This window comes from Cupressus sempervirens, chromosome 3 (assembly GCF_028749045.1).
Source record: "Cupressus sempervirens isolate cs-2001-9-10 chromosome 3, ASM2874904v1, whole genome shotgun sequence".
NCBI lineage: Eukaryota > Viridiplantae > Streptophyta > Pinopsida > Cupressales > Cupressaceae > Cupressus > Cupressus sempervirens.
This window is the reverse complement of record NC_143120.1, coordinates 854,422,804-854,494,892: the sequence shown is the minus strand read 5'-3', so window position 1 is coordinate 854,494,892 and position 72,089 is coordinate 854,422,804. Positions and strand designations below refer to the sequence as shown.

The window sequence follows — 72,089 nt, the reverse complement described above, 5'->3', positions numbered from 1 at the left end:
AATTGGTACACCTATGATGACTAGAGTGAAATTATAAATAGAAGACACCACTAGAGATGTAAATGAGACACAATACATATCTATGATTGGCAAGTTACTGTATGTTGTACACATTAGACTAGATATTGCACATGTTTTTGGTATAGTTGCAAGGTTTTCATATAATCCAAAGGAGACACACATGATTTTTGCGAAATGGATATTCAGGTATCTAAATGGAACTTAAGATTATGGCATATGGTACAAACAAGATGATAGATTTAGTCTTAAAGTCTACACAGATGCTAGTTGGGTTGGAAATATTGATGATAAAAAAAGCACAAGTGGTGGAGCTTTCTTTTTAGGCTAAAGATTGATACATTGGATAAGAAAGAAAAAAAATTTATTTCACAATCGATAATTGAGGTTGAATATGTTGTTATTGCAATCAATTGTTCAAATATTGTATGGATTAAGAAACTATTGGAAGGTATGCAAGAAGAGATCACTGAGCCTGTTACTATTTATTGCAATAACACTATTGCAATAAATATTTCAAAAATATGGTGATGCATGCAAAGAAAAAGAATATATCAATCAAGTATCATCATTTGAGGGAGAAACTACAAGAGAAACAAGGCTTGAATATGTGAAGTGTTTAGAGAAAATTGTAGATTTATTTACTAATTCATTTCTTAAGGATGCTCTTGAGTATCTAAGAGGTAAACTAGGGGTCTTGCCCCTATCCAAGATTTACTAAGTGGAGATGCATGTTGCATCAATTCATGAATGAATTGTAATATCTTTGTGGAGTTGATGCAAGAGTTCACATTTTAGGAACATTTCTGAAGTTGTTAAGATGATTGTGATGAAACTAATGTATACTATGCATACAAGATACAAGGATAACTACAAGGTTTTATAAGTTTCCTATTGAAAATTATAACAAACCTTTGGCATTGCTTTCAAAGGGGGAGAGAACTAGGAAAGGAGAATATTACCAAAGATCAAAGGGGAAGAATATCAGTAGTACAAAGGGGGGGAGAAAGAGTAAAAGAATAAATAAAGGAGAATATTTGTAGTACAAAGTGGGGGAGACAGAGTAAATGAATCGGTAAGAAGAATATCAATACTACAAAGGGGGAGAGAAAAAGTAAAAGAATCAGTGAAGGATAATATTAGAGTTGTTCCTAATGAAAATGAAGAAAACCAAAGAATGCTTGCAAAGGGAGATTAGAGTTAAAGTGAAGTTGAATTGAAGAAGATCAAATACTAAGGGGTAGAAATGTTGATGAAGATTGTTGTTGCTAAAGATAAAGACTGAGTTACAAAGAACTTGATGATGAAGACATAAACTTGTATTGTTGACAATGCATACATTTGATTATCTTATGTAATGTTTTGTAATGTAAAATCATATTTTATGTGTTTCCATCAATGCCAAAGTGGGAGATTGTTAGTCCCAACTAAATTTGTAATTGGTAATGTTATGGATGTATGTAAAAGAGTCATGACTTAGTTGGCTAGACATTGTGCCAATTCAATTGAGTGTCATATCATTTGATTGATGAAGAGGATTTGATTGATGAAGAGGATTTAAATAAAGTATATTGAAAAAAGAATTGATAAGCATGGTATTCAATGCACACTTGAATGAGTTGGATAGTGATAATGTAATGTTGGTTTGATTTCTTTACAATTATAAAATATTGTAATGTATTAAGCTACACAAGCCAAACCGAGTGATAAGTTTAAAGAAGGAAGGCAGTATTTTTCGAGTGACGATAGTGTTTATCAAGTACTTGGCAAAATAAAGAAGAATTTTAGTACTACCCCAACAAGTCTAGTATTGACTGAGGACTATATTACCCAAGTGAAATGTGATGTTCATCGAGTAACAACTAGAAGAACAAAAGAGTAAAGATGAAATCTAAGGCTAACTTTTGATAGAAATATGGAATGTTCAAGATGTTCAAAGGCACACATCAAAGTTTGTTACAAGATCAACAAATGGTAAAATTCAATAAGGACCTGATGATGGAGATTGAAGAATGATAAGGATGAGCACAAATTTCTATGAAAGTTCTATTTTCTAAGAGGCTAGATACATTGTATTTGGAAAAATTTGAGATCAATGATTATGATTAAGCGACAAAAAATGAAAGAATCTAGAAGAACAGAAATGACTATTTAAGGAGATGTTCAAGACATTTTTTGGTTGTTGATGAGAATATTGATAAGGTCATTGGTTGGAAGTCGATCAAGTGATGATAAGTTTGTTGTTAATGTGAAGTTGTTGAAGCTGAAAGAAGATAGTTGAGCCAAGTGAACATGGCAAAGTTGAAGGAAGGAGAAAGATTTAACTGAGTAGTTGAAGGAGTACACTGAGTGATTTTTTTTGGTACTAAGATTGTTTGAAGGGATTGTGGGATAACTTAGCTTATTCACACACCCCTAGTTAGCTAGCAACTAGTATCAAAGCACAAGAATTGGAGAAAGAAGATTAAAGGAACTTGAGATAAAGATCAAAGATGTATAAGAGAGAGATACCAAGACTAAACAAAGAGAACTTATCATCATGGAAACACATAATGAAGCTACATCTATCTAGAATAGGAGATAATGTCACACATTAGTTGGAACAAGAATATGCTACCCTTGATAATTGAGCCAAGTGAACCAAGTAGAGTTGAAGGAAGGAGAAAGAGTTAATTGAGTACATAATTGATTTACCAACCCCCCCCCCCCCCCCCCCCAATTATCTAACAAAATATTCTCAATATTAATGAATTTTCTATTTGAAGGGAATGTTTGTTGTCTTTTCAATATTTAATAAATTCAAAGTACTTGTTGAAAAACAAAAAAAATAGGAAAGTAAATGTTTTAATACCAAATAATGGTGGTGATTATAGCTCTAAGGTGTTCGATGACTATTGTAAGCATCCAAGAATTGCGTGGGAAAATAGCTTCATATACCCCATAACAAAATGGACTATGAGAAGATAAATAGAACTTTAATGTGTAGAGTTGGAAGCATGTTTAGTAGTGCAAACTTTAATCATTCTTTTTAGGTGAAGTGATTCTCACTCCTTATTATTTATTTAACATGCCACCTACAAGTAAATGACCATCAATTTCTTATTTCAATTTTTTTGGCATTGAGCCATATGTAAAATGTTATAAGCTTGATTTTAGAGCTCATAAGTGCATTTTGGCCAAAACACTATGTGTTATAAGACTAACAAAATAATGATATTTGGTATTAAGGTTTAGCCACAAAAGATACACAAGGAGAACCATCTGAAGAAGATGAAAAATGGCTAGAATAGAAATATAAAGATGGACAACCACATCATGTTATAACACCTCAAAGAAGATCCATTAGCCAACATAAACATGTTTTAGTTAAAGAGGCCTTAATTTTATTTAGGTAATCATGAGTCTTGGTTAGAGGGAATGAAAGACTAAATAAAGGCCTTGGGTAGATGTATCACATGAGATCTAGGTAAGTAGCCTAAAGGGAGAAAAACCATTGGATGCAAATGGATATTTAAGAAGAAATCTAAAGCTTATGGCAAGTTGGAATAGTACAAAGCCTAATTAGTGATAAAAGGTTACAAGTTGTGTGAATATATTTTGGTGATCATTTCTTCCAGGACTAAACTAACCTCTATTAAATTATTTTTTATATATTGTCATTCCTTTTGATTCTGAAGTAAAGAAAATGGGTGTCATAAACAAGTTTGTTACATGGGGATCTTGACAAGAAAATATTTATGGAACAACTTGCTAATTATATTGTTTAAGTGACAAGAACACTTGGTTTCTAGGTGAAGATATCCATGTACAATTTGATGCTTTTACATTGATATGTTATTTAGTATAATAAGGGATTGATTAGGGAATTTAAGGGTCAATTATGTGATACATTTAATATAAAAGATTTAGTAGCTAAAAATATTTCTTAGGTATATGAGAATCAATAGAGATCAAAGTCTAGTTAACAAAACATTATGGTTAAGTATGTTAACACTATTTTGTAGTGCTTTATCATACATAATTGTAAACTAGTTAGTATTCATTTTCCTATTGTCACTAAGCTATCTCTAGAATAATGTTCTAAAAAAATTTATGAGCTTGACGAGATGTAAGACTTTATTTGCTAGCGTTGTATGGAGCCTCATATATGTTATAGCATGTACAAGACTTGTAATTGCCTAAGTTGTGTGAGTTCTAATGGGATTTATAAAAAAAAATAGTTAAGAACATTAGACATATGTGAAAATGATAATTAGATGTTTACAAGAGAGTTCCAATCATTGTATTTATTATCATGGATCCAATGATATAAGTAGATTGATTTAGTTATGTGAATTCAAACTTTAGTAGGTTCCTAAATTGCAATTAGTTGGATGAGAAAAAGACAACCTACATTTGTATTGTCCACTACATAAGTAGAATACATGGCTGCAACACATGTTTGTAAGGAGGCAATGTTGTTATAGAGGTCATGTTCAAGTATTGGATTTCAATACAAACAAACAAGAATCAAATGGAAAAGTCAAAATGTGATTTGTTTGGCTAAAATCCCATTATATCATGTTTGAAGCACATAGATGGTCACTGCCACTTTGTTCAACAAATTATTGACGGTGCTTCAGTCATTTTATAGAAAGTAGACTCTTTACATAATATTTCAAATTCTTTCACTAAACCAATAACCACAGCAAAAGAAACTTGTTATTGCAAAGAGGCCATGGACCTCCTTTTAGTGTTTGGTTTATTCAAATTCTCTTTATGTTTTTTGCAAGGTATTTGACAAGTAGAAGGAACTTTAGAAAATGCCTCCTTGCTTTTGTCATATTCATTATTAATTTGACAATTCATAGTTATCTTTTAGATCGTCATGGAAGTTTCTAGATGCAGTTATGATTTGAATGATGACTTAATTATAAAATAGAAAAAACTTGTAAGGGAAAATACAAATCATGGTTACTCCACTAAATTTAATTGTTTTGAACATTGTGTATAGGAAGGAACATATTATCTTTTAAACTTAGAAGCAATCAAGCTACCCAAGTTACCAAGGTAACTAAAAATGATGTCTTTGGTCTTGTGTATTGGAAAGTATTTCTCTAATGCTACCTTTATTGACGAATATTTTTCTATTTGAAGGGAATATTTGTTGTTTTTTCTATATTTAATAAATTCAATGTACTTGTTGAGAAACAAGCAAATAGGAAAGTAAAGGTTTTAAAAATGAATAATAGTGGTGAGTATAGCTCTAAGGTGTTTGATGACCATTGTAAGCATCCAATAATTGCATGGAAAAAATAGCTTCACATACCCCACAACAAAATGGATTGTGAGAAGATGAATAGAAATTTAATGTATAGAGTTGGAAGCATGTTTAGTTGTGAAAACTTTAATCATTGTTTTATAGGTGAAGTAACTTTCACTCCTTTTTATTTAGTTAACATGTCGCTTACAAGAAAACAGCTTGATTTCAAAGTTGATAATTGTGCTTTGGCCAAAACACTATGTGGTATAATACTAACAAAGTAATGGTATTTGATATTAAGGTTTAACCACAAAAAGATACAAGGGAGAGCCACCCCAAGAAGATGAAGATGTTATAAAAATTTATTTACATGAAGATGAAGAAGGGTTAGAATAGAATTCTAAAGATACACAATTGAATCATGTTATAACACCTCAAAGAAGATCCATCAGCCAACATAAACATGTTCAGTTAAAGAGGCCTTTGTAAGTAAACTTGCAAAAAAGAATATAAATGTTTCCACATAACCCATAATAGATCTAAAATATATATGTAATTAAAACCCACATGCAAGAGAATAGACAACATACCCACAAAAATGTGACACAGGACATACTCTAGGAAACCCTCATTGAGAGAAAAACCTAGCCTCCAAAAGCATCCATCACCATTTATTATTTAGAAAAAATCATCATTGCAATACAATCATGGAAGCCTTCAAAGCCATAGCCACAACCAAGCAATCTATGTGAACAAGCATGAACCCACACATCCCATGCCATACTTCAAACATTCACAAATGCTCCCTTGGCTAACCTATCAAGCTTTGTCTCGTTCAACTCTTTCCCTTTTTCCCTTCTATCTTCTCACACCAACAACTTACCTTGTAGCTTCTTATATAGTAAAAAGTCTCACAAAACCACCAAGTGGTATTACATCAACCATGTGCTACCTAACCCATTGACCTCACATTTAATATTAGAAATTTAATTTCTTTTCTCCAATATTAAATAATTACATCAAATATTATCACAATGTTACAATACAACTTTTCAAATATATCCCATGGGAATCTTTACATGTTTCACATCCATCTAAGTGCAAAATTACATAATAAAATAAAATAATACAATATAACAATATTATGCAATGTGTGCAACACCCATTATCTCAACAATCTCCCACTTGTTGTATACATTGTATAGGGTCAATCTATAGCCACGTAAATGAACAAGGTAACAATCTCTCCTAGCACATCCATCATCACGGATCAAAGTACATGAAGTGCTACATCCTGGTACCCACAACAAAATCAAAGTAGTATCTCAAACACGAATGATGCCACTACCATCAAACATACATAGAAGCCATCCAAAGAGAAAGCCGTCGAACCTATCACATTAGAAGATCATATAACCCTATATCAACTAAAATGTCAAGCACAAAAACCTGATCCAAAAGTAATCACATGTATCCGTAGTTGTCAAAATATCCATAGCTGAAATAGCACCCACAACAAGTGTCAAACCCATCTAACTATCCATACCTCCAAAGGTATACCAAGTGAATCTCACATCATCAACATATCTAATTTGTAACCTACAATCCCAAGCCTCAAGAGAAATACCTACCACATATATACCAAGAAGCTCCCATTGCAAAAAGATAATGTCAAATCTATAACCAATCCACTCACAACATCTCAAAGAAGTGAATCCATGTAGTATCAAGGACATCCACAATACATAAACCAATGACCTGCAAGAACAATTCTCATAAAAAATCTCCAACAATCTCCCAAGCTCTCCACAACCAACAAAGGAAAGAGATAAAGGAATAACCATGTCATCTCTCATGTGACATACATGAGCACAAACTAGTGATCACAATCTCTAACCAATATCAAATCCAATGTGAGCAAAACCAAACATCTAGGAAGATAACCAAGACCAAAGAGAAACCATGCAAATCATAACCTGTATCATGTCCTTCTATACACACCTCTAGATGTAAATTGTGCAAGTATGATCTCCTCCATAAAACCCCAACCAAGAAGCCTAAAAAACTCAAAACATACCATATAACTAATCATGGATGTAAACCTCTCACAAGAAGATCAAACTCATAAACCATTCCTATATCAAGGAATAACCATTCCTAAACCAAGGAATATGCCCAATATAAAACCATCTCCCAAACTCAACCAGCATAACAACATATGCAAATAGAGATAACCAATGTTAAACCATCTCTCAAATGAACCCTCCAGAACTAACTCATGTACCATAACTCAGGATCCATATCCATGAAAGACAAACATAAACATAATGCACTTGAGAGAAATAATTAGCTATACCTCTCAAGTAGCAAACTGCATAATAGACCAAGAGTGGGGAATGAGAATGCTTATCAAGATATCCAAGTCTCCAAACAAGACTCGTCTAAGAACAATCTCTTCTCAAGTTCATATCAAGTGAATGCCCCTCGGAGTTCTTGTTGAAACCAAGTAATTGTCCCAACAAATGCTTCTCTAATCCAAAAGAAATCAGCATCACCATCATCTCTAAGTATCCATGAGCACCTATAACCAATCAATCTATGCCAACCCCAAATGCAGCATAGCAATATCATGAAGTATCTAGCTTATGATCAATGTACTCAATGCCAAGAAACTAAGCCAAGATCATTGTCAAAGTTCCAACCATGGCCTCAAGAACATAAATATGACAACATGATCTAAACCATCTCAACCAAAGAGATAACATGCTCCATATGAACATACTATAACATGTCAAACTCTAAACGTCTATCAAGAGTATATCATGACATAATAATGAAATCATCCTCACACCAAGGATAACATGTCAAATGAAAGCATAAACCACACCTTTACCAAGAACCTTGTGAGTCCTCAAGATGCAAACATCTCCACACACCATGAAGAAAACCATCTCTGCATACCATGAAGAACCATCTTCACACACCATGAAGATAACCAAGTGCACCATGCAAATGTTGAAGATGTTTCTGCAACAACAAGATCTAAGACAAATCTCAAACATCTACAAACACTCAATAAATATATCAATGCCAAAAAACTCTCACTCAATGATGGTACCAAGTCACCTATGGCATCATAAAATCCATCTCCTACATGAAGACCCTCTAGGTCTACACTCGCACAACCAAAGTGTTAGTACCAAGTGAAACCAAGATCTCCAAACCCAAGAAAATACAAACCAAATCAGGAAATAATCTCGCACTGACACCCCATCACTATCACAAGCTCCCACTAAACTGTGTATCCAAGCTATCTATGACATCATGATAAAAAACCATCCTTTAACTATGAGAATCAACCAAGGCATCAAACCATCGAAGAACTCAAAGTGCACATCATGAGCTCCTCTGAATAAACCAAATAACCATGATCCTCAACCAAGAAGATATACCACCATAACCAAATTAGGAATCCAAACTAATGAACATCAAGGATGTACTTGTATATACAATCATGTCATGCCAAATTCCATGACACCATGATCACATCTATGAACCGAGCATCTGACTCTCAAAGTCCAACCTGACAGCATAAAATAATCAACCACAATCCTCCACCATGACTAAACTTGGTAACAAAATCTCATCCCTTCTACATGAAGAAAATTTCAAAAATTTATGTGACTCGGGGCATAGACAACCCAAACCCAAACCACCAATCTAAATATGCATCAATAATGAAAGATCAATGGGCAAAAACAACCCATAACCAAGCTATAAATGCAACTGGTAAGTATAGACCACTTACAACACTACACTTGTAGACCCAACAAGTCATCATACATATCCAAACCAAACACTGATAACCATATCATCATGAGACTAACCTGAAATATGAATTGAGTATACAATGACATCAAATCTTAAATCTCCAAATATACAATGTCATAAACTCATAATGCTACCATAGTCAATATATACCATAAATTGTTCAAATTAATATATTACCAAACCTGCACCAAATTTGAACCAATGTTTAGGTCTTTCCAAAAGTTTTTTGTTGACTACTCGAAGTCCAAAATCCAACTCGTATGCCCAAGTTATGCCCTAATTTGTGCTCAAAATAAACAACATCTTAATTTTTTGGCTCTTAAAACCTAACAAAATATCAAAATCATAGAACCAAACCTATACCAAGTTGTAGTGCTCTGAATTAGCTTTCCAACACCTATAAGAAGCCTGAAATCTGATATTCTGAGAGAAAGTTGTGGTCATTTTACCAAGACAAATTTTTTTGCATTTTTTTTTTTACGAAAATTCCAATGGGATTAAATTTGACGATCATCAAGGGCTAAAACTAAAAAACTCTTTCATTTCCTCTAAACGTGGCCAAACTAAGGCATATTATATATCAAAATTTATGAAAACATCAACCTGGATCCAATGGCAAGGTTTATTTTTACCCAAGAGGTCATTTATGCAAACTCCCCCCTAAAACCCTCATTTAAATGAAACATCCAAAAAACCCTTTTGTCCAACAATTTCACATGCCCATTGCCTACAAACATCCCATCATAATAGCAAACCATAAACCCTCAAATTAGCAATAAACAACTCATATATATTATTCATTTTTTAATCCTCTCATGCATTCCCATGGATTCAATCTAAGGTTACAACAACAAAACTCATAATAGATCTGAAATATATATACAATTAAAATCCACATGCAAGAGAATAGGCAAAATACCTACGAAAATGTGACACAAGATATACCCTGGGAAACCCTCATTGAGGGGAAAACCCAGCCTCCAAAAGCATCCATTACCATGTATTATTCAACAAAAATCATCATTGCAATACAACCATATAAGCCTTCAAAGCCATAACCACAACCAAGCAATCTATGTGAACAATCATGAATCCACACATCTCATGACATGCTTCCAAACTTCACAAATGCTCCCTTGGCTAACATGTCAAGCTTTGTCCTACTCAACTCTTTCCCTTTTTCCTTTTTATCTTCTCACGTCAACAACTACCTTTGTCGTTGCTTATATAGTAGCAAGTCCCACAAAACCACCAAATGGTATTGCATAAACCATGTGCTACCTAACCCATTTACCCCACATTTAATATTGAAAATTTAATTTCTTTTCCCCAATATTAAATAATTACATCAAATACCATCACAATATTACAATACAACTCATCAAGTATATCCCATGGAAATCTTTATATGTTGCACATCCATCTAAGTGCAACATTACACAATTAAAATAATATAATACAATATAACAATACTATGCAATGTGTGCAACACCCATTATCTCAATAGCCTTTACTTTATTTAGGTAATCATGAGTCTTGATTAGAGGCAATGAAAGTCTAAACAAAGGCCTTGGGAAAATGTATCATATGAGATCTAGGTAAGCAACCTAAGGGAAGAAAAGTCATTAGATACAAATGGATATTTAAGAAGAAATATAAAGCTTATGGCAAGTTGGAAGAGTACAAAGCCTAATTAGTGACAATAGGTTACAAGTTAGGGAATCTGTTTTGGTAGGATTGTTTCTCCCATGACTAGACTAACCTCTATTAAAATCTTTCTATATATTATCATTTCTTTTGATTTAGAAGTAGAGAAAATGGGTGCTAAAAACAAGTTCCTTACATGGGAATCTTAACAAGAAATATTTCTGGAACAACTTGCTAATTCTATTGTTATGTTACAAGAACACTTGTTTGTAGGTTGAAGAGATCTGTGTACAATTTGATGCTTTTACATTGATATGTTATTTATTATAATAAGGTAATGATTAGGAAATTTAAGGGTCAATTATCCGATACATTTGATATAAAAGAATTAGCAGTTGAATCAATATTTCTTAGGTATGAGAATCAATAGGTATCAGGGTCTAGTTAACAAGAAATTATGGTTAAGTATGTTAATGTTATTTTGTAGTGTTTTATCATGCATAATTGTAAACTAGTTGGTATTTATTTCCGTAGTGCCACTAAGCTATCATTAAACAGTGCCCTAAAACAAACTATGAGCTTGACGAGATGTAAAAATTTATTTACTAGTGTTGTACGAAGCCTCATACAAGACTTGATATTGCCTGAGTAGTGATAGTTCTTACTAGATTTATATAAAAAATCTAGTCAAGAACATTGGACATATGTGAAAGCAATAATTCAATGTTTACAAGAGATTTCCAAGCATTGCATTTATTATCATGGATTCAATGATACAAGTAGATGGATTGAGTAGCTTTGTTAATTCAAACTTTGGTAGGTTTCTAGATTGCAATTAGTTGGATGAGCAAAAGACAACCTACGTCTGTATTGTCCACTACATAAGTAGAATACTTGGTCACAACACATGTTTGTAAGGAGGCAATGTTGTTAGAGAGACCGCGTTCAAGTATTGGTTTTCAATACAAACAAACAAGAACCAAATGGAAAATTCAAAATGTCATTTGTTTGGCTAAAAGCTCATTATATCATGTTTGAAGCACATAGATGGTCACTGTACGAATTATTGAGAGTGGTTGAGTCATTTTATAGAAAGTGGACCATTTACATAATGTTTCAAATTCTTTCACTAAACCAATAACCACAATAAAATAAAAATGTTAGTGCAAAGATGCCATGGACCTCCTCTTAAAGCATGGTTTATTCATATTATCTTTATATGTTTTGCAAGGAGTTTGACAAGTGGAAGGATCTTGAGAAAATGTCTCCTTTCTTTTGTAATAATCATTAATAATTTGACAATTCATAATTATCTTTTAGTTCTCACAAAAGTTTCTAAATGCAATTATGATTTGTATGATGACTTAATTATAAAATAGAAAAAACTTGAAACAGAAAATACAAATGAAAGTTGTTTAAACAAAAAAGAGATACATCACAAGTTGAAGGCATCATCAATGTAGCTGTTGAAATACATCCAATTAGAAAAAAAATTTGTATTTTATAATTAATTTAAAATTTACAAATGTATTTTATTTTATTTTAAAAAAATTGAATAATCTTGTGCATTTTGGCTCTTGCATAGCCATAACATGTGTTAGAAAATCAAGTTTTTTCTCTTTTTTTAATTTACGTCTTAATGATTTTACAAACCATTTGTTCTTAAATTTCTATATTTAGTGCTCGAGTAGAAAGGAACCAGAATTCACATCCTTGAAACATTAAATGGTTACATTAATTCAACTCTTACATTAATACAAGTCTTCAATCTCTTTTATCCATGTAATTTTTGAATTACAATTCACCTTTATTTTTACACCGAACCCTTTCTGAAGTTGTAAAACTTCATTTTCTAATCAATGTTCAAAGTTGTCCAATAAGCTATGCAAGACAATTGAACAGAGTTGTACCCTTTATTATTTTCCCCAAAATAAGGTGTGACATAACTTGTGCTCATGCCACCATGACAAAAAAAAAAAGAGTTGAATAGTTCAAATTATCTCCTGAAATGTGCAGAACATGTCAAGCAGTCTAATGATAGTCAAATTCATATGAAGATTTGCATCGTTTTCACATTGATATGTATGTTCATTCAAACTTTAAACAAATATAGTTTATTACATTTTATGATAATTCTAATTTCCACTTTTGACGAGACCAATGGCTATTTACTTGTGTATAATAGCATTGTTAGTAATATACATATCCCTTCCCCATTAAAAGTAATTTAATAATGAGGCAAAAGCATTCACTTCTTGCAAATGCATCTAATGTTTGATGAAATACTTATTTTGATAGATTAGTTTAATAAAGATTTGTTTACTTATATTGATTTATTTTTCTTATCAATTTATGTAGATTGAGTTGTAATTACAATTATATAATTTTTAATTAGATTATAGTTTATTATAATATATTTAATTAATTTAAGAAAGAATCAGTTCTTGAGTTAATAATTTTTTATTTATTAATTTATAATTATAAGTTATTAAAATTTATTTATTTATCATATTAAATTGTAGTGCTTCATTTATTGTCAAATACATGGATTCATATGAATCGCTACTCATGAAACATGAGTAAAAATGTTGATTTAAAAAAAATCACACAATAATATATCAAAATTTGATTTGTGGAAAAATACTTGTAGCAAAATATCTCCTACTTATTATCATAGTTACTACTATCAAGTAGAGTAATGGTCAAAGCTGGGATTTAGGAATATGGTTAGTTTTATGATTATAGTTTTTATTAAAGGTATGCTTACAGTTTAATAGGAATATGGTTAGTTTTATGATTATAGTTTTTATTAAAGGTATGCTTACAGTTTAATAGTTTAAGTTTCTCCCATGATTTGGATTAGGGTCATGTTTAGAGTTTAGTCTATTGTAGTTAAAGAGTTTGACTGTGGGTCAGGATTAAGTGAATGCATGGTTATTTTATAGTTATCACTTCTCTGTTCAAACCATTTTCTTATCATCGACTAAATAGTTTGCCTGCACACTTTATTAGTTCTCAGCGTACCCATTGTACCCCTAAGGTACGATTGCTAGTGTTATTCATTTCCATCTCTGATGTATTGCTATCCTTTTATTTGACTGCAGAAATTATAAGCCTATTTTCACGGTAAAGTTTATCTTTTTTTTAATATATTCATAATTAAATACTCTCTAATTACACCTACTTAAATAGTGAGTAAATTTCAGACAAGTATGGGTACCCACTACTTGAATCGTGTATGAATTCAGGGCACAACTAACTGACATGCTCTATAGAATCCATGCTCGTGTCTTAATAATCTTCATGAGCTCCAAGCTGCTGTTTTTCCATTTATGGGCGTACAACATTTACATAACTACATTGAATGTCTTTTAGGTTGGCCCAGAAAAGCCCTCTACATGGAAGATGGTAAGCAGGCCTCTACATAGTGGTGGACATAAGGTATATATTATAAATACAGTTTAACTTGAACACAAAATAAATGCGCAATATAAAATAGACTACCAATTAAACCAATATTAGTATTAACATTTACTTCAAATACATCACCCAAGTTCACTGGCTCTTGCTATCTATACATCCTCTAATAGTGTAAATATTGAAATGCATCACAGTAACAATCAAAGTAAGTACAATACCAATGGCAGTACCCACCTCACAAACCAAAATGGATTGGACAACTTGATGATTCACATGCAGCAGCTCATATTTGTGGGGAAAGTCAAGGCAATCACTGACAGCTCTTGTAACTACATTCTGGTAAGCTCTAGTAAAAAACTATCATCAAATTTACTGCTAAATGTTGGTACCGTCCGTCATTTTAGAGCATGAAGCTGTTCATGCACCACTGCAGAAAAAATATTTGACATTTGGAAATTCCATCCGTCAACATGAAAGATTCAGATGATTATTAGTTGACAACATATTAGAAACTCAACAAACTAGTCTAAACCTTTATTTTGATGTTACCAAAAATCTCCAAATAACTCCCCTATTCAAATGGCCATTGATATCGATACTGAATATATTGATTGACTTACGATGACCTGATTCCTCGTAATATTTCACTCCAAATAATCAATGTAGCGGATAAAGTATAGAAGACTAGGGAAAACATGCTTCGTAACATCTGTTAGAGAATTACGAATACAGACAAGGTTTCTCCAAAAAAAATTAAAAATGACAGGCTGTTTACTGTTTGCAGGAGCTACCACTCTTTCCTCCAAATATATAAGTAAATCAAAACGAAACAGCTTGCCATCAAAGCCTCGAACTAGAAATTCATACATGTAGTTATGACTCAAGTGCCAGCTAGCCTATCTTGGCAACTATGTCGGTTCACTTGTTTAACCAGGAATGGGAAAAACCCCCGCACAAAATCCTGAGTACAATGAATCAACCTCCTCAAGAATGCTGGTAGGCCATCAGAATGTACAATGAAGCCTTGCCTCCATAAGAACCACTGCATTTGTTGGACATGAAGCATAATTGAAACAGGAAAGTTGATCTTCTGTATGATGAAATCTCACTTACACATCCGTTAAAAGTAGCGATGACACGATCATAATGTAGGCTAAAAAGAAAAATATTCCTATTTGTACAAAAAACCGCGGGTTGTCTCTGACATTTGGTGATGTAACTGCCCTGTTTTTAAAGAAAAACAATCATCAGAAGAAAGACTCCTCGTCATAATTGTATATGAATCCTACTAGCAACACCTTACCGTGCTATTCTTTGTGACAAGCGATAAAATGGTAAACTCTGGATGAAAACGATTCCAGGTCCTGTAAGATGGGCTGTGAAGAGACCATCCCCCTGCAAATTCATTCCCTGATTATTAATGCAACCCATCTTCATATTAAAGAAATTCCAAAATCATATAAATTCAAACATGGAAATGTTAACCCGACCCCAAAAACTGGACGCCTTGCAGAAGTGGCATTTTTGACATGAAAATCAATGGTGCTTGTCATAGCAACAATGCATGCCGCATCAACAACTAGTACTTCCCCAGGTGTCAAATTCTTCTGTACAACTGAACAATATAACAAATCAAAAGAATGTTTTTATTAAGCTGATAATTTTTCAGAATGGTAAAATATCCACACGTAAAGATAACCACAACTGATGAGCATTAACAGATTATAATTTATTATTCACCAACTCGTTTCATAATTAAAAGTAAACATTCCATTTGCAGCTCTAGAACTTATCCAAACTCACACTATAGACCATTCCGCTGTAGATAAAAACGAGATGTCTAGACCTTATCCATATATACAAAATAAACTTTACAAGTCAACAGTCATCTCATCCATATGATGGATTTTTTGTACCGAAAATGAGTTTCATGATTAAAAGCTACCTCTCCATTTGTAGCTCTAGAACTGAGAGCTTGAAGTCTAAACATGAAGATCTTTAAACAAGAAACAAGCATTTTTCAAAATTATTGAATTGGATTATTTACATAAATCTCATCCAAACTCACACTATTAGACCTTATTTTCTCCAATCAAGACAAGTGGAATAAGAGAGAATATGCCACATATGAATTGACCACTCTCTCTTACTCTTGTCAAGAGTCAATAATCTCCCTTGATGTAAAAGGTGTCTCCTCACTAGTTAACCCACACTGACAGAGGATTTTGGAAGGCACTCAATCCACCATATCTACACACAATTGATTAGAATCCATTGCTTGACTCAGTGATTCCTGCTCCAAAGAACAAGAGCTCTGAAAGAGCTAGAGTCCCTGCCTCTTAGGCATAGCAAAACATAAGCGTTTGCAAATATCTGAATTGGAGGAGTGTTGGTTTTCCATTGTAGGCTTTGTGGACCTATTAGTCCACAAATTTAGAAGATGTGAAGACCTTAGTAAATGTTCATTTAAATTAAATTAAATATAATATAGCATAATACAACAATAACAAATTCTGATAATGTAAAGATAAATTAAAGTCAATATGCACATCCGCAGATAGAATGGATGACTTTCATGTTTTGTTAATACATCTTCTATGACATCTGGAAAATGTGTTCAACCACATAAACACATATACTTGACACGCTTTGTAATTGGTAGCATCCTCAAGTGCCAAAAAAGACCTCTATGCCATGATATCAACATTCTTATGTATACTCATATTAGCAATTTGTTTGAATATCAAATGTTCACCAACTTGAGCAAGCCTAGTTATATTAAGGTCCATAAAAATAAAATTATTATAAATAATTTGTTTCCTTAGAAAAATATAGATTGTAGTTAAAAGAAACTCAATGATACTCTACTAGACCATTAACATTTGAAATACATAATTTTATTATAATTTCTTTTACCTTTCCTTTTCATGCATTATGTTTACTTGTTTCATTAATATGGTTACATCTTTTATCAATTGTTTAAATTTAAATATACTGGATATATTTAAAATATATATATATCTAATATTTGATAAAATTTAGTATAATTATTTAATTAAAAAATTTATTCAATTTATTTTAATCATATTATCTTATCTTACCTTATCTATTTAAAATTAAATTAAAATTTAACAATAATAAAAACTAAATACATTTCGTTATCCAAAGTTCAAACAATTTATTCAAAATTTCAATCACTTAATATTAATTTCAATTTCACTAACTCAACAGCAATAAGGAAAGTTTCTATTTAATTTTTCACTCAATTTTTCCTTAAATCTGGATTTATGGAAAAGGGGCCTAAAAATTTATAGAAGAAAATTTCTTTAAATTTATGAAAGAAAGTTTCCAAATAGTTGAAAAAAGAAAAATAGATTCCTATAATTGGAAAAAAAAACTTTTATGGAAAAATTACTTCTTTGTACGGACGTTGCATACAATTCCTACTGTCCACAGGAGTAAATTTGTGATGGGGTCTTCAATCTGCTCTTTCTTTTATTCTTGCCCTCGTTCTTGTTTCACCAACTGTGAGGGCAGAATATATATTTATGTAATTTTACTGATTTTTATAAATATTTTAGATGAAATATTTTTTATGATTTGAGTTGAAATTGGTGCATCGGTCATGGTGGAGACCTACAGAAATTGCGAATCGCATTGCTATTTTGAGGGATACTTGTTCATTATGTGAGTTCCCCAAAACATGGGGCATTAAAGATATCCAACTTGCATGTTTCCATAGTTGCAGAGCACCCTAACAATGACCATTTTCTGGCTTTCAGATATTGTGAGATCTCAATAAATTTGGGAAATTGTTGTAGTAGATGGTGAGATAACAGGTAGAATTGAAAGCAGGGAAGAGAACGGGCAGAGAACATAGATTCCTCTCCCAACGACGGTGAATCCCATTGCAGTAGTGCGTCCCAGTACAAAACAAAAGCGAATTATTTAGAGGCGAATAGAAGCTGCTCATTTGGACTTTTGAAACAGCATAATTGTAGACTCTCGGCTAGGGCTAACAGAGTCAGGAGTCAGCGAATTCATGAGACATTAATGATTTGGTTCTTATTTTGACTGCCGTCGAGATAACAATCATTCTCTCCCTGTTTCAGTAATTTCTGCCTTTCTTTCTATGTGTGGGAAGTGATCCTCGTCCGCCTCTATTTCATGAAGGGAAAAGAAGATGAAGAAATAAAATCTTCTTCTCATACAACACACTGTTTGGTATTTTTATTATCATTTTTGTTGATTGTTGATTGCTTCTTGATGCTTGTAAGCACTGCTATGGAGAATAACATGGCAGGCAGAGCTGTTGATCTCAGATCATGTTGTCTCAAATATGTTCTAGATTTTTTTAGATCAGAATGTTGTAGAAATATTATAACTACTAGAAAGTTATAGAAGGTGTGACAGATTTTTAGATTTTTTATATTGTAGAACATTGTAGACATTAATTTTTCTTCTAATTTTTGTACCAAAAAATGATTATTACCCCTGGCTAAATTGCTATTAGCCAATCAAAAATTAGTAATTGTTGTTTAAAAATTAATTAAAAAATAAATTGATTTGTAAACTTTAGAAACGCATTAGTTGTTCTTGTAAAATTTAATTGTGACCCTCACTGAAAACTTTAGTTCCCTGCCTATAGATAGGCAGGGACTAACAAGGAGAATGTTTCACAAAAAGTGACAATACTTGCCCCACGTGATACACATGTCAAAAAGTTAGTGGCTAGAGCTATACCAAATTGTCATATTCAGATTTGGGGATTGCAAGTTCCTGATTGTTACTAACTCAAAGTCATTCTTAAACAGCTATCTATTTCCCCTTTCCCGGAAGAGGTCTTACAAAACTATGCATCGCTTGGTGCAAGGTATTTTCCATTCTCTCCAAGAGATCAAATTATTGGAAAAATAGAACAGCAGAAACAAAACAGAGAAAGAGAGAACATCCAGCTTAATTTTATTGAATAATAGAGGCAATTTTATACAATTGCTTGACCCATCAACATTCTTGAAAGACTCCTAATTAGATTGACAGCAAACTACTTCATGATTGACAACACAAACATTAACTTGACAGCTAACTGTAACTTATAGACACCTAACTCAAACACATCTACAATTAGATATTGATTCAAACTAAAACTCTTTGAATCACACTCGAACCGATCTTATGTAGCCAACAACTCAAACAAGGTTTGTCACATGTGCAGCAATTATTTATTTACTACAATAGGACCATTAACTCCAACAGCCCCACTTAATGTGACAGCTATAGGAAACATTATGTAGAAAATATACTTTGAAAATAGGTCATTGAGGAGTAAGACTTCCTGAAGTTGGTCCCAACTGCTGGTATTGTCATGCAGCTATCATCCAGCTTCGAAACACCATTGGACAAACCATCTCCACATGAAATGCCCCATAACACTCGTAAAGGTATGATACCAAGCTTCCAAACTTTCTCATCTCCCTTAACTATTGGACAACATTCCACACATGTATCTCGCAACCCAAATGAGATATAGTTTCTCCAATCCGTTAGCACTTCAGACTATTGACCATCTATCTAGCCTCTACTACATCCTTTCCTTTTTTCAGAGCATAGACTTCTTCAGAATTAAAACAACTTCTTCATTTTCAATGATGTCATCATCACTAACAACATCAGGGGATTCAGCATGAACTATATTTGTTGAGACCCTAATTTTACCTTTGAGAAGGTCATTTGCACAAATTTTACAATTGATTGCAATATGTCCTACCTTTTTACAATAGAAACATTCAGTTTCATTCTCACCATGCATTCTTTTTCCCATATTGTTCTTTGAGAATAATGCATGAATGAGTTGAGTATTTTCTCTTGAATCCCCTATAACTATTCTCTTTTCTTCAACCAACAGTGCTGAAATCACATCTTCTAAACTCTATGAAGACATTTGAGTCTTTGATTGAGAGTAAAAACAGCATTGCTATATTTGGAAGGCAGACCATTTAGCAAGATAGCTTTAGCATCATCTTTATCAATTACAACACCAACTTCAACTTGTTGTTTGATTAGAGATCTCAGATTACTAATGTGGTTAAACATAGTAATTTCATATGAAATTTTAAAACTAAGTAGCTGCAACTTTAAAAAAAATTTACATTTGTTACTTTTGCTCCAAACATTTTAGTCTGTCCCAAATCTGTTTAGATGATTTCTCTAAATCAACATGATGTAGTTCTGAATCTCAAAAAGCAAGACTAATAATAGACTTAGCTTTCTCATCTCTGCTTTCCCCATCAATCTTCTTTTTAAAATCTGTAGGTACTATTTAAGTGCCATTAACTATGCCCCACAAACTTTTATTCGTCAATTGCATTTGCATTTTCACTTTACATGTATGAAAATTTTGGCTATTATATTTTTCTAGAGGCGTATCCATTTTCAAAATTTCTAAAATAAAAATATGAAGATACCATTCAATGTGGCAAAACAACAAAATTTGCAGTAGCACCAGACTTGCATTCTCACAGCGGTAACTTCTTTTGAGACGGAGATGGATCTGATACCATATTGGGAAAATAGAACAGCAAAAACAAAACAGAGAAAGAAAGAACTTCCAACTTAATTTTATTGAATAATAGATTCAATTTTATACAATAGTTTGACCCATCAACATTCCTCAATGACTGCTAATTAGATTGACAACAAACTACTTCATGATTGACAACGCACATAAACTTGACAGCTAACTGAAACTTATGGACACCTAACTCAAACACATCTACAATTAGATATTGATTCAAACTAAAACTCTTTGACTCACACCTGAACTGAACTTATGTTGCTAGCAACTCAAACCAGGTTTGCCACATGTGCAACAATTATTTATTTACTATTGTTGGAACATTAACTTCAACACAAATTATTCAGTTGCAACCTGTGTTTCATGGAAACAAATTCCCACCCCTGAAGCCCTCATCACCATCCCCTGAGGTGTTTCAAGGACGGTGAGACATGAGCAAACATCCCCTACTGCTCCCCAGACTTTTGGGAAAAAACTCAGAATAGATCCCTGAAATTGAGAATGTTAAAGAATGGAAAGGAGACGCTTGGCTGTCCTTAGGACCATCAAGGACATCTCAAACATCCCCTGAACATTCTGGGGATGGCCAATCATCCCCAGCAGCATCTAAAATCAAGCAATTGATTTTATTTTAAAAACATCCCTAGTGTAGCTGGCAATAGCCAAGCATCCTCTGCAGCATCTAAACTCAAGCAATTGCTTATATTTTTTAAAATATATATTATTTTACATTATATTCAACTGTTCCCAATATACACCATAAAATAGCAACAAAAGAAAACATTAACTGCATAAACGAAGTGTTGTGCATACTTCTACTGCTGAATGTTGTGCTTGGCACCATTCATTTGTTCTTGAAAGAACTTGAAAAGAGGGTTGGGACAGGAGGTGAGACCGAGGATACTTCCCTAGTAAAAGTGGAAATATTTATAGCCTGAATAAAAGCTGCAAATGTGAAGCGAGTTGAAGCTTAACAATGAAAAGGGATATACGATAGTGTCAAGTTATGCAATTTTCCTTTTAATTTTAATTTTCTTAGCTTGTTGGTTAGGGTTTGTAAGTTTTTAACTATTTTTGTAAGCCTGGTTGGAATGACTCTCGAAAACATTACAAACCTAGTCATAATAAGAATTTGTTATCCAAAACAGTGCAATCTACTGCCCAGTATTACTATTCCAATGTATCAATTGAAGAGAAAGTTATGATAGAAGAGGAAAGATGCCTATACCACCAGTGAAAAAACTATAGTGGTAGGGTTGATAAAATTTCAAAACATGAGTAAACCGATGATTTAGTGGTTTTTATGCCACACTATTCCATTTCATGCTTTTCAAAGATTTGTTGAAAGCTGCAATGGTAACGAGCACTCTTATGCTCTCCCTAGATACAATAGATTAAATACTATGCTCCACGGGGACGCGTCCCCTGCCTCTGTACCCTAGTACCCGTACCGGGTACGAAACGGGGACACGGGTACCGATTTTGGCCGTACCCTGCGACGTCCCTTTTTGAGGGGAAAGGGGACGGTCCCCGAAATGCCAAAAAAAGTTTCATAGGAAACTTGGGTACGGATTTCCATACCGGGGATGGCATTCCCGTCCCTCGCCCGTACCCTTTTGCCCACGCCGTCCCCTATTTTCCAGCCGGCCGCAGGCGAGTTAAAAAGTTAAAAAAAATGGTTTTTTTTTTTTTTTAATTTAGTCTTTTCTATTCCGCCTAGGGCCCACATGGATGTTAAGTTGTTAACCCTAATGTGTCTTCTTAAATAGTTAAAGTTGGAGTTCATTGCTCATTTGGAGTTGTTTGCAAGTTGGGAAGAGGAAGAGGAAAACATTGAACATTCAACAACAACAAAAGAGGAGTGTGTTTTGGAGGAGGAAGAGGAAAACATTGAACATTCAACATTGAACTTTCATTATGTCATTTTGATTTTCATTTCATGCATGATGATGATAGATTGATACTTGGAGCCTTTGGGCATTTTTGCTAATTGTATGCGATATTCGGATATATCATCATATCATATTCTCATTTTGATTCTAATCTTAATAGTTTTCAATTTCCATGTATTCTATGGTGAATGGTTTATCAATGTTATGATTTATCATTGTTATGGTATGCATATCAGAAATATATCTCTAAAGAAGTCTAATTCTCCATATATAAAAAATTTAAAATCCCCTATATTTTATAGCCGTCCCTTGAGGTCCCGTCACCTAAATTTTGGCTTCGACCCGTACCCGTACCGAAAACACGTTCCCGTCCCCTAAAACGTCCCCGTCCCGGAAACTCCGTGGAGCATAGATTAAATATCATCCTCCTTGACAAACAATATTCAGAGGTGAACATGTTGGTGGAGGAGATGAAGAAACCTAGATCAGGACTGGTGGTTCCATTGTCATGGATGGTTGGACTATTATTCAACATCGGCCACTCATCAGAAGTATTGTTTACATGTCCTGCTGGTTCATACTTTCTGAGAGCTATTGATTGTTATAGGAATTGTATCAATGTTGATTAACAATTGCCATTTTAGAGGCCACAGAGGATGAGGAGGCTGTGGAGGAGCTTGAGCCTTCTAATGTTGTACAAGTTATGACAAAATTGGCTCACATTTGTAAGTTAGCAGGTTTGAAGGTTGAGAATACTTACAAACATATTTTCTGGATTCCATGTTCTGTGCATGCTATAATGCCTTGAAAGAGACTGGCGAAAGACATACAAATGTTTGTATATAACTGTCATACTTCACTTGCACCATTCTTATCCAAATAAAGAATTCCCCAAACCAATTCAAACCGGATATGCTATTTATTTTGTTTCGTTGGAGAAGATGATGAAGGTGCAAACATTCTCTAATCCATGGTGATTTGAGGAGTGTAAAACGCGAGCTAAACCAAAAACAAAAGATAAGGTGGTGACAGAAAGGGTGCTAATGACAAGTGGTGGTCTAATATCATGTAAGAAAACTTAAATTTTTTCTACTTTGTTTTACTTTTTATTTTTCAAATTTTAATTTACATTATTAATAGTGTCAATGTTATAAATTATAAATTATACTTTCAGATATATTTTCTCCTGTATATAACATTTTGTCAAGGTAATAAGATATGTTAATACAAACTCTTCTAGACTTGGAGAGATTGAGGAGACTTCTAATAGCATGTTTGAACAAATGAAGAAGGCAATTCGTAACAAAGATCCTGGATTGTAATTATAAGAGGTGCATATTTAGCCTATTGTCAAAAAGAGGTGTAAAATAATGAACACCTCCCTTCATATGGTTGCCTATGCTCTAAATCCCAAGGGGTATGCTCCAACAATGGCTAAATTCTTACTTTTGAAGATTAAGTGGTAATGGAGAGATTTATGAAGGTCATTTGGAAGATGTATAGTAATGAGGAGGCAACCATACATTGGGAGTAGTAGCTTCAATTTTTCAAGCTTCAAGGTCCTACATTCACCAAATTCTAGGACGGATAGACCTACCACTAAACAAAACAAAACCTAATTGGATAAATCAAATTTCATGAGAAGGGCACACTAGACCTGAAATAACCTGATGTTCATCCACTCTAATAGATTGTTAGAGTCCTCGGTTATAGAGAGGACTTCATCCACCTATAATTTCATGTACTCAATCAAGAAGTATGTAATGTCCCCATCTTCTTAGCATCTCAATGGAGTTCTTAACCTTTACGTTCTTCAAAGGCTAAGTGGAGAAATAAGGAGAAATTGATTAAATTAATTTTTATAAAGACATTTAATAAAATTAAAATAAAAAATAGGGTGACTTTATATTTAATTAATTTAATTTATTAGAGAGTGCATTAATTATTGAAAAGGGTGAAGCCTCTAGTAATTTAATTTTTCTAAAAGCACAATTAATTATTGTATTGCAAGAGAGAAGCTTCTAGAGAGTGCATTAATTATTGGAATGGGGGAAGCCTCTAGTAATTTAATTTTCTAGAAGCACAATTAATTATTGTATTGCAAGGGAAAAGCTTTTAGAGAGTGCATTAATTATTGGAAGAGGGAAACTTCTAGTAATTTAATTTTCTAGAAGCACAATTAATTATTGTATTGCAACGGAGAAACTTCTAGAGAGTGCATTAATTATTGGAAGGGGGAAGCTTCTAGGAAATGCAATTAATTAATATTTTATTTCCTTATAGAAGGGTGAAGGAAAAGTATAAATAGAGGTGAGAGCTTCATTGTTTATAATCCGATTATTGCATTTGATTATTGTGAATTGCATTTGATATTAAGTTGGGAGAAGAAACTAAGGTTTTTGATTTCAGTCAGCCATTGGAGAAAATCAACTCTTCAGTGTTGCAACCATTTGACGTGGTGAAATATCCATTGAATTTGGTATTCAAGAGAGCTTCAATTCAAGAGTTCTATTTGTGCTTAAATTGGAGAAGAGATTTTGGCTACTATAGTACGCATGCATGATGTCGCACTGCAGTATCTATGTTTGATTCATTTTCATTCTTGGGCATCGCTATTACTAGGTTCCTTTTGTAACTATTAGTAGTTATCATTGTACTTCATAAGTATATGATTTTGCTGTGATAATTCAGAATCAAATTTTGGCATTACTGTAGTCATTATTGTATGTCAATTGTTTGTCAAAATGTCAGTTCATTGTAGGTATGCATTTCATATCTAGTTCCCATGTATTTGCATTGAAAAAACCAAAAGATTTGCACTTGCATATTAGTTCCTTGTAAGAGGATATTACATTGGTGTCAAAGCTTGCTTGCAAAGTGTTTGACAAAATGTCGAACAACTGAACTAGAGAAGATTTTGGTATTTGAAGAAGTTATAACCTGTTGGGGTTATTACATTGAATTAGGAACAAGAGGATAACAGAAGTGCAATGGGATCACCTAGAGCTCATAGAACTCTTTCCAGACTAGTAGACAAGCCCACGCGTCCTACCTTTGTTAGAGAAGAACCAATATAGGAACCAATGGAGGAAGTTGAGGATGAGACATTTACAGATATCCATATGGCTGCAAATGATGAATGGGAATTATTGGCACCGCAGGTTCGGGAGAGGATGACCTTTGAACGCTTTGTAAATCAGAGAAGAGAACATTACAGGTCACTCAGACAGGATAGAAAGCCTAGGGGTCAAAATAGTGAGTTGAAGAGGGCTACAAGAAAGCTTACTACGCCTACATTTGATGGGAGTGGTAAGATGACAGTTCAAGCTTGGATTCATAAGCTTGACACATTTTGGGCACTAAGGCTAATGACAGAGATTGACGCTATCAAATATGCCACTTTGCATTTGGAAGGAGTAGCACATGATTGGCGGTACCATAGTATGGTAACACCAGCATAATCAGGTGACAGAGTACGAGGACTTTGTGGATAGGTTGGTTGAAAGATTTGACAAGAAAGATCTAGAGGTTTATTTCCGAGAATTAGCACAACTGAAACAAACAAGCAACTTGGAATATTCATTGGTGAATTTCAGCAGTTGGCAGTCATGGTGCCAAAAATTTCAGAGCGTAGATTGATAATTCTTTTCATTGAAGGCCTATCCGAACCACTGAGAGGTTAGATAAAAGCATTTGATCCCATTACTTTACAGGAAGCTATGAAAAAGGCAAGAAGTATGGAACATGCAGTCCCAACAAACAAATTTCAATCCAAAGGAACATCTTCTAGTAAGGATAACAAACCAAAGAGGACTGATTTCAAAAATGGTTCTAAAGACAAAACTCCAACACCTTTTGACAAGGAAACATTAAATGATTTGAGAAAGAAAAAATTATATTTCTACTGAAAGGGACCCTATGATGCAATGCATACCTACAACCAACTAACATTTTGACAAACAATTGACATACAATAATGACTACAATAATGTCAAAATTTAATTCTGAATTATCACAGCATAATCATATGCTTATTAAGTACAATGATAACTACTAATAGTTACAAAAGGAACCTGGTAATAGTGATGCCCAAGAATGGAAATGAATCAAACATAGATACTATAGCGCAGCATCATTAATGCGTATTATAGCAGCCAAAATCTATTCTCCAATTTAAGCACAAATAGAACTCCTGAATTGAAGCTCTCCTGAATACCAAATTCAATGGATATTTTACCACCTCAAATGTTTGTAACACTGAAGAGTTGATGTTCTCCAATGGCTGACTGAAATCGGAAACCTTAGTTTCTTCTCCCAACTTAATATCAAATGCAATTCACAATAATCGAATGATAAACAATGAAGCTCTCCCCTCTATTTATACTTTTCCTTCACCCTTCTAGAAGGAAATAAAATATTAATTAATTGCATTTTTTAGAAGCTTCCCCCTTCCAATAATTAATGCACTCTCTAGAAGTTTCTCCCTTGCAATACAATAATTAATTGTGCTTCTAGAAAATTAAATTACTAGAAGTTTCCCTCTTCCAATATTAATGCACTCTCTAAAAGCTTCTCCCTTGCAATACAATAATTAATTGTGCTTCTAGAAAATTAAATTACTAGAGGCTTCCCCCATTCCAATAATTAATGCACTCTCTAAAAGCTTTTCTCTTGCAATACAATAATTAATTGTGCTTCTAAAAAAATTAAATTACTAAAGGCTTCACCCTTTCCAATAATTAATGCACTCTCTAATAAATTAAATTAATTAAATATAAAGTCGCCCTATTTTTTATTTGTATTTTATTAAATGACTTTATAAAAAATCAATTTAATCAATTTCTCCTTATTTCTCCACTTAGCCTTCGGAGAACGTAAGGCTAAGAACTCCACTAAGATGCTAAAAAGATGGAGACATTACAAAGTACATGGTTAGATCTAAATGTGTAGAAAAGTTAGTTGAAGCATAGTGTGCCTTGAGACTTCAAGATCAGCAAACTACTAAGTATCAACAAATTGGGATGTTGATCCTGAAGATGTTAAGACAAATTGATGAGAGCAAAGTGCCGCCAAGACTGGTTGGGATTCCATTTTTCAAACCACAATTTCATCCAAAATGTGATGCAGAGTTTTCATCTTTTGATATCGATAGCCCAAATGAGGTGTAGTTGTATTTTGAAGTTCTATTTGTGACTTGAATCTTTTAATTTTTGTTTTTATTTTTAAACTTGAAAGTCTAAACTGCTCTTGTGCTATTGTCATCACTGAACTGCTGTTGTATTGCTGATACATTGCTGTCATGACTGAATGGTATTTGTGTTATACTGCTGGATGTTAATATGTTATGAAAAATTATTCATAGATATTATATGTGTGTGTGTGTGTGTGTGTGTGTGTGTGTGTGAGAGAGAGAGAGAGAGAGAGAGAATTCATATATATTCCTGTCCCTAAAATACATCCATGTCCTCCCCAAGCCCCCATCCCAGAAATGTCATGGAACGTGGTATATTTCCTTTGTCATATCCTGTTGTTTGTTCTAGCATGATACATGATCTTTCATTGGCTGTGAGGAACTCACCTTATTTGTCTCTTTACTATTTCTGTCATTGCGATATTTCTTTCACTGTTTCCTTCTCAATCCATCATTGTAAGCCCTCACAACATTCCTCTTTGTTATTTTGTTTTTCACTGTCTAACTTGGTGAGTCATATTCGTAAATTTTGTTCCTTCTACATACATGCTACGGTAATAGTAGACATTTAAAACTATACTGAAAATTAATACATTTAGCATTTAGTATTGTCCTTAGATCTAGTTGCACATAGGTACTCCAATTCAATACATTTTTATATTTTGATTGCCTGTGGAGGTCAAAAGAACATATTGATAAGCTCCTAGGCAATCACACCATTTTCCCATGCTTTGCTACAAATGCTCTGTGTAGTCCCTCACACAGAGGTTTCATATTTCCTCTCTCTTCGTATATCTCTATCATTTATCTTAACTTGTATACCATTTCCTTTCATTTCAAAAAAGGAGGGTTTGGTTATTTTTTGCATTCTTGACACTGGATTTTATTGTGATATTGCTATCAGGATTTAACTGTGTAGTTGTAGAGCCAAACTGGATTTTATTACTTCCCGTACAACTTTTCTTCATGTCCTCATATTTCAAATTCTGCATTTTCTATACAGATTGTGTGTAACTGTATACAAAGGATCACAACATGCTTGGGCAACATCCTCTGAGCAATGTCATACAAGAAATTCACTGGAATTTGTACCTTAATGACTTGTGAAAAAATTTCTAGGTTTCAGTTCAGTCAAGATTTTGGTTTCAAAGGCCGGACCTCAAGGTAGGCAAAAGAGGAAATAAAATATGATTTTAGTTACTGATATTTATTTTATTATGTTAATCTCATATGGTGATGTTTTGTATTTGCTACTTTTTCCGTGTGATGCTGCTTAGATCAGGATTCTTATCTATTTTGTATGGTCTATCCATAAACTGGGTCTACTTTGATCATTGACACTTTATAAATCATAATCAATAGAAAAAAAAAGGTTTTGGTTTCTCAACCCGTTCTCCAAATTTTGTTTTCAACATTTCCAGTTTTTCTTCATGAGTCATTTCAAAAGAAAAACATATTACTTTTGTCTAGGGAATGAACATTGTTTCTATTTGCAGAAAGTACACTTAGGCCAAAACAATCTGGCTATTTATATGTTGTAAACTACACTGCTTTAAATTCTTTATAGTCCTTTCCTTCTGCAACTCAAGTAGCTTCAGCTCATCATGAGCACTGCTGATCCTTATCTCCAAATCTGTGATCTGTGCATTTGGATCTTTCAATTCAACCACATATGCACAACTGATTACGGTTTATGGTATGACAGATCACATGATTTTACATTATGTGTACTATACATTGATGCTGATTGGGCAGCAAAAGTAGATGACGGAAAGAGCACCAGTGGTGGAGCATTCTTCTTAGGAGGAAGATTGTTTTCTTGGCTAAGCAAGAAACAAGATTGCATTTCAAAGTGCACAGCAGAAGCAGAGTATGTAACAGCAGCAAATAATTGTAGACTAGTCTTAATGAAGGGGTAACTTGTTTCAATACTAAAATAATATTACACTACAGGATTCCTAAAAGTCATTAAGTATTTGAAATAATCCATTTAATCAATTTCCTTCTTCATCCGTATTAACTACACATTTTAAGCTCTATCATTTTCTTCGTTTCAGACACTCTCTGTATCATGTGTTATTGATAGTAGGCAAACAAATATGGCAATTAAAAATATATGTCTGCACAAACCTGGCTGCCAAATCAACTGAAACTTTCCTTTAACTATAATTGATACAATTAAGTACAAGCAAGGGTGAAGACTTCTTCCTGTCCAACTACCAAGCTAAAGAAGAAACTGTTAATCCCCCAACACTACCTATAGTTGCCATTATGATGTCCACTCCACACCTAGCTTCAAATGGTTATTGGTTTGTCCTTGACAGATGCTTTGAACTCTTATTAAGTCTTTATGCCTTATAGTAGCTTCTAATATTGTGTCAGAAAAAGGGGAATGCAAAACACTTAAAAGGGAATCGCAGGATGACTAACAAACTTCTGACCCATAGGTCAAATCACAAGTGCCACCACGCCAATAATTCAAATATTTAATTCTTTTGACCCACAACTATCAATCGGATCAGAGACAGTATGCATGCGTTCATAAGGGATCTTGATATTTTTGTTGGACAATTTACAAATCTCTAATCCCATGGAAGTGACTCATGGATGCCACTTAAAGAAAAACTTATGGCCAAACCCACAAGACAATTTACATGTGGTGAGGAGGGAGTACTTGGGCTCTTCAGAGATGGGTACGGTTTTTTCTTTGAAATAGGAGACAGGGATAAAGGTTACTGTCAAACATGAACTTCAAAGATTTTAGTACATAAATTGAAAAGTCGTACAAACATTGTATCAAAATTTCAAACTGATTAGTGATTCCATATTGAAATAAGCTTGATGAACTGAAACAAAAATCAGAAATCCTAATCAAGCTCCTTGGCTATGATGCTCTCCACTATGTACCAGATACTTGGGTACACATTCAAGTACCCGGTACATGTTCCAGGCATAATCCTAATCAAGCTCCTTGGCTATGATGCTCTCCACTGAGTACCAGATACTTGGGTACACATTTGAGTACCCAGTACGTGTACCAGGGGTATGGGTCCAAGTATCTATACAACTATCTGGATTTTCAAACCCTTAAAAGTATCTGGATTTTAATTTTTTTCCAACCGAGTCTGCAGCAAGTCCAGGTGCCGAGTCCAAGTCCAGTCCAAAATCAGCTTGTTTAGTCCAAGTCTGTAACTATGATGCACACACACATACATATATACATACATATAGGCATGTGTGAATGCATACATACATGCATAGCCATTCCTAATATTTTTTTAAAAAAATTAAATGGTCACATGCATTCCCCATCCAGAAACACTATAAAACATAGTATTTAACTGGTTTTGTATTACAGCTTGTCAAATAGCATTGGCCCTTGAATATTGGATGGACTGCTACTAATGTCCATGTAAAATGTATCAGTAATGGCTAATACACTCCACAAACTTTTGATTAGAATGCTTGGGAATATTGCATAGAGCGCATTGATGAATGTAATTCTCACCTTGCTCACACATAGAGTGCCAATAAAAGCTGCATTGAGGATTTTAAAAGGCCTTTGGTGCACAAAAAAGTTGAATATGAGCATCAATGGGTCCCTCTTCATGTGCATCATAAGTTCTAAAAGATTCATGAATCCCTTCTCTTTCATGATTGCTTGCCAGGTTACAGTTTCCCTACACTTTTTTCAGTTATTTCCTAAACCTCTAGATAATACAAACAACCATTCAAAAATACAGCAATCAATAATGTGGCCTGAGAATTTTAAAAAAAGGTCAGCCGGTGTCTTCTTCTACATTTCAGATTCTTTCTGCTTCCTTAAGGCTTAAACTGAACATCATATGGACCAACCAACAACATCAGAGAATGGATCACGCACCATTAACATATTGTTATATCCTTTTGTTAAGGGCTTCTAAAAGACTATAAGAACTGTTTCATGTGAAACATGAAGTCAGTTAATTATGTGACCTTTAATATTTCATTAAAGGAATTATGATTAATATGATCATGTTTTACTTTATGTGGATTGTTTAATCAATCATATTCACATTGGGATTATTTTCATGAGTGGGTAATGTTCTATGATGTTATTTTTTACAAGATTGCAAAGATGAAGATGACTAATCCTTCCTTGTCGGTGGATGCATGAGTAGACCAATCCCCCAAGTAGGGGGAAAGTATCATTAGAGAGAGATGTGGATGTAGAGTGAACGCCAGAAATGCCATTTCAAATGCATGGAGATCTTTTCCTATTGGTTTAAAGGATACAACCATGGCAACTCATCAGTTACCTTTGCTTGGTTGTAGATACATGAAATATGTAAACATATATATATCGTTGGTCAAACCCAATTTTTTTAATTTGTAACTAATCTTTCTCATCTGCAAGGCATACCTTATTGGATGGCAGTGTAACTCTTCTTACCACACAATATCAAGGAGTTACTTCTTGATCAGGCATTCTTGGTATCATCAATGCCGCTGGAAACTAGCGCTCTGCTTCTTGTGATTTTGGAAATAACCGAATCTGAGAATCATCACGATGCTAGCATTATAGTTCTTATCTGAGGTCATTGCACCAGCAGAAATAGCATACCAGAGTCTAAGGATGGAGTATCCACCTTCAAGATTTACCAGACATGTTCTTCTTCAAGAAGCTATATCATACTATGTGTTTAATATTTATATTTACATGCTATTCAGTCAATCATACAAATGATCTTTATACAAGCTTGCTTGCCACTAGATTCAATCGATCATGAGAAAAATCCATATACTCATTTTGCATATTGATATATAAGGGCCCGTTTGGTTGATGGAATAGGAATAGAAAAATTAGAATACGATTTTTATTTTCTGTTTGGTTGATGGAATAGGAATAGAAAAATTTGGAATACGATTTTTATATTCCCATTTTGCCTCTAAAATGAGCTTATACCCATTCCAAAAAATAGCTGTTATTGGAATAGCCATTCCTATTCCCAATATTACATGCCTATTCTCCATTCCTATGCCCGCGGCCAAACGGACCCTAAGAGTTAAAATGCAAACCATATTTTCATCTTGACTTTGTGACGTCTTATATCTGCACAATCATTGGAATGTTGATAGCTACATATAATATTTCAACTGCTATTATGATTAACTGATTGAAGCAAATTTAATATGCATCAATAAAATTTGCATTTGCAATCAATACATTTGAATTATACCCATTGCGTATTTATATTTTTCCAAAGAACTACTGTGCAATCTACATTTGGGAAAGTGGGTTGTCTCCATGAATCATATCTTTATCAAATGAGAAATCACGCCCTATATTAAGCACTGCATTGGGCTGCACCTATCTTTTTATTAAATGAATATTTTCTTCCAAGAAAAAATTCAAAGAAATTATCTCTTATTTGAAGAGAAAAGGATGGTAAATCAGAAATGATAAGGCTCTACTCTAATTTGCATACGATGGTAAATCAGAAATGACAAGGCTCTAAATCAGAAATGATAAGGCTCTACTCTAATTTGCATACGATGGTAAATCAGAAATGATAAGGCTTGCTTCTCAAGAGAATATATGTAAATCTGTTGTTCATAATAAGAGCTATAAAGTATTTCCAGTATTGGGTTACCTGATTGCTAGATTCTTTTAGAGAAATTCTATATGCTCTATAGAATGGTATTAAATCCTATATCATCATTACCTGAAATTCTATCTTTCGAATGTACAAGTATAAGGTTTCTGAAACTCTATAATGGAAACAAATATCATCAATGAAGTGGTGTTGCCATTGTGAATCTTGTATTGATATATGAATTTGCAAGACACTTCTATCATCCATAATTTTTATCTCAGATAAGTTTGTAATCAAATATGAAACTGTATTCAGTCACTTTTTGGCTGAACTCCGTGGTCATGGCACTTTGACCATTCGTACCCAGTTGAGTCTGCATAACTGTTATAAATCAGCATATCCTTGTAAAGGTTACCTTTCTGATAGGAGTCTATATCTGCTGGATTTATGAAATAAATCCATATACCTTATGAGTCTTCATAACGGTATAAACCATTCTTAGCAATTTGTGGTGATCATATCTTTAATTATTCCATCATCAGGACAAGCTATATTGTTCAAGGAATTGCTGTCTATGGAAAATACTTAATCATAAATCTATGGTAAAACCTCTAAAGATATTCTTTAACCACCCTCCCCCCCAGAGAGATCAGGAGCGTTGAAATAAAGATAAACAAGATCCAACCATCAAGCTCATCAGGATCTTTGGTTTATGTTCTGTTAGTTATATCAGTAAAAGATTTCCTTTATTTAGGCATTAACAATAAAGAAATTTGTTAGTTAAGTTCTTTTTCATGTGAAGTTAGGTACCCTAGAGGAAATTGCATCTTTAGTTCAGTTATCAAACAAACTTTCAGTTATTCATGTTCATGTGAAAAGGATAGCAGTCACTTTTATTATTAAGAATAAAAGCAAAATTTTAGTCGTTATTTGATTTTATTATCTGCTAGTTAGATTTGGCATGCTGCACATGTAATTGGTTAATAATAAATATAGTAAAAATTCAGAGGGTCTTCCAATTTGTTCACAAGAAAATTAAAGTCAACTTTGTACAGCACAATTCCATGTATCACAGCCCCTGAGCAGAGAGATAATCAGGCATTCTTAAGTTCCTATTACAAGGAGTGATCATAACCTACCAGATCCTCCAGCAGCTATAAATGCAAGGCCACGCCCAACTAACTTCTGCCTCAAAATGCCCTGGCATTACAAAAGCATAGTTAAGTAACAAACAAAAATTATAGGTTGAAGGTTCATATCTCAATGAAGAAATCAATATAAGCAAACTTGTCATGACATATAATGCACAAGTGTGAATAATAAGCACTACATTACCTCACCACCAAATATTCCAGGACGAGCTCTCCTATTGACCATAGTTGTTACCGTCACATCATTGAGTGAGCAAATGAATGCATCTGGCTGTAATGATCATTGCACAAAATCAGTTTAGAAAAACAAGCATTACCAGCTATACTGAATCCACAAAATATCCAACTTAAGCCCAACTTGGAGTCAGATAATGGATACAAGTTACCTGACAAATAATTTCTCCATTGAAAGTGGCTAGGTCAATCTAGAAAAGTTTTCACAAACTAGAAATTAATGGTTATTCATTGCTGATAGAGTTCAACTCAAAAAACAGCATTGCACACCCTATTCTGGGGAGAACAAGTATAGATGCAGGTAAGTTAAAATCACAAACCGGAAGAATTCTAGAAAGAGATGGTGCTGCCACCCCAACAAAACCATCCTGGGATCCCACATTAATGAATTCTGTATTTGCAACAGTCTTTCCAAAAACCCATTGCCACATGCCACCACCATTCTCAGGAGGCAAGACATTTTCCATCTGAATGGATCCAGACATATAACACATTGTACCTGCATGGTCTCTTGTTTCAATCCTTAAACAAAAGGGTAACCTATATTCTCTACTCAAGTATCAACAAACAGGACAACTATGTTCAAATCTTAAACCTCAACCAATATAAATATGTAATTTTGCAAGATAGGAGACAAGAGACAAAACAAAAAAGTATTAGAGATTGAAACCACAGGAAAACAGAAAATCCAGAGTAATAGTTTTCCACTATTATTATCTAATAAAGCTCAAAGCAACACATCATAGGGTTGAGCCAAACCATTCAACCCATGCATCAAAGGAAACGGGAAAAGTAAATTAGGCCTAATGGTAGCTTAATCCAAACTCAGATTGAGGGAAGATTTATAAAAGCACCAACACTGACAAAGATCTACTTTATGAAAATATCAAGTTCTACTGAGAAAGGAAACAAACAGAAGTTAAAATTACAATAAATTATAAAATAATGGCGTTGGTTGTGAAGGCAATACCAGCCTTAGCTAGAACCTTCTCCTGCGGTTTTAACATTATCTGCATAGAAAAGGTACCCTTTTTAATGACTATCACAAAACAAGAAATTCATATACAAGAGAAATACTTAGATAATAGAATGCTTCCAGTTTTAGACCTGCACAATTTGAGCTTCTCCACCCAATATCTGAAATGGTGTTACTGCTGCTTGTGGACTCTGTAAGACACATTTGATTGAAGTTAACTTCTATGTTTATAATTTGCTGTGCTAATATCATAAAAGTAAATGAAATAAAGCGATACGATTTTGTACACATAAAAGTAAAATCATGAGGCACAATGATGAATGCTTAGATGAAATTATAACAAGAAGTTAACTGTAAGATTCATTAGCTAAAGCTTGCGAGAAACATAGACCATTCAAAGGAGTTTGTAATTTCCCCTTTTGGAATATTCTTGATTATTCACTAAAACAACAATTCCAACTTAAGATGAGAAATGCAATATACCTACAAAAAAAGTCACAAGATTCGCCGAATTTCGTCCATGAAGTTTGAATTTCAGCTAATTTTTACCCTTTCCAAACTTCATTCAAATTTTATTATATTTAATATAATATTGTTATTCATAATAATATTATTTTAAAGTAATATTGAGTTATTTAGTTTAATTTTATAGCAATGTCTGTTATTGCATACAGGATCTCTGATAGAAATACTGGTAAAGATAATTACAGTCTTACCTTTCTTAATGCTGATGTATAAATCTTCAGATTCAATCTTCAGTGGCCAATGCTGACAATGTGTACTTTGAAACTGCACGTTAAAGAGCGATCTTGGGACTGCAAATATGTTGGTACTTGACATTGCATTGTCTCCAAGTTCAGTGAGCATATGTATCATACAAAAGAGACATGACCCTACATGGTCATGATTCATACCATAAGCTTTGATTAGCTAAGGATAATAAACCCGAGACTTACTGGCAGTTATACACAGCAATACAACAAGCCCAATACTTATCAAGTGTTTGCATGAAGTTAAGACATAGCAAGATCAGTGATAAGAACCCAATCCCTGATCGGTGTAACAGCAAGTGTCGATCATATATCACTTCAATATAAGAATATCATTGATCAGAAGATATTCAACATTTTGATATCACAAGTATTGGCCTCCCAAATATCGACATCCGATATTCACCAAGTACTCAATTAAAGTGTGATATGACATTTGACATCACAACTAATGGTCTCCCAGAATATCATAATTCACCATTTACTCAAAAAATAAGGTTTGATATCACATATGATATCAAAAGTATTGGCCTCCCAAAGTATCAAAGATATTCACCAAATACTCTGAGTAATGGCCTCCCAGAATGTTGAGATGCAAGATATTAACCATTTACTCAATTTGTTTGATCTCATAATACAAGTTATTGTAAGATCGTCACCTTACAATAACTTCTCCAAATACAAGTGACATTGTTTGGAATTCGTCACTTCCTCATGATGTACACAAGGGTAGGCCCATCATTTTTATATATAAGGATGTTTTCAACTCCCTCTGAATATCAATCATTAGAGCTCCTTATAAACTCTCTCTTCTTGTAATAACATTCTCAAAACAGAAAGGTCATGGCAGATAGCAATAATGATTAAAAGTAAATACACATAGATAGCATAGTACAATAATTTGATATTCTAAGACTCCATCTTAGAAATTTTAACAAGCTTATTTTACACTTCAATGAATATATAAAGAGAACTCCCTCTTAATCCATTACTTCATACATGTTAAGGATATTCGAAGTTTCTTTAGAATGGACGTTTCTCTGGATTTGTATCAAAATCACTGACTTTGGCGAAAGTTGCTTGATGTTTCAGTCTATCAGGGCATTTGAATGCTGAGTGACCATAGTTGTCACATCTAAAGCATTGCATTTTCAAGTAATCAACATGTATTCTTTTCCTTTTGAATTTAGGTTTCTTGTTTTTATCAACTTGGGCTGTGAGAGCCTAAATATCACCTCTAATAGGAATATCACCTTGAAATATTAGCATGCCCTCCTCTTGTATGCAGTCATCCTTTAGTCGAACAAGTTTAGGAAGCTTTGATCGAGCACATACCCCTTGTCTGAAATATTTCCATGATGATGGCAGACCCTTGAGAGCTATCATTGTTAATTCTTTTTCATCATAAATCTGGCCAATTTTGGAGAGTTGGTTTCTTAGTTCTGTCATCCTCATGAAATATGAGGCAACAGATTCTCCTGTTTTCATTTTAATGTTGGAGAGATTGTCTTTCAAGGTTATGATTCTCGTTGTATTGTTTATCTCAAACATTTCTTCAAGAGTTCTAATCATTTCGTGTGTTGTCTCTAATTCGGAGATAGTAGGGAGTAGATGATCCCTAACACCATCCACAATTAATTTCATGGCTTTAGTGTTATCTTTTTCCCATTTAATTAATTCGTCATTTCCTTTTGGTTGGTCAAATTTTTCAATGATTTGCTTTAGGTCATTATCTTTTAAGGTTAACTTCATTCTAATTTCCATGCTGCATAATTTGAATCGCCGTCAAGTCTATCCTCCACTTTTATACCACTCACCATTTTGAAGGAAACAAAACTTTGAATATTTTAGGGCACTTGAGTAAAATAAATCTAACCGGAATCGTCTCTTAAACCTGCTCTGATACCATGTTATTGCATATAGGATCTCTAATAGAAATACTGGTAAAGATAATTACAGTCTTACCTTTCTTAATGCTGATGCATAAATCTTCAGATTCAATCTTCAATGACCAATGTTGACAATGTGTACTTGAAAAATGCAAGTTAAAGAACAATCTTGGGACTGCAAATGTGTTGGTACTTGACATTGCATTGTCTCCAAGTTCGGTGAGCATATATATCATATAGAAGAGACATGCCCCTGTAGGGGCATGACTCTACATGGTCATGATTCATACCTTAAGCTTTGATTAATTAAGGATAACAAGCTCGATACTTATCAAGTGTTTGCATGAAGTTAAGACATAGCAAGATAACTGATAAGAACCCGATCCCTACAAATGTGTTGGTACTTGATATTGCATTGTCTCCAAGTTCAGTGAGCATATATATCATATAGAAGAGACATGCCCCTATAGAGGCATGACTCTACGAGGCCAATCATGACCCTACGTGGTCATGATTCACACCTTAAGCTTTGATTAGTTAAGGATAACAAGCCCGATACTTATCGAGTGTTTGCATGAAGTTAAGACATAGCAAGATCAGTGATAAGAACCTGATCCTTGATCGCTGTAACAGCAAGTGTCATCAGCCAACCCGATATGAATCAAAGGCAATCATAAAACTCAGATACTTGTGTGTGTGTGTGTGTGTGTGTGTATTTTATCTAACAAAAGCTATAAAACATTAACAATGTCAAACTATTTTTGACAATTTTGTGGATATATTGCTTTTATATAAAAATAAGTAATTTTATAAGTTACATTTAATGTCAATTTTTTATCCAAATTTTTATCCTTGCCGAATTTCATCCAAACTGGAATTCGAATTCAAACCTTGCGACTTAGCTTATAAATACAACAACTTTATAATAAAATTACCTATTGTAATGCCTTTTATGGGCTAGTCCAGGTTTAGGGACTGCAAACAATATTAATCACTAAAGACTGATGCTGAAACATTAAATATCAAATATTATAATAGCATCTAAATCCATATAAGCATCATTCATTTTTAAAGCAATATACCCTAAAATCATTAATGTTTAGTCCAGTATTCTCCTATTGTCAAACTTATTAGGAATTCATTGGCAATGTTTGCAAACAGCAATCTTAAAGATGGTTGCCCTTGTATAGCAAGAGCATGGAAGCATTTCTAGTCCATTCCATCCCTCATTCCACCTTAAGAGGTTGGTAGTTCTCCTCAACCAAGCTCAAGAGCACAAAAAGGATTTTAGTTATTTGACCTCTTGGCCCACAAGAAGGGCAGGATTTCAAGTCAGTTCATCTTGGGATGGCATGAAGGATTTCTAGTCCTTCATGCTCTCTGAAACTCAGGAGGCTGGCCGTTGTTCCTATTTGCAAGACATTTCTAGAAATTCAAAAAGGATTGCTAAGGGAATTTACTACATTAATTGCTAGGAGATTTGCTTGTATTTATGTATGTATGTGTATGTGTGTGTATGTGTTTTTATCTTTATTTGCATTTGTGTGTGTATTGTATATAAATTTATATGTATATGAGTATGTGTGTGTACTAAAGTTCCCAGACTTGGCTCATACTAGGCAAAGTGAAAATTTCAAAAAACCCAAAAGTGATTTTAAAGGATTTAAAACTTGTTTCATGCACCCATTATTGAATGAAGCTAAAAGACGCAATAACATCATCAAATCACATTAGTACAAACACAAATTGTAGCCGAATGAGATAGCAAACTTAGATATATAAAATTTATAAATATTGTCTTTGGCTCGGCAAGTCACCATGACTCGGCAAGCCCCATCCCAACTCCTATAAGTCCAAGTTTGTATGACTCGTCTAGGGCTACCTAGTTCGCAACTCGCCAAATCTGAGAACCCATTGTGTACAAACATACATATACATATACACACACATATATACATACACACGTGTGTGTATATGTTCCACATTTATATTCTAAGATTATTCTAAAAACATGGAAATTTTCTAGTCCATTCCATCCCTCTAGCCACCTTAGACGTTGGCAGACCTACTCGCCCAAGCCCAAGAGCACAGAAAAGAGTTTTCATCCATTTGGCCTCTTGGGCACACACATGGCAGGTTTTCTAGTCAATCCATCTTGGATTGGCAAACTTAACAAGATGCGTGAAGAATTCCAGTCCTGGATTTCAGTCCTTCAGCTTTCTTGAACTTGGAGGGCTGGCCATTTTTCCAATTTGCATGACATTTCTATAAATTCAAAATAGGTTGCTAAGGGAATTTGCAATATCAATTGCTAATAGATTTACTTTATATGGACAGTTGTTCTTAATTTATATTCTAAGATTGTTTGTTAAATTTGATCTCTATATTACTCTTTGTTAGAATTGATATCGATCTCTAATAGATATCTTATCTCTTGATTTCACTTTCTGCCTTCACAAATCTAATGATCTTCTTTTAATATTCTTCGTGGTGGGATGAATAATCACAACCTTCATTATCATCACACCCTTTACAAGAAATGCATCTCCTCTTGATCCAAGCGCTGCTTTTCTTAATGCTAAATGCTTGCCAATTAATCATACTTGTTTATAAAAATCACTATCAATTAACAATTCATTGAACTTATTAATAGATGACTGGCCCTTTGATTTCCTTTGCAGAGATTGAAGTTTTATAGTGTTAAGGTTTATTTTGTGAGAACAATGTCTTCATGGCCGGGGCATGACAAATTATTACCCCATAAATATGCAGCATGATCATTACCAAAGAAACAGAGGTCATACAGATTTCACAAACAACCTTATGGAAAACAAGATTTATTTCTCACTTCCTTTTGGCAAACAAGTTTTTCAAAGCTAGAATGACGCTGATAAAACCCCCATAGTTATTCACTCGTATACTTCACACTTTTCCAACATGGGTAATTCTCAATATGGATACATGTTTCCCATTGATGGTCCATTTTCTTGTGTCTAAAGATATTTTCTGATAAAAACTTTTGGCCAAATGTTGTACTCTTTTCCTATCATACAAAAAGAGAGAAATAGAAAAAGTGCCAATAATCTTATGACTGTTTAGGCTTTGTATATTTTCTCAAATAATTAGTCAACTAACACGGTAGGTTTAAAAAAAATTTAAAGACTTTGGTTCTTGTCTTAGCTATGTCTATTAATTGGCAAGATTGAAGCCATGTGAATCCATATAGTGAACTATTTGACAGAAAAATTACAGGTATGAAACATGTGATGCCTCTTTCCCACTATTTGTTCAGTAATTCGGATGTCTGATGTCTGATTTAGATACATCTTGTTAGTCATCTAATCAATCTTGGATCAACACAAGTAAGGAGTCCTGTATCATGGCAATCAGCCAAGGTTTACTTATTTAATTAGTCCTTATTAGAATGATCTATTAAATAGATCATATTCCAAAAGCAAACTTACCCTTTGACATGCTAATTCCTAGATCACTTGGTTACAGAAAAGTCCCAGTGATATAAGCTAGTTGTACTATAATCATCACTCAGGAAAGGAAAAGGGAAGATATTTTATCTGTTCTTTTTATATTGTCTGGTGCAGGAGCACCTCCAACATCTAATCCATGGTCAAAGATAAAGGAGACTTCAAAGAGCATCAAGACTAAACAGGAGGATGAAAAGCTTAATCAAGGACAACAGATCAATTGATGGATCTTAGCACCTGTTATGGGCTTCAAATGATGCAACATTGTGTTCAATGGATCCATTTTTATGTTTGTAGTGTTCTCATAAGGATCAATAGGGTGATTATAATGGACCAGTGATGCCCAAATCCTAATAATGCTTTTAATGTTTTTAGGAGTCTAGGGGGACCTATAGTATCCAAAGGGATGAAGAAGTTATTTAGGCAATAGAGGTGTTTACAATAATAACCAAGGTCTATGAGTTTTAATACTCAAGTCAGGTTTAAAGTTAAATGATTCAATTATTCAAATTTTGGAACACAAACGGCTAGTTTGAGAGGGAAGTTTTTAGTTTGTTATGTTTTGAGTTTAAGCATTCAACTCAACGAAAGTTGGTTGAAATTAGTTATTGAAGATTTTTGTATAAAGTGTCTCTGTTACGGCAAGAGAGGGGGTGAAAAAGAAAACTGGTGTGTACGGCTTTTTGGGACAGCAAGCAATAAAATTTCAGTTTTGGCAAGATCTTCATAAGCTTTTGAATCTCAAATCGATTTGGTTTGGTTTTTAATGCATTGAAAGGGTTTCTTCGTTATCTAATGTGTTTTGGTTGATGAGTTTCATATTATAACCGGCTTACTGTCACACCAGTTCTAATTCAAAGCAATCAATCTTTATTTCAAATTGCTGTTACTGTAACACCTTAGAAGGAATGGAGGTCGTTCCATGAATGTAAAGGCCTAACCTTCATGGAATGACACTGTTTAACTTGTATATTATGTCACTAACATTGCATATGCAGAGATTTGTGGAAAACAGTGTGATCACAGAGTAAATGGTGAGGAAATATGGTGAAGTTGAATGCTAATGTATAGCAGTGAGTGATCAGTCCAAGCAAGGGTGAAGTTTTATGATTTGAAACATTGTATGATGTTCTTTAGATGGTGAATCCATCTTTAGTTTATTACAGGAGTGTGGAGAACCGAGGGATTGAAGGAGCCCTAGTTATCAAGGGGGTTGAAGACAAAGTTGGGGTTTTGGTGCTGCAGAACTCGTGAGGCTAGTTCTTTTGGGATGTGATCATTTTGTGGTATAACTAAGTACTGCCCAGGGTTTTGGATTGATAAGAGTCAGTTGAGTGATAGTTCCTTTGTAAATTGGGACATTCTGTACATTGGAAATCAGGGTACCAGTGTTGAATCAGTGTGTTGGTTCAAATAACAGTATGAATGCTGTCAGTATGCCTTGGAGTCTTAAAAAGGGTATCCATTAATGTCCTTGTCTTATTAAGAGTCTGGAGGCAGAGTCAAGTTATTACTGTCCTAAGTTTGCAGCAGGGTTTATAGATACAATATTAGGCTTTTGAGTTCAATTCGAGAAAGTTGTGTGAAGTGTGAGTATGGAATTGAAATAGAATTCTCAAGCTCTCTGATTCCAAGTTAGTTGTGAGTCTATAAATCATCATTTAGAAGTATTGTGACAGATCTAGACAAGTCAAATCTTTGAAGCACTTAAGATTGTTGGATAGTCCAAGTGCCTAAACCCTTGAAATTATCAACTTTCATTGTGTTTTGAATACCACCACTCTTCCTCTGCATCATTGTCCATATTTGACTAACAGCAATTCTTTGACCCAGCTAGCAATATTTTTTATTATTTAACCTAGAAATCTATGCAGCTTATCTCTGGGATGCAATTTCTTGTCTTAGACATATAAGTACATGTAGGAAGTAATGTTTAAGAAACTAGATTTCCATGTTTGTCTGGTGGGACTTCCTTTATGTTGAATGCTTTGAAAATGAGGGAACTGATATGAAGGTTTGTTTGACATGCTGTTGGTATGAAAAATATCTCCAGCTGATGGATATTTACTTGTGCTGCTGTGTATGATGTTATATTGAAAAAAAGAATGCAGAATGTAATGAATCATAGACTACTTGAATGTTCTAAAATCTCAAAACATTGATCACATGTGAAATAGATAGTCCAAGGTTAGTTTGCAAATAGCATTTAATCATTTTTTAAATGGAACTGTGATCCTGCGGATTCAAAATTTCCTGCATACCGTTTGTGGCTATTCCATATATTTGTTTATATATGGTAGAGAACGCACTTGATACTGAAACATGCTTTAAGCTTATAAATTTAATTTTTTTTTATCGGTAAGAGGCCAAAGCCGAGATTAATTATTATTATGCGTTGTGGTTGATTATTATTATTTATTAAATTCAAATAGACTCGGACCCGAGACCTCCCAAATAAGAGGTCCACAATTTACCTTTCTGTTGTAGGCTCTTGCCTAGCTTATGAATTTATTTATCCAACATGTCATCAATTCAATTAATTTGGTATATCTCATTAGGGAAAGTCATTGGTTCATCTTTCAGTATTGGTGAGAAACAGAATTCAAGATATTCTTCTTACAAAGAATAATGATCTACTTTTGAAGCAGACATGAATTTCAGTCCTATCACAAACCACTATAATTTCAGTCCTATCGCAAACCGCTAGGCTTTCAAATTTTTGAACTTGACTTCATAAGCTTAGCAAAGAAATGCTGCTCATATTTTAGGCTTTTTTAAAATCATTGTGAATTGAAAATCATAGGTTGACCATCATCCTATAAGGTAATCCAGTTACAACTCATTAAAATGAGATAGTTACAGTTTCAGGAAACAGTTCACTACTAAAATATGAACACATAATCAGTCGCAGGTGGAGTGAATTTAGCTGCAGTATCACTGCTAAAAGATGTATAAAGAAGCTTGCTGTATTTCACAAGGACACCACATCTGAGAACGATCGTGTGAATGTTACAGAATCAAGAATTAGGCTTTCTTAGGTTGCCCAATCCGCCAGAGTAACAGCTTTCATATTATTAAAAGGACATCATGAATACTAAGTATTCTTCTCATTTTATAACCTAAGGAAACAATCCCTTCAGAGCCAAGAATGACAAAATTTGGTTTCTTGTAGTACATTCAACAACATGTCGTTTATTTCAAATAGATTGGGTAACAGTGCTTCACAAAATGCATGATTACCTAACGAATGCAGGGTACATTTTAAGGGCGGGAACCTGTCTACAGGTAAACAACGGTCAGCCAATCTCTGTTTCTTACAAAATTAAGATATATACCTACTGTAGAGTAATCTTGAAAAAAGTATAGCATTTCATATCAACACGTACATTTTTGCCCAATCTAAACATATTTATTTCGCTTTATATAAAATGTTGAGCAACGTGTATTTCGGTAAAAACAACGGGTTCGCACATTTGACCTTTAAAAATGTTGTCAGAAATCATTTAATTAATAAAAAGTAGCAGATAAAAAAATGCCCTCGCTTACAGGACTCCGAATTAGAACTTTGTTACAGTTTACCTATACATCTTGAGACATACATACACATAGCAAAATGAATTGCGAATAGTCCTAAGTCAAAGAACCCAGTTGTTTCAGAGAATATAACGCCAAGCTCAAAAATTTTCTAGATCCAATTTTCAGGATCGCCCACTCGACAAAAACTTCAATGTTAAAAAGAGGTCCAAATAAAATTCAAGAATCCAATGTGGAAATAATATTTCGAACAGCAAAAACAACAAAGGATCCCAAAAAATTAAACCCTTACCTGGTAAACGTAGGGTTGAAACGGCGTAGAGAGCGAAGGAGCAGCCATGGCGATTGAGATACAGTTTTTTCCTGCCTAAATTATAGGAATTGCAAGCCGAAAACATGGACTCAATCGATCTGTCCCTCAGAAATGCCCCACAAATATCCCCATTTAAATCAGAATTCTTCTTTCCTTTGATTAAATTCCCCTACATCAATCGAAATAAAGCATCGAATTCAATTGCGATTTTGACAGGTTAATGTTGCGAATGCCTGCTCTCTTGATAAAGAATTACTCAAACTGGGTTTCTGACGCGGATGCCCTGCTCTACTCAAACTGGGTTTCTGATACTTCGGTGGTTTTTTCTAATTGGATGCTCCTTGTTTTAAACTGGGAAAATGACATGTCAGCAAAAGACGCTGATGTGGCCGAGTTTGTTTGGATGGATGAATTTTATCGACGTGGTGCGACCCCTATTAAGAGGCCGACGCATTGACGGATTACTGAGGAGACGAGGTTTGGGGTTTGACCTTCGACTGGTTTTTAAACTAATCTTTCATTAGGTAGAATTGTTATTTTCGTTATCTCGAAGGCCAATGAACCAGATAGCGGTAGCAATCCAAAAAACAACCCAATTGAGTCCAGTTTGTATGTTTAGTAGTTCATTTGAACCTCACTACTTGTGGATTTTTTATTTTTTATTTGGAAGAATAATAATACATGATTAATATTTTTGGTTGAAAATTTTAATGAAACGAGGTTATATTTTTGTGCATGATCATAACATGCTATAGCAATTTTCATATGGTTGAGGAATTTGGAGTTTAAGTTCTTTTTAGGTGTTATCAATGGGGTATTTTATGGGGTGTGGGAGGTTACTACAACAAGAAAGAGACAACTTGGGTCTAGTTTGTAGTGGGAAAGAGACAAAGGCAATTTTTAGGTAGGAGGGATCCAATTTGCATTGTGGATGACTTCATTCCTCTCATCTTTTTTTGAGCTTAAGTAGAGTCAAGGTGTGACAGTGTCTTTATCTTTTGTTTGTGTCCAACATTTGTGTCATTTTTTGTTTCTTTTGATCCATCTTCTAACAATGAAAAAGCAAACAGTATCATTTGTCAAAAATGGTTAAGAAATCTTCGTGTGTATTGAAGCTAATCATGTGGGCCAAGTAAACATGGCCTCACTAGGCAATACATGAAAATATATTTGGGTCAATGTCACACAGTTTAAAGATATTTTAAAATTTAGACTTGCTCGCATGAAAGGAAAAAAAACATTGTCAGAGGGTGAATAAGCAGAGGTTGAGCCAAAAGGGTGGCTTTAAAAAGTGGCATCCTTCTCATATAGGTGGCAAACATCTTTTGTGTGGCAGTGGTAACTATGTAGAGCTTGTTATATATAACCCTATTTCTACACCTCTCACTCGCTATCCTGATTTATATGTGCAAGAACTATTAATGGCCAAGGAGAGGTCAAAACTTCTTATTGTTATGTGGAGCCTAATAATACTAAGAAAAAATTTCCCATTTTCCCATTGGTATGGTTTCCCCATTTTTTTTAACGGGGGTTTGGGGGCAGCATCCTCAAGATGGGTTCAAAGGGGAGTACTCATTGCAAGGCCCTAGGGTGGAGCTCCAAGTGTGCTCCTTTATTGTTGTAAAAGGCATCAAGAGTTATTTTTCTATTGGACGACATATTCTAGCCTTGATTTTGTAACTAACAAAAGTTTTGTTTAAAATGGACTAGGATAGGGATTTTCATATGAGAATATAGTAGCTTCTTATAGTGATATTGAGTTGCAAGCCATTACAAATTGTAATCGAGTTAAATCACTGGATAATAATATTGGACTTTCTATTTGGTGGATGTAGCCCTAGATTAGGTGAACCACGTTGAATTTGTGTGTCTTCTATTCTATTTCTATGTGCTTTATTCCTTTGAATTATTAGTTATGTTTGAATGTAACAGTTATATTTGTATCCTCTAATCCTAACACTTATGGAGGTTAAAGAGCAAGAAGAGACCTCAAAATACATTTTTGGACCATATAAATTAAGTCTCTAACAGACAATAACAATGCTCTAAAAAACCAAATCTTATTGTTACAAGAAACACTCTTAGCTAGGAAGCTTGAATAGCAACAAATGAAGGATGAATGACAATTCAAAAGATTTATCAAATGCAAGAAATATACATCAAATTTTGAGAAATCAATATAAGGAGAAATAAATATATCATGCTAGTTTGTTGGGAAAGGTAGAGGTTGATCTAGGTGGATCTAGAAAGGTCTACACATTTATAGTCTCATAATCTCACAAATTCAGTAGCATGCAAAGAGATCAAAGAATGGAATCTGGCGTAGTTTGAATGGGTGAAAGAGGAGCTCATGTGCAAAAGTTATGCTTGGTCAAAGTTTGAGTCAAATAGGTGAAATAAGGGTTGACCAAAAAGGTAAAATGTGACCATCTGAAAAATAGTTAACAATGGGTTTCAAATTAAAGAGCTTTCCAATCATTTCATCAGAGGTCATATGAGAAAGTTATGACAACTTCAAAATTTGCAAGACAAAAGGTAATTTTGATGACATCATAAATCTAGTCACCATGCTGATTTGAAAGAAAATCTCCTCAAAATTAGAAAACAAACAAAATTTAAACAAATAAGTAAAACAATATCCTAAACTTATCTATCCAAAAGGGATTTGTTTATTTTCTATGGCTTATAATTTATAAGAGCCAAAAGGAGGTTTTCATATGGTTTTGTATTTGTTAATTTGTTATGGTAAAATAGGGAAATGGTTATTATGTGGTTATTTGGTTTTAGGCCAAATATGAATAATTTTTATGTATAAAAGGGGAGTTACTCTCCTTTAGAAGACAATTAGAGTTTGGGAATGAATTATTCCTTGGGGGAAAAAAAAGTCTTGGAGAAATTCTGAAGAGGGAATTTTGTAAAGGGAGGAATAATTTTTCCTTGTGAAAGATTTGTAAGCACAAAGACTTTGTGAAGTATCTTCAAGTGCATAGGAGAGACTATGAATGCTCAAAGCTTGGAATTTGTAACAAAGCAATTTCACTTGGCAAATTTAATAAAGTGGTCCCTAAATTAAGAAGCGGACCCAAAGACGTAGTCATGACAGGGCGAACTTCATTATCAAAGTGTTTGCATCTCTTTATTGTCTCTTTCTTATTTCTTAGTTCCTTCAATTTATTTATTATTTTATGTAATTAAAAACATTGTTAAATTAAGTGTTTAAGCATTATCCTTCTTGAATTTCAATGATTTAAAATATATACCATGCAATTACTACTTGGATCATGGATTAAATCTATATTTTGGATCAAATTATAAAACTTGTAAAACCTAGTTTATAGATCAGAGGTTGAGGAGGACAAAAAAGAGTTTCTCAGAAGTCTCTAAACCTTAGGATAAAAATAGTAAATACTTTACCCCTATAGGTGTCAAAGAAACTACTCACATGAAGAATATACAAGATAGGGACATCAAGGAAAGGTAAATTAGGCATCCAAATTAATTATCAAAGGAATAAAGGAGTATGGTGAAGTTGAACACACTCTTGATCTAACAAGAGACTTCCAAATAGAAGTGTTTCTTTGGCAAGGTCAAATCTACCAAGCATGGAGGGTTGACAAGTTGTCTAAAGATAGAGATGGGCCCATAAAAATGGTTGTTCCAAATATTCATGACAAACAAAATTTATTAAACCAAAAATAGCTCTTAAAGGGTTCTCATTTCCTTTTAGAGGAGGATCTAACTATAAGGCAACAAGAAGAGAGAAGGGTAGAAGTGGAAAAAAATCAAAATAACTAGAGATGAAGGAAAAAGGGTTTCTATGTTGACTCTATTCCAAGTTGCGATGTTATTCTTGGTTGTCTTCTTAACATTTTTGCACCTTTGCATGACTTATCCTAATAACAGTTTGCTTCATCGTTGCAATGATGCGAACACTAGTCGTGGCTTCATACCTCTTTTCCTTGACTATCTACCCTACTTTGCAACCATGCAATCATAAGACTTGTGTGGTTTCACAGATGTTCTCCTTAGCTATCTCTTGACTAATGCAACCTTGTGAATGATGGTTTTCTTAAGTTGCAACCTTGTGAAATCATTTTAGTTTATTTGGCCTCTGCTTCGTTGCTACTTTTTTGACTTAACATCTATATTCACGATGAAGTGAAACTATCTATTCCTCCTTTGGTCTCACCTTTTCTAGCTTACTCTGTGGTTGGTCATTGATAGTCATGACCACGTGCTAACCTTCATTTCCTTTGATCGTGGCTTCATTGTTGCTTTGTTGACTTAACATCTTCTGTTCATGACAATACAAAATGGTCTATTCTACCTTTAGTCATTGCTTTGCTACTGTTAGTCAAACTTAGCATTTCTTGATTGTGATGGTGTGAATCATGCACTAAGCTTACTTTGTGACTATCTCACCAGTTCGCACGGTTATTGGACTATGTTGTCTAACTGGCTACAACCTTGTGAATATCGAATGAACTAGGATGAAGTTCCCAAAGTGCTTATTCGATGGCTCTTTATTCGATGTGATCCACTCCTCTACCACAAGCACAAAAATGAACTAGGGCTTGGAGTAAAACCCTAGGGTGCTTTGCACTAGTTGATATATGGATGAGCACTAGTTGATTATAACGAATGCATCTTATTCTTTATGCTCTACTTTACCAAGAGTTTAAATTGAGTCCATAATTTTGCTAAAGTGGGGCCTAAATCCACCATCTTAAATTGAAAGCATTCCAATTTAATGAAGTTTTAACACCTATTTAATGTGAGATCATCAATCTCCTTGCACCTTTCCTTCTTTCTTCCCATTTTTGTCCTTTCACCTAGGTGGAATTGGAATAAAACCTAATAGATCCTCTTTAAAACTTCTATTTTCATTTCATTAAGCTTGAGGTAAGATTTACCCTCCTAGGTCATCCCTTCTCTTCACTCAATCACTTGGGATATTCTCTCTACATCAAAATGGCTATATCTCAAGCTCTGTGCCTAATTTCTAGGATCAAGGACCTATTTTGGGATCTTGAAGGGATCTTAGAGGTTCTAGCCCCTAGTTTTTAAGGGTGTAATGTACCCCTGATGGGCATATCAGGGCCACATTGCACCCCTAATTGGGCCCTATTTTAGGTCCTTTATCTAGGTCTCATAGCTGGATACCTTAGGGGTGTTAATTCCTAGACAAGTCAACCCATGGAAGTTAGTCAATTCCAATATCTATATAAACCCTTCAATTTACTTCATTTCTCATCCATCAACTTCATATGAAAGCATTCATGTGCACTAGCACTCAAGTTCTCAATCATTCAAGTGTTCAAGGCTTCAAGTCTTCAAACATTCACTCATTGAAGATCAATGAGTCAATAATTCAAGAAATTGAAGGAGTTTATCTTGAAGATCTTATTCAACTTATTCAATATCCTACATCTTTTACATCCATTCATCTTCATCTTCTTGATCTAAATTAGTTGGTGAAGTAAGCATATTACATTTGATTCAAGAGATACTACTATTGTAAGGTGAATTTGTACATTTACTTTATGTTCATGCTATTTCAATTATTTCAATTCAAGGTTAATTCATAAACTAGGACTTGACCAAGGAACCCCTTGTCCCCCACCTTTCAATAATAATAAAAACCTCTCTTATTACAGGTTGTGGATATAGAATCAATGAACTGGTTTTAGATATGAACACCCTTTTTGACTTTCCTCAAGACTACAAAATTATAATCAATGTTTCATACATTCTATCAAGGGAAATTGGATTTCCCCTAACACATTAATGGTGACTGGACTACCCCTAATCATCTAGTTTTCCCTGACAGAGTGTCGAACAATTTTTGGATTTTGTCCATTGCACAATTTCAATCCTAGATCTAATAATTTATATTTAGTCTAATAAGTAGAGAAGACTAAAAATAGATTCTAAAGGTGTGTTCTCTACCTTATTTATCTTTTTATCATATCTAGCCCTGGCTTATCATATCATTTAGGGTTTTTAAGGATTTAGTTATCTTTCCCTAATTCTTCCTAGACCTAGTTTACACTAATGCTCCTTTCTTATTTGGTTAGCACTAATATCTTTAGATCTGGTTCTTTAGAATTGGGATTGAAATGACTCATCTTCATGACTTTCCTCCCTCTATTATCTATATGTTTGTGTGGTTATGTGATGAACTTAGGTCCCACATCCTTGATTCACATTTCTAGCCCCTTACACTCTCATCATCATTTATTTCTTATGCATCTTCCTTTACCATGAGCATAATCATTTCTCATTATCCTGATAAAATGTACCATTCTAAAGAGTAAGCACTTAATTTGTGCTCATTTTGGGACCCTTTTAAACCTACTTTAGTGTGTTTATTATGGTATAACCTTACATTGTAGTTAAATATACATTTAATTAAAATAAAGGTCCTCCTTCTTCCTTCAACTTGAGGTTGGATCTAAATTCTTGTTAGCATGAATGCTGATGGTATTCCTTTGGGAGATTATCCTAAGAATTAGAGAGATTGTTTACATGATTGACATGTTGCATTCATGATTGTGTTTGTCATTGATGTCAACATAATATTATTTCTATGAAGACTAGTAGAGTAGAAGACAAAGAATGAGGTCATACGAACTATGTATTGATGATAAGGTCAAGTGTTGTCGAGGATGTATTATACATTGTGTCCTAGTTCTATGGACAAGTGCATGTACAAAGAGTGAAAGACATGCATAAGTTATTCATGAATTATAGAAGATAATGTGCATACAAAGTACTTGATAAGTGGTTTATGATATTTAGATTATATCTCTTGACTGGGATAGAATCATGATGAGCATAGTTAGACAGTGATAGTAGATAGCTTGATGATGACATCAACAATTATACAAGGTCAACAGTCACATGTGTGAAAGGTTGTGAAGACTTTGAGCTGATAGTGTTGTGTAATTGCAAAATAATTGTAATATCTTAATGAAGTCCTATTATAATTAATTGAGAAAGGATTATTTTGAGGATATGGTATAAATGAAGGTTATTTTCCTTATGATGAAGTGCATAATTGATGAAAGAAAGAGTGCAAAGTGAGAATTGGGCAAGTGATATGTGAAGTTGGTAAATGTGTGTAAGCGATCCAAGGATTATTTGGATGACAAGTTTGTGATTTGGTATTGAGATCAATGTTGGAAATACAATAGGGAAAGTAAGCTTTGAGAGGGGGGGGGGGGAGAGGGTTTAAATTAAACATTCACCACACATCCATCTCACAACTTGCATATAAATTGAAATACCAAACTAAGCATGTTCATCCAAAGCATGGAAACAATAAGCATTCAACACATATATGACACAAGATATTTGGTTACCTAGAAACCCTCCAATGAGAAGGTAAAACTGGGGTGGGGATGAAACCCACAAATCTTCACTACTAAAGTTGTAAAGTGTATCCAATGAAGGTTATAATGTTTGATCATAAACTATGATCTACCCTATGAAAGGTCTGCCCTATTAAACGATTACAAAGATTATTAGATCTTACCCTGTTAAAGTATTTTAACACCCTATTAGAAGTGTGCCTTGTTAAAGGACTTCAACTTACAATGAAGTAACCAATCGGTCAAGAGATATACATAAAATTTGGTTAGAACTTGCAACCTATTAAGGCTACTCTATTTAAGAGATTTTACAGATTCACCCATTAGAATATCTTAGCCTTGATCCTTTGGTTAGCACTTCTTTGCTAGATAATAGATCACCTCTATCCGAATGTGTACTTGATCCTCTCATATAAGATGTATCACTTATTTTCTCTCTACTTTCCTTTGTACTCTCTAACTGATTCTGCAATGCATATCTCAGTTCACAACTGCTTAGTCACCATGAATGCTCTATCTGGGCATGCAAACTCCTCTCTTTACTCCTTAGCATCTTTAGGGTTTTCCTTCCTTAAGAAGACCTAGGTGACTTAGGGTTAGGTAAGAATCAACGATTGTAATTTACCCATTTTTCGCTTAGAACATCCCTCAATTTGATTGGTTGCATGTACTCCATAGGGATTCTCAATATAGATTTATTCTTATCATCTAGAATCACAAAAAATCCTTACATTGGCCCAAAAATGGTTTACATAGGAGTTTTTTCCATTACAAAAAACTCTTTCCAATATTATTTACTCAACACTTAAAGCCTTTGATGCTTGACATCTACTATATCTTTAATGTTTGAATGACTCGGCATCCATTATTCACTCGACATCTAAATCACTCAGTATATACTAACTTGCTCGGCACTGGAGTGACTTGGCACTAATTGTCTTCTTGGCACATACTAGTACTCGACACATACTATATATTCTACTCAACTTGCATTATTTGATAACTTATGCTTGACATACACTACTTACTCAACATGCACTTTATGGATATGACTAAGTGTGTAGTCACTCATATGTCAAAACCAATCTGAGATTAACAATCAGAAGATGATTTTTTTGGTCAAGAGGATAAAAGATTTTGAAGATCATTCATTTCTATTATTTTACAAGGAATAATACAAAGATTAGTTAAATAGGGAGTTTAGTGATCTTTCCCTTGAAGTTGTTTAGATAGTGGGCCCATCTTCCTTCTACAACTCTTAATAGAGTTGGCAAAAATTCCTAATAGGGTTGGAATCTCCTAACAGGGATTAAAAGTATCCTAATAGGGACTAATATGTAGTTAACATATTTCATTGGATCCTAACAGAGTCCATCCTCTCACAAGGAAATTTTATATTAGTATTGTAAATGGTGTGAACGCATATTCATGAAACTTTAGTGTAGAATGCAAATGGATTGATGACGAATTATACTGGACCCGAGATATCATCATCAAAATGTAATCTCTACAAGCATCTCATGTTTCCCTAACTACAACTAAATAGCTCTCAGACCAACATCTTAGTGACAGTTCTAGAAAGGGATTATGCTAAAATGCAGATCTACAATGAAAACATGCAAGATCTATGACTAAAATACAGATTATATGTGAAATACAACTCCTAGAAATGCTCTTGAAATGATCATGCCATGAACTAATATGCAATAAATGATGCTAAATGACACAAAATGATGCTAAAATGCTATGAACTTACTACAATGAAAATGCTAAAATGATGAGTTCAAATGTGCCTATAGTGCAAATGCATAAAAACTTGGGTCCCTTGCCTCTTAGATTTCCCCCCTATTTATAGGATTTCAGAAGGGGTTGGGGTAAGAATCAAGATTTTCACCTTTGACTGGGGGTGAAAGTGAAACTAAAAATATGTCATAAGAGACCAGGAGGAAGAGTCCAACATACTTGATTTTGAGGATAATTGAGGATATTTCTAATTCTTTTTAAAATGAAAAAGGGAGATTTTCAATCTTGTGAGGATAAATGATTTTATTGATTTAATAAATGTCTTATTTATTTTCAACACTTTTGTCTTTTTCCTTCTCTTTTCTTGAATTTCATTTTATAAATTTGAATTGTTTTTCTCCTCTTTTAAAGTTGATTTAGGTCTTGTCAATTTGATAGGTGATTAATGACTTGATGTGATTTTTGATTCAAAAGTCTATTGTGTTTCTTCTAATTTTCTCTTTAATTTGGACTGATTGATTGAAATTGCATGATTTAGGTCTTTGCCAATTTTTGGGTGTCTACAAATGCCCCTCTTTGAGCTAATATGTGAAGCATATTAGTTCAAAGATTGTCTTGATTTTTTTATTTTAGGTCAAATTCTAATGATTGGATTTATGTTCAATGATATTCTGACATTTCGCCATTGTCGTGGTCTTTGTCTGTTGATGGTTTGATGTCTGATTATTTATGATTTGATGTTTTGATTGTTGTTGATTTGATGATTTGATTTCGATGTTGATTTGATGATTTGATTGCAATGTTGATTTGGTGTTGCAATATTTTTGCTTGGATATCTTGGTTTTGGTAGACTTGATGTCTAAAAATTTTGGCTGGGGTAGGACATTTTTGATGTTTCAAATTTTTTTTGATGCCTTAGCTTGGATGCCCTAGTTTGATACAGATATACTGCCCCCTCAAAAATGAAATTGGAAGAAAGTATGGAAGTGCAAAAGTTGAGTAGGTTCTAATTTTTTTTTTTCTGATATGATGGGAGATTGGCAGAAAAAGATAGTTGGATTGGTTTAACACAATACCCAATTTAGTTTTGGTGAGAAAAAAGATGCCACTAGGGGGTAAATAATTTGAAAAGGTGATATAAATGCCACTTGGGGGGTTAAATAGGTCAAAAAGACCTTTTACCCTTGTCATTTTCACTCTTTCCTTTTGCATTTGGTGATTCGAAGATCTGATTCAGCGAGGATGGTGGTTCCATTATGAGAGCATAGATTCAAGAGGAGTCATCGGTATGAGCATCTAGCAGACTATAGTGCCTCAGTAAGTTGTCAAGATCCTCTATGTTTGAGATTTAGCGTTTTTACATGTGTTTTGGAAGTGTTGCACAGATTTGTAGGGTAAATGTGGTGATTTTAGGAATTTAGCACATATGAAAGTTCTTTTAACGCATATGAAATGTTTTAGCACATTCAAGTAGTGTTATAGCACATTCATATGGTGTTTTAGTGCATTAAAAAACCCTAGATTTCATGCTGATTAGTGCATATGCAGTTGTGTAGTGCATACAACAGATTTAATTGCGCATAGGAATCAAAAAGTGCATATGCAAAATATTGTAGCATGTATAGCCAATGTTGTAGCGCATACAAATGGAATAGTGTGTACAAGAGGTTTTGTGGTGCATGTGGATAATGTTTCAGTGCATTTGAATACAATAGCGCCTCTACATGATATAATAGCACATTTGAGTATTGTATGAGCTCATATGTATCTTATAGCACATATGATATACAAAATGGCGCTTTTGAATGTTATAGTAGCGCATTTGAATTTTGTAACACATTTGACTGATTTGTTAGCTCATATGGCTAGGAAATGGCACAAAAGATTATCGGAGGGTGAAAACTAGGTGTAGGTCCTATGTTGAGCGTAAGATAATGCAAAAGACTAGATTCTCGGTCTGTCATCTAGGGATGGTCATAACAAGTAAACAATAGTAGTCAATTATTTGTGAAGTGATGTTGTAGGATCGATCTGATAATAGATAGGTAATGCCCCAACTTAGGATATAGAGTAGGGGAGGAAAGCAAGTCCAACTTAGGATAAATAAAGACTTGCAATAGGTCTAAGATAGAATCAATAGCTAGGTAGCAAGATAGAAATATGAGATTAATTCCTTATGATCACTTTGTGATGAAAAATTGATGCATTGTTTTGGTTTGATGAATAACAGGTGCGTAGGCAAAAGCTCATGGTATGAGGGTTCTCTCCGTGGTCGTTAGAGGCAGTGGGCTGACTGTCCAATGCAGATAGGTAGGTGATAGATAGATGCAGTTTCACATATTTATTACAGATGCCCCAGTTCAAAGTGAACATGAGATTACTGATAGCTGTGGCCGAGTGCTAGCACTCAGACCACAATACATTTCATTTGTCGATGGGGGAGATGACGGTGACTTCTGAGGATGTATACAAGATTTTCTGGATCCCAATCATAGGGGATTTGGTTTATTATGATCAAACTATTGATGGGACTACATTCTGAGATTTGTTTAGAGATGACAGTATTGGTGATGATAGCATGTCCTAGTTTCAGATGTTACAGTATGATGCATTGCCAGCAGTGTTGAAGGGATTGATAAGAAGATTTCTGTTGCTAGATCACCGAGGGCAAGGTTGTCTAGTTGGATGGGGTCGGCTGATATAGGGGATGATCGATGAGCCACAAAGATTTGCATGGGGTAGTTGTATTTTGGCACATTTATATCATGATATTCACTAGGTTGTATATTTGGGAGCCTCATCACTATCAACAGGGGTCATTTTGTTATAGATATGGACATGGGAGCATCTGCACATTACTCATCCAGTGTGTGTATTATAGCAACCATAGGGCATGCCATATATGTATACTTATTCTAATTTGATCATGCAGCCCCATTTGGGCAAGACAAAGTATTGGCACCGAATTCTGGATGATATTGATGAGGTTGTATGGAGACCTTATAGGTTTATAGAGCCATGGGTGGAGGATGATGATGAGATGGTGTATTTCTTCAGCCCAAGGTATTTGCTTGGTCGGATTCCTTTTGTGATAGAGCAATTTTGCTTCAAGCGAGTGGTGAGGTAGTTTGGTTAGTAGCAAGGCATGCCACAAGGGACTGCACATTATGCCCAGGTTCAGTTAGAGAGAGTAGTGTGGGGGCCGACTCTGGAGTATGAGGCTTGTCTGGAGGCCTTTTTATAAATGATAGACACACCACAACCTTGGGCCTTGCAAGATGGGGTGGTAGATGTAGGGATGGAGGGGGATTATGCACGGTGGTTTTGGGATCATCCCTTCCCTATATACACAGATCTAGCCGAGCGGATTCCAGGGATTGATGAGCCTTTGAGTGGGGGAGAGGATGATGATGATGAGGGTGGTCTAGGGAGAGGTAGAGGGAGATGATGAGCCATGGTCAGAGTGGGCAGAGCACGAGGGAGACGAGGCCAAGTAGCTATGGTGTTACCACAGAGGGGAGTGGTACAAGGCCCAGTGCAGAGACCAGTGGGTGTAGGGAGGGTCAGAGGTATCCATGGCCAGGGTGGTGCATGGGTGAGAGGAGGGATGGCTAGTCAGCAAGATGGAGTAGAGCAGGTGAGGGTGAGATTTCCAGAGGATGTATAGTTTGTTCACCGACATAGGCCACGAGTGCATGGTCCTATGAGAGATCAACCAGGTGCACAACTGTCGATGCAGTAGCTAGTACTACCAGAGGCGTAGCTGCTACCAAGGAAGTTAGGGGGATTGACTCATTTGGAGGCTTAGATGAGTGCCATAGAGGCTTGAATGGGTGAGGTGTTGAGTACCTTACAGACATTCATAGCAGTGATGACACTAGGGCCGCCACCGCCACCACTGCCACCAAGGACAGATGGGGTATCATCGAGTCAAATTGTTGTGATTGCATTATCGACAGATGTGATAGAGCAGGCACGACGAGACGATATGGGTGCCCCTAGTGAGTAGGGACCATTAGATCAGGCACCCCCACATAGATGAGTGTATATTATGTATTGTGGCCTCATTCTTCATTATGTATGATTATTAGCTTGATGTTCATTGGACATTTATGCTAATGCACTTGGTTGATCCTTGATTTATGTACTTTCATGTTAGATGATGATGTGATGTTCATGTTGATGTATTTTATCTGATATTCATGTGATTTTAGCCTCTTGATGGATTGTTTGATTGTCATGTTGCTTTATGAGATATTCGAGCTAATTGATGTTGTAGATGTGTGTACTCATTAAATCATGGACTTATGTATGCATGTGATGATCTGATTTGATGATTATGGTTGCAGTGGATGTGGATGTGTATATATATGTGAATGATGAATGTAAATAGATCATGAGTTAGAATAGGTGGTATGTCATTGATGATGTGATGAAAATGTGATGTGGTATTATGAATGTAATGACGGGAAATGAAATGAGGTAAAATAGGATGTGATGTAGGGAAATTGGATGAAATGAAATAATAAAATGTGATATAATGAAATGTAACATGAGGTAATGAAAATGATTTGTAATGTAATGGAATGAATTGTAATGAGGTGAATGTTATGGTAATGTAATGAAATGTGAAAAAAAGGTGTGGAAAAGAAATGATGTATGATGAAATACAATGTCATTTAATGAGATGAAATAAAATAAAATGAAATGTGGAATGTAATGAAAATGCAATGAAATGAGTAATGAAATGAAATGGAATATGTAACAAAATGAAATGAAATGAGTAATGAAGTGAAATGAAATGTAATATGTAACGAAATGAAAATGAAGTGAAATGAAATGTAATGTGTAATGAAATGAAATGAAAATGAAATGGAATATGTAATGAAACGAAATGAGATGAGTAATAAAATGAAATGAAATGGAATATGTAACGAAATGAAAATGAAATGAGTAATGAAATGAAAATGAAATGGAATATGTAACGAAATGAAATAAAATGAGTAATGAAATGGAATATGTAACAAAATGAAATGAAATGAGTAATGAAATGAAAATGAAATGGAATATGTAATGAAATGAAATGAGATTAGTAATGAAATGAAATGAAATGGAATATGTAACGAAATGAAAGTGAAATGAGTAATGAAATGAAAATGAAATGGAATATGTAATGAAATGAAATGAGATGAGTAATGAAAGGAAATGAAATGATAAGTAAGGACATGATAGTTAATGAAATGAAAATGTAATGAAGTGAAATGATATGATATGGAATATAATAAAATGAAATGATGAGTAAGAGGTGAATGATCGAAATAGGGAACAAAATGAAAATGAAACGTAATGATATGTGAGACCATGGTAGGTAATGAAATGAAATTAAAGGGGTGTTGAAATTAAATGAAATGCGATAGGTAATGGATTGAAACAGGTAATGGAATGAAAATGAAATGACATGACATGTGATGTAATGCGATGAAATGGATAGTGAAAGGGAATAGAATGTCTAAGGAACAAAACGATATAGGATGAAATGAATGGAAGTAATGAAATGTTAAAGGAACAAAATGATATATGATAGGATGATATGGAATAATGAAATGGAATAAGAAATGAAGTAGGATGAAATGTTTAATGAACAAAGTGTTACATGGCAGGATGTTATGAAATAATGGAGTGAAATGAAGTGTCTAAGTGCGAGGATGAGATGAAAGGAGATGAAAAGAGAAATGGAAATGTGATAAAATGGGATGTGAAAAATGAAGGGGGAGTGAAGGTGAAAAATGGAAGGAAATAAAATTGTTTGAAATTCAAAGGCTATGAGGTGGAGTGTCAACTTTTGAGATTCAAAAGCCATGAAATGAATGGATGAAATGGTGAAATGAAGGAGATGAAGGATGAGAAAAAGATGATGCACGAATCAGATGAAATGGAAGGTGGTTAAACAAGATTGTTTGAGATTCAAAGGCGATGCAAGGCAGCCAATGAGGTGGTGAAGTTTGGTAGTGACTAAAATGGTCTGAGATTCAAAGGCCATATAACATAATGAGTGGAGTGGAAAGGTGAATCTATGAAGTGGAATGCTCGTGTGGATGGGATAAAGAGTCAAAGTCCATGATAGTTGAGTGCTCAGAAGTGTGTCTTGAGGTTGATGTTGATGTTGTTGTCTGTTTTGTTGATAACTAGTTGTGAAGTTGCTAATTAATGTTGGTGAATTGTATCCTAATTTATGTGTCAACCATTTATTTTCAAGGAACCCAAGATGAAAATGCAAACTAGATGAATGCAACTAACTGTCACTTTTTCTTAAAGAGATGCAAACTAATTGTCATCATAGAGCATGTGATAAAAAGTGACTAAGTACAACCACCACTAGCTCAGCTATAGTGATATGAATATTATGTCACACTGAGAAGTACCAACAAAGAGGAACAATGTATAAGAAAACATGACAACCACTAAGAAACAAAAGCTATAGCCGCAAGATAATAAAAGTAGGCACACCAACTAGTCACATGTCAGATAAAAGACCTCCCCTAAGGTAGTGCACAAAATTGGTCGAGGTACACATGGCGTTCCATCTGAGAGGAGGCACTTAGAAGTGGACACCAATAATGTGCAAAACCAAAGGATCATAGGAGTTAAATAGTGAAAAACCAAAAAAAAATCATGACTTCATCCCAGTACCTCTAGTCAAACACATCATCGAGGTACTAAAAGTAAATGATAGCATAGAAAACTATTATTTATGAACCAGGCATGCTTCCAGTTGTGTGTAATAGTGTCGAGTTTATTCAGTTCTGCTAGGTAGCAACTATTGTACTAGGTAGATGAGGAGGCGTGGGATGTGTCAGCAATGATTTAGCAGTAGAATCCGATGGTCAATGTGCATCGGCAAAAATTTGGGTAGCTAAATGTTGAAGCCAAGGGTCAAGTGTACCAAGTACCAGTACGACAGGATGCAAAGAGTGGATACGTGGAAGACTAGTATAGAACGAGTCTCAGGTGAGTGATGACTATAAGGAGGCAAATAGTATGGTAATGAATCAAGGTGAAGTGAGGAGTAGAATGCAATTATTAGATGTATTGAGAAGTTGTAGGAATCATGTAAGTGAAAGTATGTCAGGCTTGCCTAATCAATCGCAGTAGGAGGGTGATACTAGCCAGGGAATGTGGATGAGGCAAGGATGAAGAGTGAAGCACATTTGGCGAACCTCCAAGGAGTGGGTGGATCAGTCAAAACTCCAAGTGTTCATTTCAAGTCTGGGTGAGACAAGTCAGCTGGGACAAGGGCCAACGCAACCTAAAGAGGTGGGGATGGAGGTAGAAGAAACACCCTTATCATCTTTAATGATGTTATCGAGGACTGTAGCACAACAAGCGATGCAAGTGGTAGTAGATGATGAACTAATGACACAGGTGGAGAGTCTACCTGAGAAGATGAAGAGTATGTCAGGAGTGGAGGAGGAGGTGGGAGAAATAAAATCTCTTGAAAAGTTCATAGGAGAAGCTTCAAAGGATGTGGGAGGTGTTAGTGGAGGTGAAGCAATGAGTGGGACGCATTAGTGGATTAAACTTGGGACATCATGACGAGGGTCGATAGAAGGGGGAACGAGCAATGTAAATGTGGGGGAGCCACAATTATAGGTGGGAGATAGAGATCAATCATCATGGGATGTGGAGGGATTATGGAGACTATTAGCTGTAGAGAGAGTTTGAGCAGAGAATGCAGAACAAGAGGTCACATTTTTGCTAGGATTGATGGAGAAGGCGCAGAAGGATGGGGTGCAAATAGAGGCAAGACGACTGTAGGTGGTGGTGGATGCAGAGCGAACGAGTGTAATCACTAGAGATAGAGTTGCGTGTGGAACATACATGAGTAGAGAGAAGTGATGTAGGAATGCGAGCTGAATAGTCACAGACTCAGCAGTTGCAATAATCACTAAAAATGGTGCAGGTGGGTCTAGAGAGTGCTCAGAATGAACTGGTGTTATTGCAGTCACAGTCTGAGTCATTTAGGGAGGCGATTGCAAAGGTGAACTACTTGGTGTTGAAGTTGCACGAGCAGTTGGCTTTAAGTGAGGGGAAGGTGATGCAACTATAGTAGCATTTGGGTGAGGCAAAAGTGGACATGGAGCATTAGCGAATGATGACTGATCAAATGCAATAGGAGTGGGATGTGGCCCAATGAGTGATCACTGCATAGGGGGTAAGCTAGTTGGTGGAGAATGTGTTCGTGGAAATGCACTAGATGGTGAAGGTACATTGAGAAGTTGCTTATTAGATGGGATGTTATTATCAAGCATTCTTGAATGAGGACCGATGAGAGACACAGTTTATAGATAGGGAATTTACACATCTATTGAACACACAATTATGTGGTGGAAGGTTTCTAATTCCTATGGATGTGGTGTGGACACGTAGGGTGTTGACACTGGGAGCTTCTTCATCTAGAGCTAGGCTAGAAGAGACACCATTGATTGGACACCCTGTTGTGCCACCTCCCCCAGGAGGCCATAATAAATAATTTGTTAGACACTGTTTGAATGTAATGTTGTCATTGCTGTTATAGGAGAATAAAAAGTTTGTGCTTTTTGTTGTGGCAATCAAAGGGACAACTAATGTTGATTGTAATGCATTGTCATGTGTATTTTTGGTATTTTCAAAATATATTTGGATATTTTTGTGGTTTTGTTGAATATTTAAATGTTTTTGGGATGTTTGGTAGATATTTGAATGTTTTTGTGTTTTTGTGATAAACATTAGAACAGTTTGACCCTCGCAAAAGTGGGAACAATACAATCTATAGAGTGAGGATGATCATGACTAGTAGGTGAGAATGTCTGTGTGTATATTAAGAACCATTATAGACAATAATAAAGCTAATGTGGGGACGTTTCTCTAGGTGTGTGACAAGACAAACATTCTCGAGGCTCATGAAAAAGTGTTTGGGGCCCAAAAGAGGATACTTGGGTCTCAAGTAGGTGAAATAGGGCCTTGAAAAGGTGCTTTAACTTGAAAAAGGCATGTTGGGGGCCCAAAAGACATCGGGGCTTGAAAAAGGCGAAACGGGGCCTTGAGAAAAGGCGTTGCGGCCAAAAAAGGTAGTTAAGGTTGAAAAATACCATTTGAGGGGCCTAAAAAAGGTGCTCTGGGCCTAAAAAAGCGTTGGAGGGGTCCAAAAAGGACACTTGTGCCTAAAAAGGCACTAGAGGGGCCTTAAAAGGTGCTTTGGGCCTAAAAAGGCACTAGAGGGGCCTGAAAGAGGCACTTGGGCCTAAAAAGGCACTAGAGAGGGCCTGAAAGAGGTGCTTGGGCCTAAAAAGGCACTTTGGGCCTAAAAAGGCGCTAGATGGGCCTGAAAAGGTGCTTTGGGCCTAAAAAGGTGCTAGAGGGGCTTGAAAGAGGTGCTTGGGCCTAAAAGGCTGCTAGAGGGGGAGCTAAGCTCTCACACTTATACTTACTTATTCTGTGCCCTTAGTTGAGTGAGGATGAAAGAATTTGATGGATATCTAGGCTCTTGAGATAGCATTGATATTTTTTTTGAAGGGGGCTAGACTAATTGTGGCCACTACAACTTAAATAAGATTAATGATCCATGGGGAATTGTTGATCTTAACAAGAGGAAGGAAACAGGGGCACCTCTTGCGTTATCCACATTGTGCTAGATTTTCCAAAGTCTCGTGAAATGTTTCAAGACATTACTACGCTGCTTCTTAATATCAGTGAGGCATGTGGGGTTCAAATATCTAATTTCCTGTTGTATAGCCTAATTGAGCTAAAGTGAGGCAAGAATTGACAAGAATTTTGGGGTGTTGTTAATGTTTCAAGATTTTACAACTATGTTTGGCAATTATGACCCCCTTTTGAATGCCTTGTGAATTTTTTAAAATAATTTTGGGCAATTTTTGAATATTTTTTTTTTGATAATTCTAGATGATTTTTGATTTTTTTTGATAATTTTGGGCAATTTTTGAATTTTTTGATAAATTTGGATGATTTTTGGGTTTGTGGGGGTGAAACAAAGGATGTGAGTTAGATTTGTTGGAATACAGGGGTAACTAGGACCATGTGAGGTACCTAAAGAGGCAATGAAAGGAGTTTATGACATCAAATGGGTCAACTAAGGGCTAAAATATACATTGGAGATCATTGGCCAAGGTGGATAGTGGAGATGTGCATTGATTTTCCTGCAATTCATGTCTATGGAATCTCAATACATAATCAAACTCCCTATTTTTCTAAATTTGTTGTGCTCCCCATTGTTGTTGTCATACTAGTTGTCTCTACTATTGTGAACTATAGTTGATGCCAAAGAACCATGGAATTGTGACCCACAAGTGTTTCTTGAATCCTACTACTCTCACTTCTAGTTCTAGTTCAGTCTTTGCTTCGTGGTATGGATAGGGTTTGTTGCATGAAAATAAAGAGCTATGGGTGTACATTCAATCAAGAAAAAGGGCTTTGATTTTCTCTTGTTATTGTTATTGTTATTGCCATTATGGGCTCTATCTCCCTTGCTCTATTGCTGCTATCACACTAGCTATTTCTACTATTGTGAACCACATTTGATGCCAAAAGACCTCAGAACTTGAACCCACAAGTGTTTCTCAATTGGATATGTGTGAAATTAACTTAGCGGTACTTGAAACAAGCAAAATTTGTCCAAAGATAGTTGCCTAAAGGTTGTCTTGACTATTTTTCAGTATTGAAGGACTGTGTTGTTTAGGGAAGTCCAAAAGTGTTGTCTCTCGCCCCTTTTCAAACCAAAGGTGGCATTCTCACTTCTTTTGTACCAATTTTTTAATTTTTTTAATTAAAAAAAATAAAATTTGATGTGTTTTTTAAAGCTTTTAGAAATAAAACCATTTGAGATGGATGCTATTAATGGGTTCTGCTAGTTTTGTACCATCACAATTTGAAAGTCTGTAAGTACCAGTCCCAAATGATTCTCTAATAAGGTAAGGAAAAATCCAATTGGCCTCCCATTTTCCTTTCTTTTCCCTTGCTGCTTGGTTCTTAGGGTTTTCTCAGAGCACTAGGTCACCAATTTGAAAAACACAAGGTTTGACCTTTTTGTTGTAATGTCTTGATAATATATTTTGATACACTTTGAGATGTTCATGTGTTGTACATTGATGTTCTTCTAACAACTCTAGTTGTTCTAGATGGGCCACTCTGTAATCCTCATCTGATAGGACATCTCGAAGAGTAACTCTTAGGGATGGAATCTCAACCTCTAAAGGGAGAATAGCTTCACAACCGTAAACCAAGGAGAAGGGTGTCACACTTGTAGGCATCCTAACACTCATCCTGTAGGCCCAAATGGCAGGGTTCAACTATAAATGCCAATCCCTACCAATATCATTGACGGTTCTTTTGAGGATGTTGATAATGGTTTTGTTGGTGGCCTCTACTTGGCCATTGCCTTAGGGATAATAAATTGATGAGGAGTGGTGTATAATGTGAAGTTTTTCACATAATTCATCAATTATTTGATTTTTAAAGTACATGGCATTATCTGTGAGAATGACATGAAGTATGCCAAACTAACAAATGATATGGTTGAGAATAAAAGAGGAAATTTGTTTTCCTATAAAGTCAGCAAGTGGCACCGCTTCGACCCACTTGGTGAAGTATTCTATGGTGGTGATAATCCATTTATGTCCACCAAAGTAGGGTGGATGGATGGCTCCAATCAAATCAAAGCCCCACTGATAAAAAGGCCATGGTGTGGCCAAAGGGTTGAGTTCTTGGGCTAGTGCATGAACAAGGTTGCCATGGATTTGACATTTTTTGCAAGTTTTGACATAATTGATAGAATCCTTTTCCATGGTTGGCCATAAATAGCCCATCCTAAGAATCTTCTTTGCTAGTGTGAACCCATTGGAGTGTGACCCACAAATCCCTACATGAACTTCTTGCAGAGTGACTCTAGACTCATCCTTTTCAAGACATCTAAATAAAGTACCATCAAGACCTTTCCTATACAACATATCAGCCACCAAGGTGTAATGGGAGGTTTGCCAAATGAAATTTTGTTTTTGGTTATGCAAGAGGTCAGACAGAATGGTATTATCATGAAGGTAAGTGATGATGGGATTGTACCAAAGGGAATCAGGAGCATCTAAGTAGAAAATGATAAGGGAATCAGGTTGAATAAATGTAGGTTGAACCACCTCTTCTAGAAGGAACTCGTACTGCTTGTGCTGCTCTGGGAGTTGAAGTAAGGAGGCCAAGGTGGCCATAACATCTGCTGCTATGTTCTTCTCTCTGGGACTTTGTTCAAAAGTAATCTGAACAAAACATGCCTTGAGTGTATCAACCATATGTTTATAAGGCAATAATTTTTCATCTTTGGTCTAATAAGTGTCAATAATTTGATTGATGATCAACTAGGAGTCTCCAAAAACCTCTAGTGCTATAAGCTTCCATTCTAAAGCTAGTTTGAGACCCAAGACTAAAGCCTCATATTCTACCATGTTGTTAGTGCAGGGGAAAAGTAGTTTGTAAGACTTAGGGATGGTAACACCTAGTGGCGTGATGAACAAGATATTGACGGCTGATCCATGGTGTGTGTAGGAACCATCAAAATAGAATTTCCACATTACTGGCTTTGTCTGAAGAATGTGCATGTCTAGAAAATCTGCTAGGATAGAATTTGAACTCTCTATAGGCACATCTGCCAATTGATTGGCAATGGCCTACCCTTTGATTGCCTTCCTATCAATATACTTAATGTCAAACTCACTTAAGATCATTACCCATTTGGCCAATCTGCCTGTTAATGTTGTTTTGTTGAGAAGATATTTGAAGGGGTCAATTTTGGATATGAGCTTGACTTTGTGTGTTAGAAGGTAGTGACGTAGCTTTTGGGAAGCAAAAACTACGACCAAGCAAGCCTTTTTAATAAAAGAGTAATTGAGCTCATAATTGACCAAGGTACGACTAATGCAATAGATGGCCTATTCTTTTCCTCAGTCATTTTCTTGCACCAGGAAGGCTTTGATTGATTTATCCATTAAAAAAATGTACAATAACAAAGGTTTGTGTGGTATGGGAGGTACTAGTATAGGTGGATTCATCAAGTGGGTTTTGAGAAAGTCAAAAGCCTTCCAATATTGGTCAACCCCTTAAAATTTATATCTTTGTGTAGCCAGTGCATGAAAGGTATACACTTTTCTATGAACTAAGAAATGAATTGACGAACTGATTGAACCCTGCCTTGAAGAGAGTGTAACTGACTCAGGTTCTTTGGAGGTTGCATACTGATTATGGCTTGTACCTTTTTGGGGTCAAATTCTATCCCTTTGGACAATGTATCCTAGGAGCTTGCCCGATTTGACACCAAAAGTGCATTTCTTAGGGTTGAGCTTGACTTTGAACACTTATAGGTGGGTGAATATTTTGGCCAGTATGGGAAGCTATTCTTCTCAACTATGGGATTTGGCAAGAATGCCATCCACGTAATCTTCCATGAAGACATGCATCATATTGTGAAAGATAGTGGTCATGGCCTGTTGATAAGTAGCCTTAGCATTCTTTAACCAAAATGGTATTACATTCCAACAAAATGTGCCCCATGCACAAGTAAAAGTTGTTTTTGTAACGCCCCGCCAAGAGATCCAAAAGAATTAACCTAAAGTTTTACTAAGTTTGCTAAACATTTTTTTTTTTTTTTTTTATAGTAAGAATGTATAACATACACATCAAACACATAGTAGCGGAAGCAATAACATGTAATCATCAACAAACATACATCACAAGTTACAATCCTTAAGGATCCCAACATGTTGAGTCACTTTTAAATTTAATTAATTCTAAGTCTAACAACTACCACATACATATGAAAGAATAATCAGAAAGTCCAATGTCCATAATATACATTTGTTCTGAATGCCTTTTTTTTTGGCAAATTAATTCGGAATGCTCAATCATCCACTGTACATGTCACAGGGTATGAAAGGCTTAAAAGAATATACATATGTAAAGATAAAGATACATCATCCTCAAATCCATGATACAAAGTATAGTAAAATAAATGAAACCATATACCATACTTGATACATCCATCCATCATAAAAGATATAAACATCCAACATGAAATACAACTATCCATCCATCATAAAACACAACTAAACTAAGTGTGTGGTTCCTCCCAACCATCAATAACATCATTAGACCATCATTAGTTTAGTTGTGTTTTATGATGGATGGATAGTTGTATTTCATGTTGGATGTTTATATCTTTTATGATGGATGGATGTATCAAGTATGGTATATGGTTTCATTTATTTTACTATACTTTGTATCATGGATTTGAGGATGATGTATCTTTATCTTTACATATGTATATTCTTTTAAGCCTTTCATACCCTGTGACATGTACAGTGGATGATTGAGCATTCCGAATTAATTTGCCAAAAAAAAAGGCATTCGAAACAAATGTATATTATGGACATTGGACTTTCTAATTATTCTTTCATATGTATGTGGTAGTTGTTAGACTTAGAATTAATTAAATTTAAAAGTGACTCAACGTCTTGGGATCCTTAAGGATTGTAACTTGTGATGTATGTTAAATATATATATTGAAAAATTGTTTCCTTCTTTATATTGATATAGAAAATATAGTCAACCATCCGAACTTCTAATTTAGAATTTCAGTCTTAGATTCAACCCTTCCCACTTAAATCTTATGTATACAGAAGTTTATTGACAAGCATCTAATAAATTTCAATATTGTAATGTTTAAACATTCATCATAGAGAATTCAGATTTACAAACCCCAGACACGAAGAAGACAGGAAAGGATAATTGCGTATTTAATCGATAATCAAAAACACAAGACCCTACCTGATCCTGATGCTATTATGCAATCTCCAGGAACTGTAAGAGAATTCACTCCTCTCAATAACCTTCTTCCAAAAATCTTTCCTTGGTATTAGCCTTCTGAAATTCGCTTCCAAAAGTTGTCTCCCAAAAATTTTCGTCCAAATTCGTGTGTCCCAAAAAATGAACCCCCAAAGTTGTGATAAGAAGTTTTCTCCTCAAATCGGGGCACTAATTGTGCGTTCACCCGAGATGACTCTTTGCTCAACTGAGTTAACTCCAAATTAACTTGTATCATCTTTTATTTTATTTTGCATTCATCTTTTCATGCACATTAAGTTGAATTATTAAATAACTTTATTTAATATTCCACTTGACTTCTATTTTAAATTAATTAATTACTTTAATCTCATGTGCACTTTATGAAATTAAAATAACATTATTATTTTCTATTATTTTATCTTTTTAATTAATTTCTTTTATTTTCAACACATGCTCGCATCATGCAATCTTACAACTTTTTAATAATTAATATATTTTCACTTTTTAATTTATTTTAGAAACTTTAATTGATAAAATATTTATTAATTCAATTAATAATAATATTTAGCATTTATTTAAAAATGAACTCTAAATATATTATTATTACATTAAATAAATATTATCACATTCTAAAATTATACTTAAAACTTTATCTCCTAATTCAATTCTTTTTAATTAATTAATCTCTTAATTAATTAAATATAATTAAATATTAAAATATCATAATAATTTTCTATTAATTAAATCATTAATTAATCTTTTTAATTAAACTTAATTAATAGAAAATACATCAAGGACTCATAAAGCAACATACGAAAACCCATCATAGAACAATACATACTAAATCAAACAAAAAGGGTTATAATCACGAAATAACATCTTTTGATGCATTCAGAGGGTACTTAACTCAGATACTTGTCCTAATTATCAATTAGGACAATTGGCTAAAGGGTTTAGGATTTGGACTTAAGAGTTTATCTCCTCTCTCTTACCATTGAGATAATGTGATAGGGTACGCTCATCCTAGCAATTCAGGGAAGTCGATACCTGGTACCTGCAACCTGCATAAAATTCACGCATGTACAGACACAATATTCTAAGCTAGACAAACAATGGCAGGAAGTGGTGCATCGTGTAGATCCCGACTAGCAGGTGACTACGACTCCCTTCCTTAACCACATCAGAAACACCATACATAAAGAAAAAAAACACGCACACCATACACATGCAGTATGGGGTAAGTATCCATAAGAAAGCACATGTGATAATAAACCATCTAACTAACATCATCGATAATTGAAAACATTGAATAATCATCATACATGCATGAAATATAGAGTACCAAGTAATCTCATCATATAATAAATTGAGTGTAAAACAACATCTGATAGTCTGAAAGTAATGCTACTAAACATCAAGTATAAAACTGGCCTAAAAGAGTTTGGAAATTAAAACAAAATGTGAACTAGGGGCAGGCACTACAGTTTTCTCTTGATCTTCCAGTGTTATTCTGATTTGATTGTACCCTAGAAACCTGTCCATGAGTGAAAACATGGAATGACCCATTGTTAGATCGACAGTAGTGTCGATGTTGGGGAGAGGGAAATCATCTTTGGGACATGCTTTTTTAAGATCTCGAAAATCAATGTAGATGCCTATGCTGTTGTTCTTCTTTGATATGGGGACAATGTTGGATATCCATGATGCATACACCAAGGGTCAGATGAAATTGGTGTTGATTAACTTTTCTAACTCTGCCTTGACCAATAGAGCTATACGGGGATGCATCTTTCTAAGCTTTTGTTTTACTAGCTTGGCCTCTAGAGAAATATTGAGATAATGGAGGATTAAATTTGGGTCTAAGCCAGGCATGTCTGTGTAAGACCATGCAAAGTTTATCTATCTTTCTTCAAAGAAGTGGATGAATGCATGTCTTTCCTCTATGATTAAGGATTGTGCTAAATAAATGACCCTTGTTTCTTGCTCTGTGCTGATGTTGACTAGTTCTGTTGGTTCAATCAGAATAGAAGATCTTTCCTCAGAGTGTTTAGGTAAAGTATCAATTACCTCATCTGTGGGTGCCACAGTTGGGTTTTCACCTTTGGATGCATCACTTTTGTTTGTTTCCATTTTTTTCTTAAGGTTAGCCACGAGTTGGTAGTGATCATTGAGGTTGTGAAATGCTTGACCTGTTCTAATGTGACTGAGGTAATTGATAATAGACTCGACTATATGCCTTTCTTTTGTTCTTTGTTGACGAGATGGTTCAACCGCATTAAGGTAGAGGAAGATTTCATGGTTAGTGTCAAAATGAGGGATGTGGTGAGGCTCAGTTGTATCCCAGTTAATGAGTTCA

The 72,089-nt window shown here is 34.6% G+C and overlaps 1 protein-coding gene across 1 annotated transcript; it reads right to left on the bottom strand.

Moving 5' to 3' along the window:
• Positions 1–14,663: 14,663 nt before the first annotated feature.
• LOC149569472 (uncharacterized) lies at positions 14,664–46,353 on the bottom strand. Its single transcript, XM_089822170.1, has 10 exons — positions 45,720–46,353; positions 35,884–35,943; positions 35,747–35,786; positions 35,097–35,275; positions 34,929–34,967; positions 34,727–34,813; positions 34,531–34,591; positions 15,649–15,773; positions 15,462–15,553; positions 14,664–15,382 (listed from the first exon to the last, which is right to left on the bottom strand). The coding sequence occupies exons 1-10, from the start codon at positions 45,765–45,767 to the stop codon at positions 15,268–15,270; spliced, it is 846 nt and encodes a 281-aa protein (XP_089678296.1). The 5' UTR covers positions 45,768–46,353; the 3' UTR covers positions 14,664–15,267.
• Positions 46,354–72,089: the final 25,736 nt, after the last annotated feature.

Coding starts and splice junctions, on each gene's coding strand:
- LOC149569472 (XM_089822170.1), bottom strand. CDS start 45,767: ATGGCTGCTCCTTCGCTCTCTACGCCGTTTCAACCCTACGTTTACCAG. Junction 35,276..35,746: donor GAAGGTTCTAGCTAAGGCTG/GTATTGCCTTCA, acceptor GAGACCATGCAG/GTACAATGTGTTATATGTCT. Junction 15,774..34,530: donor TATAGCTGCTGGAGGATCTG/GTAGGTTATGAT, acceptor TATATTGTTCAG/TTGTACAGAAGAATTTGACA.